This window comes from Epinephelus fuscoguttatus, linkage group LG10, assembly GCF_011397635.1.
Source record: "Epinephelus fuscoguttatus linkage group LG10, E.fuscoguttatus.final_Chr_v1".
In the NCBI taxonomy this organism is placed as follows: domain Eukaryota; kingdom Metazoa; phylum Chordata; class Actinopteri; order Perciformes; family Serranidae; genus Epinephelus; species Epinephelus fuscoguttatus.
Window position 1 is genome coordinate 3328700 of NC_064761.1, and position 72089 is coordinate 3400788.

A 72089-nucleotide genomic window follows, 5' to 3' on the forward strand; every position below is an offset into this window, starting at 1 on the left:
TTGAGAAGAACCTGGTCCCGGCCAGGTTAGGTTCGTAGAGTCTGTTACTACGGTAGTTGACCGAGAGCTTAAGTTAGCTCTCTCTCTGAAACAGGCTAGAGTTACCCCTCTTTCTCTGGTTTGAGTTACCTCCCTTTTTGAGACGGAAAACTCAGAGTTTCCTTTATTTCAGGGTTAACAGACTCTGAGTTTTCACTAAACCTGCTTTGTGAAACGGACCCCTGATCTATAATTTTCTATGGTGAAGAAAGACTTCTTATATGGCCTCATATTATATTCTTGTATGGCATAATAGCCTTGTTTAAATGGTCACTGCAGCTTCTTCTCTCTCCTTTCCTATTTTTCTTTCACTCTCTATTTCTCTGCTGCTCTTTCTCTCTCTTTCTACATATTTTATTTTATTTCATCCCTATTAGAATCGGACCAGAGCTCACATTACAAGTTGCGTCTTACCTACTCACCAGTATCCCTAAGCCTCTGGGGTTGGGGGTCAATGGGCTGGTCTTGGGCCTTTTATTTTTTTGTTTTTTTTTCTGTGTGGTTTTGTGTTTGTACTCTGTTTTCTTTGTGTTTTATGTTGTTGTACTCAAATGTTAGCAATAATGCAGTTCCTGGCATCTTTGTGCTCTATTGTGTGTTTTCTGGATCTGTTAGCCTGTACATCATTCAATCTTTCAATACATACATCTCTGTTAGAGATGTATTGCCTATTCACTTTGAGTCCATTTTTGTGAAGTTAACCCTGCATGAGAATAAGAATATAATTACTGGCAACATATACAGACCTTCGTCTGCACCTGCTGATTGATTGCATGGTCTCTTCCATAAATTCAATTAAGAACAGAAATGAATTGATTTTATTGGGTGACAAAATTAGATTGATAAATCTAAAGAAAAAATATCTTTGGAAATCTGAATCTAACTCAGTCACATTACATCAACAAGTCAGTCATTATTAGACTGGATTTTAGTTACACATCCAAACAGATTTGTTAAAGCAGGAATCATGTCGGACTGTTTCAGTGATTATGCAATTGAATGCTGTGTATGGAAAATTAAACTGCCCAAACTACCACCAAAATTTATTAAGATGAGTGTAAGAAAATGGTTACAGATCAATTTTTTAATGACTTACTCTCAATTAATTGGGATAGGTTTAAACTCATTCCAGATGTACATAATGCATGGGACTTTCTATATTCTGAATTTACATGCTCCTTTGAAAACTTCTAAAGTCAAAGGAATGCATCTATCATGGATAACATCTCACTTAATAAGTACATTTAGACAAAGAGATCATGCGTGGGCCATATTTCACAAAACTAAGGATCTAACTGATTGGGAAAATTATAGAAAATTAAGAAACACAAGCAAAACTATGACCAGGAATGCTAAATCAAGATACTATAGTGAATCCCTTGCTCAGGACTTTGAAAATCCCATACAATAATGGAGTACACTCAGGCATTTAATAACCACTTCTCAGCAATCTCCTCTGCGACAGTGCCCTGCCCACTAAATATTGGCCACCAGAGCAATGACTTGCCCATGCATACCTTTTCTTTTAAGAGCATAACACCGGTTGAGGTACAAAATGCAATAAATGAGCTAAAACTGAGCAGTGAAATTTCTTAAGGCTGCATCCCATATTTTAAATTACCCTCTATGTGATCTCTTTAACCTCTCTTTATCCACATGCCAAATACCTGCTATATGGAAATGTTCACGCATCAGTCCCCTTCATAAAGACTGTGATAGTTTAGAACCTAATAATTATCGACCAATTTCAATAATTTGTTCTGTTGCCAAAGTATTTGAAAAGATCACCACGGTACTTTTGCCATAGTTCCCTGGGGGTTGGGTGACGTACAACGGCAGCACTCATTTTCCTCAGAGCGAACAGACCCTCCCTCGTGTAAACAAGTTTTTTGCAGTCCGGATTCGAGTTCCACACAGTATCCACAGGATATGTACTTGCAATGCTCACTATTTAGTTTTGTGGAACTAGGCAAAGGTGGTGTAAAGAAGGGACTGTGTAGCAACTCTATAACACAATCTCCGTGTTAAATGGACTAAAGTGTTATCAACCTATTTCAGTCACTGTCGGGAATTTTGTTAATGTTCACGCCATTCAAATAAACATAAGAAGTTTGTGCTCTAGAGAAAGGATCAGCACTCACTGAATAACCTCCTAAGCCCTATGATAAGTTATTATGGCAAGGCTTAACTATACAGACCAGTAAGCAGTGATAACTAACATGTCTTTGGGGTCATCAGGTGGGAACCTCCTTTCACCAGCGTTTCGTCTAGATGGTCCCATGACACCTCCAGGAGGTGAGACAGTGATCTCTGGCATCCCCTAATGCCAGGTCTCACTGCTCCCCGCACCAACCCAACAACCTCCTTTAACTTACACATGGCTTTCTCAGCCCAAACAGCACTGCCACCTTCAACCCAGGCTACATTTATGCGAGCTCCAGGTAGAGACAGTGCCAATACTACCTTTCCTAGGACATTCACCATAGTTTATTTCACATTCTACATAGCATAACTCCAATATAAGCTAAAGTTAAGGAGATAGAGAGGATAAAGTCACAGGCTTTCTCAGCCCAAACAACACTGCCACCTTCAACAAACCCAGGCTCCGTCTATGCAAGCTCCAGGTAGTGACAATGCCGATACTACCTTTCCTAGCACATTCACCATAGTCTATTTCACGTGCTACATAGCATAACTCCAATATAAGCTAAAGTTAAAGGAGATAGAGAAGATAAACTCACAGGATCAGCAAACACACTCACCTTGCAGCATGGTCTCAAACAAAAGGGATTGAAATAGGCCAGGCCCACACATAAATAACCTTCCTCTTCCTGGATTTTCTCCTGAGAGGACTGATTGGTGGATCTCTACACCTGATCTCAAGGAGTTATGTACTATGCTTAGTAGTTCCCCCTGCTGGCCCCCAGCTGACATCATTTTTTCTCTTCCAGATCCACTGACTAGCTCTGGCTGCTTCATCTGACATTTCCTTCACTGTCTTCCTCAAACTCTGTCCCCGCACTCCGAGTTCCCCCAGGAGCGAGACAGCTGATCTTGCTATGAATCTCTACACCCCACTTCTACTGGACAAATCCTAGTTTTCCATCCTCGCTGCTCAGCTTCTGCTCCTAAGCCTGCTTACCTAAGCTTTTTTTCTTTCATAGGCTTCTTCCACTGAGTCTTCCCAAGGAACTGTCAGCTCTTTGAAATAAACTATCCGTTGACTCACTGACCACAACACTATGTCAGGCCTCTGATTGGTACAAACTATTTCTTGGGGAACAACAAGCTTTCCCCCTAAATCTACTTGCATTTCTCAATCACAAGCACCTTCTAGGCAGCCACACCCTTGCCTCGTTATTAATGTATCCCTTCTGTATTTCTCCCCCTCATGGACAAACTGAATTGCTAACCACCTATTTTTAAAACCCTCTGAATTTACCTGTCTTTGTTTACCTTCGATGCCTGCAGCTAAACGTTTCAACACTGCGTTCACGTGTGCGAGCTTGTTCACGAGACCAGCGAAAGCACATGAACACACATGAAGGCGGTGCCCATGTCTCAAACTGAACATTACCTACAATCTCTACATGCCTAAGAGCTGCCTCTGCCTCTTGGACTGCCGATCTTGTGTTCCACTTCCTCCCCTTGGTTGGATTTGGAACCACAGTCCTAACTACCACGTCCTTACTCCCATATAACAACAGCTCTGTCCTGACCTTGGTACATTTAAATTCCTCTGTAAAACTAGATACCGGCAGCTAAAGTATCCCCTTTTCCATACAGTGCAACACTACTTAGGCACCTAGGAGCGCCCAACCACTTATTAATATAGGAGCTAACCGACCTTTCAGTTCTCTCAATAATGGATATTGCAATTTCAGAAACTGACAATGGCCACATTAACCTAGGATATAGCCCAAATTGTGAACACCACAACTTCAACTTTCCTGGAAGTTCTGACTTATCTATTTTATCCAATCCTTCAGCCATATCTTTTCTAAATTTCACCACCTTGATCTTCATGATGGCCCACTTGAGGTTCTTATTTACCTTCTCTCGTAGCCTCTTTCTACATGGCATTGTCGTGGTCACCAGTGTCATGTCATCCATGTAAGCCCTAACTGGTGGAAGATGCAACCTGTTCTGCCGTCTCTCCCCACCTACCACCCACTTGGAAGCCCTGATGATTACTTTCATTGTCATAGTAAATGCTAATAGAGAAATTGTACACCCTGCCATTATACCCATTTCTAGCCTCTGCCAACCTGTTGTGAAACCTGCCGTACTTAGACACAACCTAATATCTTGAAAATTTGCTTTCACTAAGTTAACAACTACCTGTGGCACTATGAATCAGTCAAAGGCACTCCAAATGAGGCTGTGTGGTACTGAACCAAACTCATTTGCAAGATCTAAAAATATTACATGCAAGTTCCTTTTTTAATCTTTGCTGCCTGAATCTGGTGCCAGATCATGCTGGTATGCTCTAAACACCCTGCAAAACCTGGTATTCCTGCCTTCTGCACCATAATATCTATTAAGCTATTCCTTTCTAAGTAGCTAGCTAATCTCTGCGCTACTACACTAAAGAAAGTCTTCCCCACTACATTCAAGAGAGAAATCATCCGGAATTGACTAAGGTCCACAGACTTCTTCTCCTTAGGAATGAGGACACCCCCTGCCCTTCATCATGCTATTGGGATAACATGTTTCTCCCAAGCTATTCTTAGCTGTTTCTCCATTAGGCCCTGGGGCTGAAGAAGCCTTTGCACGCCTGACCACCTGCTGAACTTCCTTCCACCTAGGTGGCCTGACATCCATCTCATGCTCTATCCCTCCTAATGGAGGGATATCCAGTGGAAAACCTATTATTTTATTCTTCTCTAAATCTGAATATGTATTTCTCAAATATTCTTCAACCTCTAGCCTTTCTGCTTTAAGCTGCCCTCCATTATCCTAACTAAACAGTCATTTAACAAACTTAAAAGGATCCCTGAAAAAAGCTGTCCTTACTTGTTCCTTCTTCCTACTCTTTTTCCTGAGATGCTCTGCCCTTCTAAGAACTGCAAGCCTGCTTCTCAACTCCTCTTGCAACACATTAATTCCCTCCATTTCTTCTTCTGTAGCCTTTTACCACTGCTTTCTTAACTGTTTCATTTCCTTAACTAACTTAACCAAACCTCTCTGCACCATATAAGTAAATTATATCTCCCATCTTTTCTAACTTTTCTATTGCATTTCCTCTAAGCCTGCTTAAGATTACTGATAAATCTCTATTAACTATGCCCCATTCTTTACTGTCATTCACCCTAGGCCATCTAACTTTAACCTTTTGCTCCATGGTTCTCTCTCTGACTGGCATATTGACCTCAGTGTCACCTGCATCCCCGCTTACTACCCCCTCCTCCTCCTCCTCAGTGGCAGTTTTACTGATATCCTGCGAACTTTGGTTTTCTACCTGTTGCTGGACTTCATCCGACTGACTCGACTGACGTTTTTGGAAGTACTGATCAATGCGGCTACTCTGCCCTTTCTTTGCCACACACTATTTCTTTCCCTGATGAGTTCTGAGGCCTTTTATTGATGTTACTTTCTGCCAGCTGCAAGGTACAAACCTGAAGCATCTTGTTCTCGACTGTGCTACTTTTGTCCTCTACAGATGCGCTCGCCTTGCCCTGAGTGCTGCTAATTCTAGCCCTGGTGGATAGGGCTGTGCCCCTATCCTTAAATGAGTCACAGATCCAATGCATAGTCATGTCCATTCCAATGTCTGTTAGCATGTAATCCACCTGTGAGTCATTTTCCACCCCAGCTCTTGCGGACTCTTGGGGTGTTTTCCTTATGTTGGCTATAGCTAACTTGGTTGTAGTAAGGCTGCTAGGCCTCACCACTGCTACCATGGGTTGCTAGCCCATGCCAGCACCTTTGGGATCTTTTCCCTCCTGCCTCCTGTTGTAGTAACATAGTGCCACAAAATGGCAATAGCGACATTTGAGGTTCAGTGCAGGAACCATACAAGTCACTGAATTTTTCACAACTAGGCTCATAACAGTTCATCACAGCAATAGAGACTGAAATGAAAGGATTATGTCCAGTGAAATGCTGGGGGGCATTTAGTTTTAAATAGTTATAGGAGGTGTTGAGCTTGCATTAAAAAAATTGAAACTGGGCAAATAAGAGCAGATCAGGAAAGAGAGAAGCTTCCATTTGGACACTTACAACAAGGATTTTTGTAATACAAACTCACGAAAGGTAAGCATTCTCTTAGCAACTTAAAAACTGACAAGATATAATCAAATAAACATATCGAACAGAGGAATTAAAAGGCATGTCTCTAATATAGGCTCGATTTGGATAAAGCCCTCCCTCTGCTGCACTTAGATTTATTTTGAATAGCTTGATTGTAAATCAAAGATGGACTTGCATTTGTTCAGCCCCTTTCTAGTCTTTTGATTACTCAAAGCCCCTTTACACTACATTCACAAACACTCCATCCTTAGCTGAGGCTACCATACAAGGTACCACCTGCTCATTAGTTAAACATTCATACACACTGATAATTTGGGCAATCTGGGATTCAGTATTTTGCCCATGGATACTTCAGCATGAGGGACCATCTATCTTCTCATTCATAGATGACCTGCTCTACCTCCTAAGCCACCGCCGCCCCATCTAAAATTTCAATATGATCTTATATTGATGTGTTGTGTGTACCCAGTGCAACAAAAAAGTGGTTCTAGACATTGACAGCTGTTAACTTATTAATTTGAAAAAGCAATGATAAATCCACTCACCCAGCAATGATCAGCAAACAAACAAAGTTAGAGACTCACTGGACTTACATTTAAAGGTCCAGGCACAACAAACTGACATCAAGTAACTAGAAATATGATATGTCTTTGTCTGTTGCGTGTATAAATAGGTAACTTGTTTGCCAAGTTTAATGCACACATGTACTCACTGATGCATCTAGCTGCCACTGCTCTCAGGATCTTTTATTGATTTGAGGCACTGCCGTCCCAGTCCTTTTAGTTAAATGAATTGATAGTCCTATGTATTTTGGACTGATAAACAAATCACTAATTATCTCTTAATGGCAGCTGACTTTGGCCTTTTAACCATTCTCATTCTTCTCCATGTGAGTGCAGCCTTCAATACCATTTCACATAATATTCTTCTAGAGAGACTAGCTACCACTGGTATCACTGGCGCTGCTCTTGCCTGGTTTAAATCATGTCTCTCTGGCTGCACTAACTTTGTTCATCTTAGAAATTCCAGATCCAACTGTTTTCCAGCTACCAGTGGTGTTCCTCAGGGCTCTGAGGCTAGCTAGCTCAGTGATCCTTGACAGCAGCAGCAGCAGCAGCAGGTTGAATGCTGTGGCAATAATCTGCCAGATATCCCCTCAATCTTCATCATTTCCTCGATCAAAGTCACACAAATGATTTTGAGAATCTTTCTGACAACTCACAAAAGTGAAATTGTGTCTGAAATTTGTGTGTCTGAAATGGGTTTGAGCTCAACAGCCAGCTACCACCAAGCTAGGCCCAGGCTCTAGCAGCCCATTCACCTGGCCAGGCCCAGGCTCCAGCGGCCCATCCACCTGGCCAGACCCAGGCTCCAGCAGCCCATCCACCTGGTCAGACCCACGCCCAGGCCCTAGCAGCCCACCCACCAAACCAGGCCCACTCCCAGGCTCTAGCAGCCCACACACCAAGGCAGGCCCAGGCTCCAACGGCCCATCCACCAAGCCAGGCCCAGGCTCCAGTGGCCCATCCACCAGGCCAGACCCAGGCTCCAGCAGTCCATCCACCTGGCCAGGCCCATGCCCAGGCCCTAGCAGCCCACCCACCAAGCCAGGCCCACTCCCAGGCCCTAGCAGCCCATCCACCAAGCCAGGCCCAGGCTCCAGTGGTCCAACCACCAAGCCAGGCCCAGGTTCCAGCGGTCCAACCACCAAAGACGATGAGAGATCTCAAAAATAAACCTTCTATCCAGCTGCCCTTGTCACTTAACCCTTTATGACCTAACATAGAACAAGTCCACCAGAGCATATCTTTACAATTTTACCTGCTGTAGGGCCATTTTTTGGAGTATTTTAATATGCTATACATCAATACAACCCTTTAAGCCCAACAACCCTTTAATATGTGTGGACATATGTCCATACTAATGAAAGAAATTGCTAAAAAAAAAAAAAAAGTGCAATAAACCACTAAAAAAATGAAAATCGTTTTTGTTTTTACACATATTTTTCTAAATACAGAAATATCATGGCTGTATCTCTCAAAATTGTAAATGTAAAAAAGTTGCACAAAATCCTTTCAAACCACAGAAAATTTATTTTGAGTGTTTTCATTACTTAATTTTTGAGATACACTCATTTTTATAAAATGTGACAAAAACGAAAGTTAAATGCATGTTGTGCACAATTAGCAAAAATACAACATGTACATCAAAATAAACTATTTACAATAGAACAACCAAAGCTCCAAGTTCAAAGTCAAACATTACTTTTCAGGGGAGCTGTGATAGGTCTTGTGACAGTTCCTGTCCACGATGAGCAATATTTTTGCTGCATTTTTATTGGTGTCGGCACACAGTGTTTTGATGGCAGCCTGGTGAAAGTACATCCTGAACGGCTCAGATGGAGAGGGATTGTCCACATACTGTGATAGAGGTGGCTGCACACCTGGCCTCCTTTTGGGCAGAAAATGTGGTAGAGGATGTGGCAAGATGTCAGGCTCCTTTTTGGTTCTCCAGCCAGCTGCATCACCAGGGAGTGTCTCTGACCTGGAGCCTCTGTTTGCTGGAGACCGACTCCTTCCTCCCCCTCTGCCTCCCTCTGGGGTGCAGGGTGAGGAGACCCCCACTTCCTCCTCCTCATCATCGTCAACTCTGCATACAGATGTTACACAGTGTGTTAGATGTGTTCAACATGAGAGTAGGCTAATACAATAATGGTGCGTATTTAGTGCAAAATGCTTTCAGCTGTGTTACATATATATTTTCTTTACTTTACTTCTAACTCAAAAACAAACAATATTTCATGAATATATACATACATGTCATAGAAGGGATCTCTCCCTTGGATGAGGTCGGCATCATCACCACTGTCAGCAGAATCCGGACCAGATGAGTGGACTGAATCTTCATCTGACGCTGTAATTAGCTCGAAAGCTTCACGTCGGGAGAAAAGCCATGTCGCATGTCCAGGTTGTTGCGGTTCCATAAATATACATGTGCAAGTGTGTGGTGAGTGTCTGGTGTGTGTGTGTGTGTGTGTGTGTCTAAGTGTTGTTGTGAAAGAGTAAAATACAAAACGAGAGCGAGTGTGTGACTGCAAGTTGAGAGAAATATTTACTGTGGAAGAAAGAGAGGAATTTCCCGGGAAATGACGTCACTCCTTGTTGACGCGGGTAGTGTCGCAAGAAAGACACGCAAGAAAATCACGTGTCAGTTCATGCTCACAATGTGATGACGTTTAGTCCAACATAGGAAGTGCTGTGAATACCCACGATCAGGATTATAATGTTTTTGTTCTTAGAGCTTTTTACTGTTTTTCTACAAACCTGTCAGTGCAAGGAAACAGCACTCTGGGACATGATAAATGCATGGTAAGTTAGAGTAACTCCTCCGATTTTAAATGCAAAAGAATTATTGCTCTATCTTATTTGGTTGCAATTCTACCAGCATTTAAAAATCAATATGCAAATGGCATCGCAGGCGCTCCCGCCAGTATTGAAGAGTTAATGTGGACAGCATTATAGTCTCTGATAAGGTGCGTATTGCTGATATTTTTAATCAACATTTTATAAAGTCTGGTTTTATTTATGAGTCTGCTAATCCCCTCCATCTGGTCAATAATTTTTCTCCGTTAAGCCCACGACCTAACTCATCTGAAGCCACCAGTCCCTCTGACCCTTCACGTAGTTTCACCCTACAGGCTGTCTCAGAGTGTGAAGTTTTGGATGAGTTGCTTAGGATGGACCCCAAAAAACAGCTGGGTCTGATGAGCTGGACACTTTCTTCTGTAAGATTGCAGCCCCATCATTGCAGCTCCAATTACAGATATTTTTAATCTTTCCCTCCACACGGCTGAAGTCCCTCTTGCATGGAAAGCAGCTATAGTGCGCCCCCTTTTTAAGGGAGCTGATCCCAACCGCTATAGGCCCATCTCAATACTACCTTGCTTATCAAAAGTGTTGGAAAAACTTGTAAATTAGCAACTGACTAATTATTTGGATGCTAACAATATTTTATCTGGTGTTCAGTGTGGTTTCCAATGCGGGTTTGGCTGTGTTATCGCTACTCTTCCAAACAATATTGTGCTGCAATATTCATTGATCTTGCTAAAGCTTTTGACACTGTCGATCATTCTATTCTTGCTGACAGGCTGGGAAGCATTGGGGTCTCTGGTCACTCACTGGCATGGTTTTCAAACTACCTCACTGACAGGGAGCAACGTGTTAAATCAGAACAGCTTCTTTCTCAACCCCTCCCTGTTACTAAGGGTGTACCCCAAGGCTTGATCTTAGCCCCCACGTTATTTTATATATATATATATATATATATATATATATATATATATATATATATATATATATATATGATATTGCTTTTTCTGTTAAGAACTCATCTATTCACCTTTATGCTGATGATACAATCCTTTATGCTGTTGGTCCCTCTCCAGATGCAGTACTCACTTCAATTCAGGACAGTTTTTTCAGGGTCCAACAAGCTTTCTCCACCCTAAACCTTCTGCTAAACACCACTAAGACCAAGGTCATGTGGTTTGGTATAAAAGGTTCTGTGCCCCTCTCAGACCGACATATCATAACCCTCGATGGGGCTATCCTGGAGCAGGTCACTGAATACAAATACCTGGGTATCTGGCTTGACAGCACTCTGTCCTTCTCACATCATATCAGTAGGCTACAGTCAAAGGTTAAATCCAAAATTAACTTCTTGTACAGAATGCGCTCCACCTTTACTTTCTCTGCCAGACAATCCTGCCCATGTTCAACTACGGTGATGTTATCTACCAATTGGCATGCAAGGGTACACTTCAGAAACTTGATGTTCTCTCACTCTGCGATCCGTTTTGTTACAAATGCCCCTTTCAAAACACACCACTGCACTCTATATTCCTCTGTCAACTGGCCATCCTTACACACCCACCGTACTACTCACTGGTTAATGTTTATCTACAAAACTCTTCTTGGTCTGTCACCCCCCTACCTGTGTCAGTTGCTGCAAACTACAACTGCTGTTTACAATACCCGTTCTGCTCACCATGTTCTGTTGAAAGTACCCAAAACAAATACCACACTTGGTCTGTCATCTTTCCAATCTGCCACAGCCAGAGACTGGAACAATCTCCAAAAAACACTGAAAATGGACAAATTTATCCCCAAGTCAGCTTTTAAGAACTCTATTATGGACATTTTTACTGTCACATGCAACTGTTGCAACTAGATGCCCTCACCCCAGTTTGTCAGCTGTTAATATTTGTTGTCATATGTGTCATATGTTGCCCATCTTTAATATGTTGTGATTGTATATCAGTGGTGAGTGTGTTGTAAATGTTTGTGTTGTTGTTGTTTTAACTGTTGTTTGTTTGTTTTTTTTGTTTTTGCTTTTCTTAACTTCTGATATTCCTTTTTAGCCCTCCACCCCCCTTCTCTCAAGAGGCTCTGCCTTTTGCCAGGCCGCCATTGTAAATAAGAAATTGTTCTTAATGACATGCCTGGTTAAATAAAGGTTAAATAAATTTTTTTTAAAAATCTGTTTTAGGTCCTCTGTTATTTATTATCTACCTTCTACTTCTTGGTCATATCTTCAGAAAATCTGGCACTCAATTTCCCTGCTACACAGATGACACCCAGCTCTATCCACCAAGCCTTTTTCCACTCTTCCACCCAATTCCCTTTCTGACTGCTTATTGGATATTAAAATTTGGCTCTCGTATAACTTCCTCAAACTTAACAGCGATAAGACAGAGGTTCTTCTCGTAGGTACTTAATCTACTTCGGTTAGACCGTATGGTTTATAGTTTATATATAGTAGATATAAACTACATAATTTATATATAGTTCTCTCTGACCATTGACAACTCCAAAGTCCATCCTTCCCCTCAGGTTAAGTGTCTGGGTGTCATCCTGTTCAGTACACTGTTCTTTGAGGCCTACATCAATAATGTTACTTAGTCTAGATACTCTCATCTATGTAATATTAATCTTCTTCGCCCATCAATTACACCTCACAGTGCCGCTATCCTAGTTCACTCTTTAGTTCCATCCGGTATTAATTTTGCAGTTCTGTCCTTTTTGGTTTCCCTCTCAAGTGTCTTCATGAATTCCAGTTGGTCCAGAATTCAGCTGCCCATATAATTACTAGATCTCCCTCCACAGACCATATTATTGTGCTCTTAGATCCTCTTCTGCAATCCAACTTACTTCACCATCTGCCTACTTAACTATCATGGGTTCCAGAGCCTTCAGCCATTTTGTCCCCGGACTTAGGAACTCTCTCCCACATAACATTGGCCAATATTGTCTCCCTTTCCACTTTCAAGTCCCATCTGAAAACACACCTTTTCAAGTTGGCATATTCGATCTAATCAATGGTGACGCACATATCAAGACTTGCACTTATGATGACCTTCTGATGATTATTTTACACCTAATTTTCATAATTATGATTTTTTGACTTTTATCTATGGATACATTGCTGCTTGTTTTTAAATGTGTCTGTAAGATGTCCTTGAGTACTTTGAAAGGCGCATATAAATAAAATGCATTATTATTGTTATTATTATTATTATTATTATTATTATTATTGTTATTGCACAGACCTGCTCATTTTGACTTTAATGTCCAACCATTTAGAAATTCAACACAATTTTCAAGGATTTTCACGTGCAAATTTGCCAAAAGGTAGGAATTCCTCTTAGTGACTTGACAACTGACAAAAACAAAACAAAAGCTGTTAGGCGGCTGTAAGGTAACATAAACCATAATTTATTTTGCCATAGAAAGATCTGTTCCAATAAATTCAATACAAAAAAATATAAAATCAAAGAACCATGATATGTACTTTAAGGTATTGGATCAGGGCTGTTTACTCAATGTCTGACAAAGATCTATGACCTGGGGCCTGTATCATGAAGCAGGATTAATGTCTTAACGAGGTAACTTCAGGGTTAACCCTGGGTTTTCGGTCTCACGAAGCCGGTTCAGTTCTTATCGGAGTAGATCACCATGGTAACTTAATCTGAACGGCTATCCTGCTCTGAAGCAGGGTAAGTTCAGTGTTGAATCTGATCCTATGAAAAGCACCACCCACTGGCCAATCAGCTGTTCGAAAAAAAATGACTCCGCTGACAGAAATGCAGCCCAGTCATGATGGAAAGTTTAATTAATTTGATTGATTTTGATTTGAAAGTTTATTTTGAACATTAAAAAAGAAAAGAAAGCAACAACAACCGACAATGAAAAGATTGTTCAAAAAGGAGTGAAAAGAAGTCGAAATTTCATCCCACCCCTTCATAAGAAAGAAACTGATAATTTGCGGACACTTAATAGCACCATTAATTTGTGCCAACATTTTTTTTGTTGGAGGAAATGATCCCTGTTAAAGATAATGGGCCTAATTGACAGCTTTGCTGCTGGAAATGTGGAAAGTAGCCTATCATTTCTACACTTAATGGTGTTCGAGGGATTTTCCTTTTTGTTTTTTAAAGAGGGAGACTAAGTATATTTTTGCGCAGCTGTTAATTTCTAACACAGTTCAATATCAGGATGATTTTATTCAGACTATCAATTTGGTGTTGATATGATTTAATTGTGGCGTCAGCTTTAAGCTTTATTGTAGCATATATAACGTTATGACAAAAAAGACCAATTTATCAGACGCAATGATGTTAGACAATAATTTTAATACACGGAATTCATCTGCGCAGGTACTGTAGCTACTTGAACCAGTGATGAGTAATTTAACCTACACATAATTTTATTTGCTACCTTGTTTTGTCTTGATTTTTCCCTCTCTCCTCCTCTATTTCTTCTTTCCTGACTCGTTTTTTTTTTTCTTCTCTATTATGTGATTTCATCGATGTTTTGACAGGGGAATTTCTTTGATAAGCTTTTAGTGGCTTCTAACCTCTCCGGTACTTTTCTTTTTTTAATCTTGTAAATTTTATACTGTCTGTTTCTAACATTATGTGCAAATAAACCAATCTAAACTAAAATTAAACATTATTCATCTCGTTATGCGTTGCCACACGTTTCCTCCTCCTGCAGCTGCCACGATGTTGGCCTTTTCTGTAATGCTGCTTTTCTCCTCCTCATATTTTAGTAGAATTCATCTCTGATCCTCACAAGGAATACTATTTTTTTTCCTCACATACGGCGCTCTGTAAGGACACTCAGTGATGCTGCGCTTCTCTCATGATTGTGATTGGTTCGCTGCATGCGCATTCACGGCTCTTCATAAAGCAACACTTTGTTGAGTTACTGAGTTGATATCCAGCATCATGATACCGATTTTCCTGATTGCCATTGTTAGGATTAGTCAACCCAGGATATGTCTGGGTAACCCAGGAAAGGTTGATCTCGCTTTGTGATACAGGCCCCAGATTTCCTCGGCTTCTTTAATACATTTTGAGCTGACAACAGTTCACCACCTTTTCATTAGTGTTCATTCCCCTGCACGCCGTTCTTACAGGTATGTATAACATTGTATACCTTTTTTGTTCTGGGGGCAGTGACAGCCTCACTTAAATTTCCCTTTTTAAAGATGTGTTTGAGTGCTATGGTTAATTCACTTCCATAGTTTGTGCTGCCTCCGTTTAGAATCGTATACTGCATTATGATTTTTTTACTTAACCCTCTCCCCTGCTCATATTGCCCTCAGTGTATGTAGTATTGTAGACTGTGTTTAGCCGCTTGACATGAAAAGTGCTCTTAAGATTAATTGAATGTGTGAAGTAGTTTACCTACTATAACCTGCACCAGGCTTATATTGCTTCACCCAGCGAAGAAAACGGAGGCCTTGCATCAGCCATTTAATCTGCTCATTAATTATACATAAAGCTTGCAGAATTATAATAATTGTTTACCAATTGGAAACCACCTTGAGCACAATTAATCTTTTTAAGATGCCAATACAGTAACAATGCCAACACAGTCTCCTCACTACATCTCGCCACTCAATAAAATGCCACTAATTTATTCAGCGGTGAAATGAATGCATGCTCATATTGCTGATCGCCACATTGTGTATGTCTGCCATCCCATAGGAGAGAGGAAGGAGAGAGAGGGAAAGGGCTGAATAGTGACAGTGTAGAAGAGATTTTTGAAGACAGCCGTGGAGCATGGAGGAATTATGAGAAGGTTGACCTTAAGGCGTAAACATGTAAAAGGTCCTCCACCCATGAGAGTAAGCTGCCCAAAGTGAATAAACACGGAATGACAGCAAACAATACAACCGTTTCGTGCTCATTTTGTATCTCTTTGTTCTTTGCATCTCTTCATGATTTTGCATCTGCATCCTTTTTGCATCTATCTAGAGTAATTTTGCATGTCTCTATGTCATTTTGTGTGGCTATCTGTGAGCGTCTCTCATCTTAGCCACTGTGCTGCTTCCCGCACTGTTGCCCCTCTTCAGCCCCTGTCAGCCTTTTTCTGGCCATCCTAGCATGGTGAATCAGGGATGGTTGAGGCCGTCAGTGAATGAAATCACTCTGATTGTCATTTCAGCTCAGCACATGAGAAGAGAAACAGGTGAGGAGAGTAAACAACAAACAGTTTGGATTTCTTAATATTGTTTTGCATCTGTTCGTGATCTTTTTGCATCCTTTTGTCTTTTTGAGTGCAACAAAATTCTCAATGCAAAATTGTATGAATACATATGGGGAAAAAGAGATATGGCCATGTGAGAGGTGTTCAGTGGGACTAAAGGTGCTGACACACCAAACCGACATCAAGCGGCTAACGCTCTGCTAGCCTCACAGCTAGCCCCTGTTTGTTATTCAGGTTAAAGTGGGAGGAAGCAGAGGGTCTGTCGGGCAGCTGAGTGAAGTGGAGCCTGAGGAGGAAGCACCGGTTAGCCTCGGTTTCACTACAGACAGATTCACTCGCTACAGGGGCAAGGAAATAAAACAGAACAGCCAATCAGAGTGATCTCTCTCACTGACAAGCTCCGCCGCCTATTCAACATGCTCAATCGGCCGAAAAGCTGCCGACGCCAAAGTGGCAACGGTGCGGGACACACCACAAAAACTAGTGCGACAGTCGCTCACCGATGGCCCGGGGCTTTACAACATACGACATCTCTCTGTCCTTTGGACCCTCACAGCGGATAAGGAAAAACTCCCCCAAAAGAAACATTTAACAGGGGGAAAAAATGGTAGAAACCTCAGGAAGAGCTTTGCATGAATGTCTTGAAATCGAACCCCATTTTTCATTTGGGGGTTCCCGGTCTAGACCGATTCACGTCTCACCTCATAGACACAGGTGTTAGGAAGGTGTACGGGGGGTTGCCGTGTGTTTGTATGTCCGTTATTTTTCAATAAACATGCATTTTATCTCGGATGTCTGAAATTTTCTTCACCCCTTCTTCGTCCTGCAATGAGTGAGTGCACCGGCTTTCTACTGTGCCACAGCACCACTATAGCGGTTGGGAGGTGTATTGCACATTGGTAGTAAGAGGCTCATGCGCTGCTACATCAGGTTTGCTCAGCTGTGGCACGCACTTGAAGTAGGCCTAGCTGATTCATAGCATTGCTGTCTTGTTGGGGAAGAGGATAGAAAACACAACCGAAAAAGGAAAGAAGTGATTGGTTTTCATTGTTTGTGGTTTATTTAGTTAATTTATTGTTATTTTAGTTGCTATTTTTAAGTTGTTGTTCTTTTTTTGCTAAATACTGTAGCTTTAGCTATCACACACGCACCCACACACCCACCCACCCACACACACACACACACACACACACACACACAGAGTGTTCACAAAAACAGCAAAGGGATACAATAGAAGAAAGGTTTTGACAGTAACAACTCCTAAAACTTCCAAAGCTGTATTTCCTGATGCCCTCGATCCCCATCAAGATTCATTCATCTGTTATCCATGTCTGAGCCTTCTTAAAACAAAAGCCAGATCCCAAAAAAACAAAAAAGGAACTATATTCACCCTTAGTACCCCCACTCATGCTAAAAAGCATACTTCAGACGTGCTTACGCTGGTGAAATCACCAAATCGGAAGAGGAGAAGTACATCAAAAACATCAGGATCTCCAACAGAAAGTAGAATACGCGGACCATTGGCCAAGGCCAAAGAATACCTGGCCAGACATATGTATTACAGGGCATTCTGCTCCTTTTTGGAGTCCTCAGTTAGGCACCATATGATTGCTGCCTACTGTAAAGACATTACGGCAGAGGTAAATTTTGTCTACATTATTCATGTAGATTTCATGGAACCTTTGTATTTGTATGTTTAATTTTGTATAATTACTTTATTCAGAGAAAAACTCTGTTCATAGATGTGGATGGGCCCTTTAACAAAAAGGCTGACCCACACAACATCTCCACATTTATATGGGATGGTGTTCTGGACTGGGCTGACAGCAAGGCACCCCTCCTGATGGCATCTTTGAGAGCCACATTCCCACCAGCCAAAATTAAAAACACCTCAAAAAATCCCCAGGTAAGTGTATTTAATTATTTGTACTGTGTGATTCTTTGTTATAATATTATTTCCTTAAAAACAAGAAGTATTCATATATCACCCCCATCTTAAATTAACCTCAACCTTCTCAATACACCCAGTAGCATGCTCCACACTAGGGGAGAATGGGCATTGTATGTATGTAAAGCTCTCCCCGACCCTCTGAGGGCAACACAGAGTGTGGATACTTCTAAATGAGCCCTCCAAACCCTACTTTTCTTTTGCCTTCGGCTAAATTAACTATCTTAGTTTACTATAGTTTTAGTATCATATTTTATATCTTCCCTTTTATTTTGAATCACTTATCTTAATCTATCACTTTCGTGTCTATAAAAAACATTGAGCACTTTGAGATCTGTTTTAGAGTTAAAATGCTATAGAAATCTAATGCCTTATTATTGTTATCTCAACCATTTCTATCAAGGAGAACCAGAGTAAGAGGCAGGAGAATCCTGAAGTGTCCAGCGAAAACCAGAGAGCCACTAAACAGACCTCGCATGCTCACCAAGTTTGATTTTTTCCATTAATAATTATTCTATGTTATGGTAGATAAATTCTTTGTGTGTGTGTTTACATATTGTCTAAAGGCAAGCCATCTTGATGTTGATGGTTGTAGGATTTCAAAATTTTAACTGTAAAGGGCATTCATTTGACTTCAAATTCAAAATGAACATTCTTTTAAAAATGTATTGAATTTCATTAAATAATTATATTATGAGCACCACCTTTTATCTACGTAATGCTAAATAAATGTTGTCAGAATGAAGAATTACTTTTCTCTTACTACCTTTTTACATGCATTTCAGAGACAAAAGTGAGCACCAAGCACTCGTGGAACAGAGGACTGGATTGGCTCTATTGATGGCACTCTTCACATGCAACAGTAAGAACAACTTCATCCAGACATGCGTGGGAATTGAGAGGTGGAAGCAAGGCTGCAGTCAGAAGGTCATCCGAACCCTCAAACACATGGGCCTGTCACTCAGTGTAAAAAAAGAAAAGAAGCCAGCACTCACAAATGTCCTTTTGGTAAATTTAATAAACCAACTTGGGTGGCGTTACCAGAAACACAGACGCTTCAACAGAAAGTCTTCTTCAGTGTGTAACTCAGATTACGGAAGTGCCGTTTAAATACGTCAGAAGCAATCAGTGCAGGTGTGTGGAAAGACAATTTACACTTCCGCCATACAATATAGTGCCAGCTCACAGGCAAAGAGAAACACAACAACAATACAACAATCTTAAACACATGTCACAGCTAAATAGCAGTAGATACACCGAAAATCGATATACATATACATAATAAATTCTGCTCATACAAAAAGGCACTGTGATCAACAATACAACATGTGTGCTTGAGGGGGCAACTAAAGTACCCAACTGTCAAATAACCAGTAATCAATAAATTGTCCCTCAATTAACAATCAGGACAAAAGTGCACGGTACAAGGGATGAAGTACCAAAAGACACTGAGTGGTTGTCCCTCAATTAACAATCAAAATACAAATGCACAGTAAGGAAAATAAAGTGCAAAAAAGTCACTAAGTAGCTGTCCCTCAATCAGCAATCAGATCTCAAATACACAGTAAGAAAAAATAAAGTGCAGAAAAGTCACTGAGTCGCTGTCCCTCAATTAACAATGACAAATGCACAGTAAGGAAAATAAAGTGCAAAGAGGTCATTAAGTAACTCTTAATTAGCAAACAGATCACAAGTGCGCAGTACAAAGGATGACGTACTAAGTAGTTGTCCCTCTACTAACAATTAGGCCATAAATGCATAGTCAAGTAAACAGCCTGCATCAAACCACTCTGAGTAGCTATCCCTCGCTTAAAGGCAGGTGTCAAAATACATTAAAAATAGACAAAGTGTAAAAATACATACAGTAACTGTCCCTTACTAAATCAGATGATGAGTGCACAGTAAGATGCATAGAGTACTGAAGATCTGCATCTTTACCCCATAAATAACAGTAGGGAAAGAAGTAGAGCAAAAGAGAACTACAATATAAATAGTCACCTCTCAGTTAACATTTAGATCATAAGAACACAATGAAACAAAAAATTCAGATAATCACTGAGAGGTTCCACTAGCAGGTCATCTAAGTATGCACAGTCAGCAGCAGAAGATTCAACGGGTAAAAAGCCCTGTGAATAGTGCCAACACCGTGTCATGAGTGATAACATAAGTCAGTCAATAGTAGTCACAGAAAACAACTTAACAGCAACTCCTCATTCATACCTTTAGGAAATTCGGTCTGTAACCTATGGATCCAAAAAGCCTCTCTCTGTAGAAGAAACTTCTCTCTATCTCCCCCTCTTTTAAGTGGTCCGACTTCTTCAATTCCCTGAAATCTTAAAGAGCAAACCTCGTGACCTGCTGCAGTGAAATGTCTAGCTACAGAAGATTTATCGTCTTTGGTTCTGATGTTACTTTTGTGTTCAGAGATACGAGTCTTAAGCTCTCTTTTAGTCTTACCAACATAACATAAGCCGCAAGGGCATTTCAGCAGATACACAACAAACTTAGATTTGCATGAAATTCTACCTTTAACTTTAAACATTTTACCTGAGTGGGGATGTGTGAATGTATTACCCTTAATCATGGCATTACACTGAATGCAATTATTGCAAGGAAAATTGCCAACAGGTAAAAGAGACAAAAAATGTTGGGGCTGAACAAAACAATCAGCTCTAACTAGCAAATCTCTCAAATTAGCAGCACGCTTCTGAGCAAAAATAGGAGTGTTCTTAAAGATATGGCCTACATTCGGATCGCTAGCCAGAATGTGCCAGTGTCTCTTAATGCAGTTTTTAACATCATAGGACAAATCAGAAAAAGTAAGCGCACAGACCAGATTAGAGGTCTCAGAAGAGGATGGTTTAAGTGTTAATAAAGTTTTCCTATCAATCTTTCTCACTCTCTGGAGACAGTTGTCAAGAATGTTCTTATCATAACCTTTAGCCCTAAAACGGGCACATAAATCAACCGCCTGCTCTTCAAAGGCAGATTCAGTACTACAAATTCTCCTGACTCTAAGTAACTGGCTATAAGGTAAGCCATTCTTAAGGCCCGGAGGATGGTAACTGGAAAAGTCAAGAAAACTGTTAGTGTCCGTTTTTTTTCTATGAACTTTAGTCTCCAAGCGTCCCCCTTTGCTAACACACACATCTAAGAAGGAGACAGAGTCATAACTGTACTCCAAAGAAAATTTGATAGAAGGCATCCTGGAGTTAATCTGTTCCTTAAAGCATTCAAGTTGTTCTATTGTACCAGAAAAAATAAAAAACACATCATCAATGTAGCGGTACCAACACTTCAGGAAAGGAAGAAACGGGTTGTTATGGTAAACAAAGTCATCTTCAAATTTACCCATGAACAGATTTGCATAGTTTGGAGAGCAAGAACCGCCCATGCTTACAGCTTGACACTGTAAGTAAAAAGAATCTTCGAATTTAAAATAGTTTTACTCAAAATGAGTTCAGCCATCTTTAACAAAAAATCTGTAGGGGGAGTGAGGATTTCCCTTTGACTAAGATAATAAGCAAGAGCCTCTAAACCCTCAGTATGATTTTATGAGCTTTTTTAATGACAAAATTCTCACTATTAGAGGCAAAATTCATGACCTCCTGCCCTCAAACAGGAACCAACCTGCCCTCAAACACAGCTGTAAGACCTAATATATATTTAGATACCTTCTCTCTAATCCTTTAGCCCTTAGCAAAAATGATTTTACGAGCTTTTTTAATCAGAATCAGAATAATGACAAAATTCTAACTATTAGAGGCAAATTTCATGACCTCCTGTCCTCACATAGTACCTATCTAACCTCAAACACAGCTGTAAGACCTAATATATATTTAGATTGCTTCTCCCCGATTTCTCTTCAACAATTGTCCGCAATGATTTCTTCATCTAAATCATCAACGTGTCTCTTAGACCCCATCCCAACTAGGCTACTTAAGGAAGTCTTACCTTTAGTTAACACTCATATATTAGATATGATCAATATATCCTTATTAACAGGTTATGTACCACAGTCTTTTAAGGTAGCTGTAATTAAACCTCTCCTAAAAAAGTCCACCTTGTATCCAGAGGTGTTAGCCAACTATAGACCAATATCTAATCTTCCCTTTCTTTCAAAGATCCTTGAGAAAGTAGTTGCAGACCAGCTGTGTGATTTTCTCCATGATAATAATTTATTTGAGGAATTTCAGTCAGGATTTATAGTGCATCATAGCACTGAGACAGCACTAGTTAAAATTACAAATGACCTTCTGATTGCTTCAGACAAAGGACTTGTCTCTGTACTTGTTTTATTAGATCTTAGTGTGGCGTTTGACACAATTGACCATCAAATTCTACTGCAGAGACTGGATCACTTAATTGGCCTAAAAGGTTCTGCACTAAGCTGGTTTAAATCTTATTTATCTGATCGTTTTCAGTTTGTTGACGTTCATAATGAATCGTCATTACGTACCAAAGTTTGTTTTGGAGTTCCGCAAGGTTCTGTGCTTGGACCAATCCTATTTACTCTATATATGCTTCCTTTAGGTAACATCATGAGAAATCACTCTATAAATTTCCATTGTTATGCGGATGATACTCAGTTGTATTTATCGATGAAGCCAGAAGAAAGTAATCAATTAACTAAACTCCATAACTACCTTAAAGACATAAAAACTTGGATGAGCATCAATTTCCTGATGTTAAATTCAGACAAAACTGAAGTTATTGTTCTTGGCCCCTAACAACTCAGAGACTCTTTATCCGATGACATAGTTTTTCTAGATGGCATTGCTCTGGCCTCTAGCACTACCGTAAGAAACCTCGGAGTAATATTTGATCAAGATTTGTCTTTTAATTCTCATTTAAAACAAACCTCACGGACTGCATTTTTTCATTTGCGTAATATTGCGAAAATTAGGCCTATCCTGACCTGAAAAGATGCAGAAAAATTGGTCCACGCTTTTGTTACGTCTAGGCTGGATTACTGTAACTCTATTATCAGGTAGCTCTAGTAAGTCCTTAAAAACTCTCCAGCTAATTCAGAATGCAGCAGCACGTGTACTAACAGGAACTAAGAAATGAGATCATATTTCTCCTGTTTTAGCTTCTCTGCACTGGCTCCCTGTAAAATCCAGAATTGAATTTAAAATCCTACTGTTAACTTATAAAGCTCTAAATGGTCAAGCTCCGTCATATCTTAGAGAGCTCATAGTGCCATATTATCCCACCAGAACACTGCGCTCTGAGAACGCAGGGTTAATCGTGGTCCCAAAAGTCTCCAAAAGTAGATCAGGAGCCAGAGCCTTCAGCTATCAGGCTCCTCTCCTGTGGAATCATCTTCCTGTTACGGTCCGGGAGGCAGACACCGTCTCCACATTTAAGACTAGACTTAAGACTTTCCTCTTTGATAAAGCTTATAGTTAGGGCTGGCTCAGGCTTGCCCTGTACCAGCCCCTAGTTAGGCTGACTTAGGTCTAGTCTGCCGGAGGACCCCCCTATAATACACCGGGCACCTTCTCTCCTTCTCTCTCTCTCTCTCTCTCTCTCTCTCTCTCTCTCTCTCTCTCGTATTCTATTACTGCATCTTGCTAACTCGGTCATTCTGGGTGTCACTAACTCGGCTTCTTCTCCGGAGCCTTTGTGCTCCACTGTCTCTCAGATTAACTCATATCGCAGTGGTGCCTGGGCAGCGTGACGTGTGTGGTTGTGCTGCTGCCGTGGTCCTGCCAGATGCCTCCTGCTGCTGCTGCCATCATTAGTCATTAGTCATACTTCTACTGTTATCATACACATATGACTATTGTCACACATGTATACTGCCAGATATTAATACATACTTTCAACATATTGTACCACAGTAGCCAGAACTATAACTATAATATTGTTACTTTCAATAATGTTGTTGTAAGCTACTGTCATTACCTGCATATCTCTCTCTCTCTCTCTCTCTCTCTCTCTCTCTCTCTCATTTTGTCATGCGGATTACTGTTAATTTATTATGCTGATCTGTTCTGTACGACATCTATTGCACGTCTGTCCGTCCTGGAAGAGGGATCCCTCCTCAGTTGCTCTTCCTGAGGTTTCTACCATTTTTTTTCCCCTGTTAAAGGGGTTTTTTGGGGAGTTTTTCCTTATCCGCTATGAGGGTCATAAGGACAGAGGGATGTCATATGCTGTAAAGCCCTGTGAGGCAAATTGTGATTTGTGATATTGGGCTTTATAAATAAAATTGATTGATTGATTGATTGAATTGAAAGGAAACTTTGAAATGCCTGTTTGGGTGTAGCTCTGTTGAAAGCCTGTTTGTTAATGAGTCTATGTCAATGTGACGTGTGTTGCAAACGGTCTGAATTAGTGCAGAGATTGTTTAGTTGTGTGCAAGAATCTGTTTGTGAACAGTATTAGCAAACTAAACACTTAGCTTTATCGAAGCCAACTAATCAATGACCTAACTGTAAACAATCACAACAATAACTCAATGAACAGCATCAAATCACATACAACAAGTTAAAGAGTCTTGCTTAGCCTGTAAAGATGTGATAAGCTATGCCCAGTTGTTACATTACTGATCCTTGAATGGATGGAAGAAAGAGTCACTTGGTGGTGTGCTGCCTTGTTAGCTGGCAGAAGAAGGCTGGGAAGGTGTGGTTTCAGCTGCAGTCTTTGTTGTGTCCTTTGTTCCAAAGGTTCTGATCCGAGGAAGCTGGTCGCTCGGGGTCCTTGCAGAGTTAGACGCTAGGTGCTAACTCACTTCGTTCCTTGTTGCTGGAAAGCTAGTTGCAAAATCTTGTGTTCGCAACAGAGTCTGTGATCATTTGCCCTCCCTTTTGTGGTTTGGGCAGGGGTTTGGGCCTCTGCTGTCCAGGCCCAGCCAGGAATAGATGTTAGCTGCTACAGCAGCTGGAGCAAGAAGATGAGATCTGAAGGGAGCAAACCTTGTACAGATGCCTGTGACATCACAGGAGTCACATGTCACTGTAAAAGGTCTTGTCCAATCAAGTTTTGGGACTTGAGTCTCACTGAGGTGTGAGGTGAGATCTCCTGTGGAGATGGGTGTCGCATAGCCCTCTTTGTTTGAAGACAAAGAGCATGCAGAGGAAAAAGCCAGTGATGTCCAGTGATGATTTTACCAAATGATAAACTATCTGTGGTGCTGTGAATCCCAACATAACTCTGTCCATAAGCATTCTGTTAGCAGGAATACAGAAATATAGCGCTTATTCTGACAGAAGCAATATTATTTGGGAAAGATTATAGTTTTCCACACTGAGAAATATGAAGAGTTACATGTACAAAATGTACAGCACATTTCAGTAAGACAGTGGTTCTCAAATTGGGGGTGCAAGGCACATATTGGGCTGGCGCAAGATGATTTACAGAAATCAAATCAAATATAAAAATGTATGTGTAAAAAAAAAACGTACATACATACGTTTACATACGTAAAATGTACATTCAATGGTCAATGCAAAGATGATGAATAGACACTCTGTTCATAATCTTTGCATTGATTTTTGTGTGTAATATACAGACTAACATTTAGAGAATCTTTATAGAGACATTTCCAGAAAATATTTCAAGAAAAATGTTGTAAAATTTCACAACAAAGTAATAACATTTTGAGAAAAAAAATGTAGTAACATTTTACAAAAAAGTTGTAACATTTTTGAGGAAAAGTCAGATTTTTTTTAAAGTAGTAACATTTTGAGGGGAAAAAAGTAAAATTTCAAGAAAAATGTTGTAAAATTTTTTGAGCAAAAAGTCAAATTTTTTAAAGTCTTAAAATTCAGCAAAAAAGTCAGTTTACTAGTACAGCACTGATGTGGGTGGATGGCGAGGTTGCAAGTCTCCTGGCACTGTTTTTCGGGGGTTGAAAAGTTTAAGAACCTCTGCAACCTCTGACATTTTGTCGGGACGGGGGGGGCATGAACATTTTTCTTCCTCCAAAGGGGGGCATGACCGAAAAAGTTGAGAACCACTGCAACAAATAAGACAACATTCATACAAAGAGCAGATCACTCTCTGTTATGCTGCTACAAAAACAGGGAGATTTGCACCTAGCCTGTTACAGACAGAACAGGGTGTTATTTCTATCCATCAGCGGCTCACCTGGTCCTTCATCAGGGCCTTGAGAGGACTGATGACAAGCACAATGTGCTTTTCCTCAGGATGAAGCTAAAAAGTTGATATTTCAGAGACAATTACTACTTTTGGTAGACAGATAGATAGATAGATAGATAGATAGATAGATAGATAGATAGATAGATAGATAGATACTTTATTCATCCCCGTGGGAAAATTCAGGTATCCAGCAGTTAAACACATAATAGTTATAGACAATAAATAAAAATATTATATTATTACTATAATAAAAGTATAAAAAACACATAAGTTAAGAGCAGCATACACAATAACACACTAATAATAAATAAAAGCAGCACAATTACACTAGCAGCATTGAAAAAAATCTACTATTCCTTACAGTTTTCTAAATGCATGTTCAGTGAGTCATAGTTTTCCTAGTTTCAAAAAGAATGACATGATAAGCTGTAGTGCGTACTAGCTGTTGGCCTTAGCATCACCAAGGAGGATGCTACACATTAGCAAATTAAAATTATTAATTTTGTGATTAGGTTTGCCCCCATTCTCCCTCTAACCTGTTTCTTTGTGCTTCTTCTTGATGGAAAAGCACTCTAGTGTATTATTATTATTATCATCATTATTATTATTATTATTATTATTATTAGAACGACACAACTTAATATCAGTCACTCAACAAAGGCAATAAGTAATAAATAAGTAATTAAATGACTTACTTTATCCATTATTGCTCCATAGAACCTGAAGCAAAGCCAAGGCAGGATGCCAAAAACATGTCTTCCATCAATTAAATGTTGGAAGATTTGTTTCTGTTCTTCCTTAAGGGGAATGGGGAGGGATGCAAATGCGTCCTCGAGCGAAACAGCCTTATCAAATAAGAAAAACTACTAAACAACCACTCAACTCCAACTACACGATACAAGTGTTTTTTTTCCCCTTTGTGGCTTTTTTTCTGTTCTCATCTCTCTGTGACGTTTTGACCTCAAAGCGACCTCACCCATAATTGGTCAGTTAAGAAGAACGTTACCTGAACCTGTGGGATCAAATGAGCAATACACTGCCCAATTACTATAGTGGCGCTGTGGCGCAGTAGAAAGCCGATGCACTCATTCATTGCAGGACGAAGAAGAGGTGAAATTTCAGACATCCGAGATAAAATGCATGTTTATTGAACAATAACGGATATACAAACACACGGCAACCCCCCGTACACCTTCCTAACATCTGTGCCTATGAGATGAGTACATTACATGTTTGATTTGAACTTTTATGGAGACGTGAATCGGTCTAGAGCGGGAACCCCCAAACGAAAAACGGGGTTCGTTTTCAAGACGTTCATGCAATGATCTAGTTCATGCATGACTAATAATAACAGCAGCAGTAAGCAGCATCAGGCAGGACCACGGCAACAGCACAACCACTTCACACCATCCAGGCACAGCTGCAATATGAGTTAACCTGCCAGACAGTGGAGAACAAAGGCTCTGGAGAAGTAGCTGGGTTAGTGACATGCAGTAGAGCCGAGTTAGCGAGACGCAGTAAGAGGACATGAATGTTAGCAGAGGAGAGAGAAAGGAGGAGAGAAGGTGCTCAAAGTATGCATGGAAGTATGAGGGCAGCAATGCTTGAGTTTGAAACAGATGTATCTATTTTCGTACATAAAGAGAACATAAATAAGCCTTAAGCCAAACAATGACTGGACCATTTTACTGAATTTTATCACTAGGTGTCGCACCTGAGTCAGCGGTTTTGCAGACCAGGCGAGGCGGGCGAGGCTGGGTGTGGCCAGGCGGATTTTCCAAGTTTGGCACACTATGCACCTGGCGCAGCTACTCCTCTTTCCCACCTCTGTCCCTCCTACCTGCGCAAGTCGGACAGAGGGAGGAGCCCCTCTCTTTTCCCTTAAATGCGCCGCGTGAAGGCATAATGAGAGTTTACTTAATTCACCATGGCAGAAGAGAGCAGCAGCATCAGACGGCCAGACTTCTCCCAGGAGGAAACTGATGTTTTGGTCCGGGAGGTCCAAGCTCGCAGTGTCCGAATATACGGAACTGCGAGCAGACCTCCACGGGCTGATGATGCAAAGGTAGCCTGGGAGGAGGTCACCACAATTGTAAATCAATGTTGCGTTTCTGTCATGTGCGTGTGCGCTCTCTCTTTCTCTCTCGCAGTCTCACTCGGTTTCTTTTTTTTTGACTTTTCTAAGATGACAGATGCTGAATATATACTCCCTATCTGATGCTGTGGCTGTTTGTTTTTGGCTGAGAGGGATGTGAACTCATTAGTTTACAGCTGTGTTAATCAAACCAGGTTGGGTTTCCATTACACGTGCCAAACTGTCCACCGGTCAGCCAAACTTCGGCTTACACCGGCTGCGCTCTGCCTGTGCTGATAGTAGACGTGGTTTCAGTTGGCGAGCTTTTAGCGCACCTTCGGCGAAGCCTTTTGGCATGAAACTGTCACTGCGCCAAGCTGGATCTGTCAACACCTCCCCCTGCTGTGCCGCCACACCCATCTCAGCACACCTCGGTCTGTCAAACTACCAAACTGAGCGCGCCTTGGGTTGTGCTGCTCGAAACTTGCTCTGTGCGGGGTTCGCCACCCTGCGCTGCGCCGGGAAACTAGAGCCCAATGTGTCTGAGCAGCAGCTGTCACAGATTTGAAATGTGCTGTTTCGCTGTGTGCGCGCCAGTTTCATACTGTAAAAGAGCTCCTACACCATTTGAAAGAGCATGTAGTTGAAGGGCGAGCTGTATCATGTCCTATAATTGGTTGTAAAAACGTGTTCACTAAGAAATCATCCTTCACTGCTCATATGTCACGCAAACATAGAGCATGTTCTGTGGAAAACATAAATGATATGTATAGGGAAACAGTGTCTCAGTCTCCTGGCACTGTATATGAGGATGCTTCCCAAATCTCACCAGACCCATCGACTAGAGAAAACAGTGAACTCCCACAGAATTTCAGTGAGACCTTCCTCAGGAATATTTGTTTATTCTATCTAAGATTGCAAGGGCAGCTCCTTCTCCCAGCTTCAACAATACAGACTATTGTTGAAGAGATGCAAAATCTGCATGAGTTAGGACAGGATTACACTTTAAGTAAACTTCGTTCACTTTTAAAAGATGACATGAGTCTAACAGATGATGACGTCACTAAAATCTGTGATTGTGTTAGAGATTCAGATCTATTCTCTGCCTGCCATCAGGGGCCACTCAGAACAACATATTCAAGAGCTCAGACATTCAAAAATATGTTTAAGTACATTGAGCCCAAAAAACTAACATTAGGGATTGATGAAAACAGGTCACAAAGATATGCTTACTACATTCCAGTGAAGCAAACATTGAACACCTTATTGGAATCTGAGTTGTGGAAGAATTCAGTGTCACAACAGAGTAAAGAAACAGATTCACAGGAGTTTGGTGACATAAATGATGGACAAACCTTTAAGTCAAACAAGTTTTTCATTGAAAATCCAGGTTGCCTGAAGCAAATTTTGTATCAGAATGCGTTTGAAATCGCCAATCCACTTGGCTCTGCTAAAAAAAAAACATAAAGTCCTAGCTGTCTATCTTTCTTTGGCAAATTTGCCTGCTCATGTGCGGTCCTTTGTGTTGTTGTGTGGAGAGAAGAACCTAAAACAGTTTGGATGTGCTAAGCTTTTCTCAGAGATGTTAGAGGATTTAAAAGATTTGGAGGAGAATGGAATCTCTGTGGGCAATAAAACCATTAAAGGAGCACTGTATTGCATTGCAGGTGACAACCTCGGGTCACATGGCATTGGGGGGTTTACAGAGAACTTTTGTCGCTCAAAGTATTTTTGTAGATACTGCGAAATTACACGAAGTGAGTTTGAAAATAATGATCCAAATGTCTGTGGTCCACAGCGCACCCCTGAAACTTACAACTCAGCTGGAGATGGGGAGGACGTCAAAGGCATTAAGGTAAACTCTGTGTTCAGTGCTTTGAAATCTTTTCATGTTTGCCAGCCTGGTCTCCCACCTTGTTTGGGTCACGACATATTTGAGGAAGTGTTATCCTATGATGTAGCTCTGTACTTGAAATATTTCATCAACAGTGTTGTGTGTAACGCGTTACAGTAACGTAACTACTTTTATTGGGTAAAAAGTAGTGCAACGCGTTACTACTGAAAATATGGTAACGGAACGTAGTTACTTTGTCAGTTGGGCACAACGTTACTTTTCCCGGGGACAGATTTGACGGTGACACTGCCTGTCTGCCTCAGCTGCGCACTAGGCAGGAACTGTGACAGTTGCCATGTCAACAGTATAGACAGGAGCACCAAAATCAAGCATTGTATGAGGAATATGGAAGATACACACGCCTCCTCGGATTATTTTAATGGTTTGTCAACCAAAGACAGGTTAGCTTATTGTAATAAGCTAACAATTAGCAACGGAGTGAGGTTTCCTGACCCTTACTTAATGTCAGGTCAGTGGGTCACCAACCCAACGAAATGGCCTAAGCCACAGTGGCCGGACATTTTTTTATATCTTGTGGGGAAACCCGGTGTTTATACGCATGAAAAACTCAAGGCATATAAATCCCTTGATGTGTATAATTTTGTACTTTGCGGTCATGTCCAAGATATTGAATACCGGGATTTATCTGATGGTTTTTGTGCTCTACGGACCGAAGTACTGCCGAGCCAGTGACAAGAACACAAAACAGTAACGTTAACTAATGTACAAGACCTGGGTGATTCTGAACAAGTCGACCAACTACATACTGACAGCGAACTGCACTTGTATGGCTGGGTAAGTGTTGTTTAATGTAACGTTAACCTCGCTAGTCAGACCTCAGACATGGGCAACATACGGCCCCGGAACCTCAAAGGAAATCAAAACAACCCCCAAAACATCAATAAAATGCAGCATTGTGTTAACAGAAAACAGAACAATCATAACCTGCCTACCTTCCTGGTGCTGTGTGAACGGCAGCCTGTTGCAGCAGCTCCTATTTTGTGTATTTTAAATTGCTGCTGTGACATTGAAATTTCCCCCCGAGGGGTTAATAAAGTACCTACCATACCATACCAGAAGAGAAAATGAATTAATTTATTCGTGCAGGTCTGTAGCTTACTGCAAAGTATGAGTCTGTTACACAAACACAGTCTCACAGTTACACACGTAATAACAGAACAGAAAGTGATTTATTCATGAATATGACACTATTTGTTCAAAGATAGTGTCTGTGAATATTAATATTTTCCTCATTCAGTGATGCAGCAGGTCTGGCAAATAGGCTATTAGTAGTAGTAATCTGTCATGTAACAAATTCATGTAGCCTAGTTAACACAAATTAACTCTCACTCTTTAATCTTTATTTTATCACCAAAGTGGTAAATACCAGTGGGAAACTCTGATTTTTTCACATTTAGGAAATGAGATGGGGTTCTACCTAAAGTCAAGCACTATAAAAGTAACGTAAAAGTAACGAGTAATGTAAAAAGTTACTTTTCACAGAGGGTAACTAAGTAAAGTAAGGGATTACTTTTTTAAGAAGTAACGAGTAACGAGCAAACACTACTTTTTAAAAGTAACTTCCCCAACACTGTTCATCAAGAAAAAGAAGTGGTTTACATATACACTTCTGAATCGGCGAATCACTCAGTTCAAGCACAAAGGGTCTGATGCACTGACAAAGCCATGAAAGCCATGTACTGTCAATGAGGGGCCCAAGCTTTCTGGCCAAGCCAATCAGAACTGGAACTTTTTGAGGTTGCTGCCTGTTTTAACTGGCAACAAAGTACAAAGTCCTGACGATGAGGTGTGGCAGTTAACTCTCCAACTTAAAGATATTGTTGATCTGGTTTGTGCACAAAGGATTTCTCTGTCACAGGTAGCCTATCTTGACATTATAATCCAAGAATATTTGGAATCAAGGAAGTGTTTGTTCCCCAAGTGTAAATTAAAACCAAAGCATCATTATTTGAGACACTATCCGGCACTAATTTTGAAGTTTGGCCCCCTGATACGACTGGGGACGATGCGACTCGAAAGTAAGCACAGCTACTTAAAGAGATGTGCCAGGCATCTGAAAAACTTTAAAAATATCTGCCTTACTTTGTCTGAGAGACATCAGATGTTTCAGGCTTATGTTTCAGTGGGGTCTGGAAGCACTCAGCCTCTGCATGTTGAAGACAGCTGTACATTTTACCCCAACCTTTACAGCGAGACAATTAAACAAGCAGTGAGCGAGTTTGGCTTCTCAGAAAACAACACTAGTGTTTCCACAGACATACAGTACAAAGGAACAGCATATAAAAAAGAGCATTTCCTTGTGTCAAAAAATGACGAGACTGTGGAGTTTGGAGAGCTTCTCATTATTTTAATTAAAAATGATGCAGAGGTGTATTTCGTGATGGATATACATAAAGCTGACTATCATTCTGAGTATCATCTGTACTCTGCGAAAAAAGACTGTGCTATGTTGCAGTGTCTTGAAATCAGTGACTTGGTGGATTTTTATCCTTTAACATCCTACATTATTAATGGGCACCAAATGATTCCACTGAAGCACAGCAACTTCTCCAGATAAACACGATCTTGGGCACTGGTGGGGAAAAAAAGCACATAAATGGTTAAAAACATTAAATATTGCATGCTATTTTTCTCATTTTACCAGAAATGACAGACTTGGAGCCAACATTTTTGCGTAGTGCCATCAACGAGGTCTTGCCTGAACTTGCTGAGGTATCAAAAGATATTTTGGAGGAGACCTTGCAGTCCCTTGGCATCGAGACGAGTGACGATTTTCAGTTTCTCGAGGAAAGTGATTTGTTGACAGCTTTGAGGCCTATTCAGGCCAGAAAAGTGCTTGCTGCGTGGAAGCTGAGATGTAAGTATTCCAGCATAGGATGCAGTTAATGCCCATAAAAAGACAAAAACATTCTCATAATGTGTCTGTCTGTGGAACAAACTCCTGAAAGTAGCAGCGCATCTAGTTGTCCATTGCCAGCACCTCCACCATCCCTGGAGTCCATGTCACCGGGCAGTTCATCTTCAGCATCTGCCAGCAGCAGCCGAAGCCCTGGTGCTGACTGGGTGGATACGTACCAGATTCCATGGGGCAAGTTCCCAGAAGAACTAATTCAGACTCTAGAGAAGGGAAAACGGCTGAGCCCTTGTCTAAGAAGGGAGATGGTCCGCATTGTCCGCACAGCGTAAACAAGTAAACCGGGGAAAAATATAAAATACCTCCTGGAAGGCTGGCCCTCTTGGTTCAGTGAACTTGGCATGGGTGTGCATTTCAAGGAGCTCACAGGAATAGCGCTCAAAGAAACTTTCATACAGAATGTGGACCTGAAGGGAAAACGGCTCCTGAACTACATGAGTACAGTTTGCATGAGCAAGAACAAGAAGTTCCTGCAGGCTGCAACAAGGGTGAAAATGCTGAGAGATGCTGAGCTGAGCGGCTGCTCCGAAGATGTGAAAGAAATGGTCCTGCTGCTGATGGCCTATTTTGAGGAAAGGGAAGAGATGATGCTTTCTAATGTGGAGGACACCTGTCTGGCAGGGGAAGTTCAGATGGACAAGCTCCCCTTAACTCCTGCCATTATTGTCTGTGGTAAACTTTTTGTTGGTCTGTTTCTTTTTGTCTGGATGAATTCATGGTGCTTGTTTTTGTTATTGTGAACTGTATAAATCCTGTGTTTGTCTGTGAGTCTGTGTCTGTGTCTGTGTGTGTTGTCTGTCTGTCTGTGAGTCTGTGTCTGTCTGTCTGTCTGTGAGTCTGTGTGTGTGTGTGTGTGTGTGTGTGTGTGTGTGTGTGTGTGTGTTTGTGTGTGTGTCTGTGTGTGTGTGTGTGTGTGTGTGTGTGTGTGTGTTGTCTGTCTGTCTGTCTGTGCCCAGAAAAGTTTCAGGAGCACAACCATTCATTTCACTTACATTTGTGTGTGATTCCTTCTTTTTTAGGGCGATCCTGCTTTACTTCCACACGCTTTATGCTCAGTGTTGACAGAACCATTGCTCAAGAGAACATCCCCTCCTTTGTGTCGTCAGTGTGTATGATGTTTGGAAGCTACTACAGCTTCAACATTCACTATCCATCCGAGCTGCCATCCACCCTAGAGTTCCTGCAGAGGTGTGTCATTTTGGATTGTTCAGCCAACATTTTCTCTGTATTGAACTGTAACAAGAACAAAAAAGTAAAAAAGTTGCTTGATGTGATATTTTATTGTTGTTGTTTTGGAAGTTACTTTATCATTAATACATTTTGTCTGTTTTTCTTCTGTTTCCCAAGGTGCTTTTTCTCCATAAATCCTGAGAAGGGCATGAAAGTAGAGAAGAGCTGTACCTCCCGTCTACACTTGAACCCCAGAGTCCTCACCTTGATCCAAGACCTTTCAGATCATGAGTGGCGGGACATCTGAATATGGACTCAAGTAAGCCATGGTTTGTGGTGATGTCCCCGTCACAGATAAAACTTTTCTTTGGGTGGGTTAGTTCTTTAAACTTTAACAGTAAACATTACAGATGAAAATCTTTGTTTGAAGTTTTGAGTTTGATTGTGTTTGTGAGTGTGCATGTGAGTCTGTGTGTCTGTGAGTCTTAGTGCATCTGTGAGTCAGTCTGTCAGTGTCTGTGTGTGTGTCTGTGAGTCTGTGTGTTTGTGAGTCTGAGTGTGTCTGTCTCTTTGTGTGTGTCTGTAAGTCTGTGTATTTTATCATTAATATATTTGTCTGTTTTTCTTCTGTTTCCCAAGATACTTCTTCTCCATCAACACAGAGGGCATAGAAGTGGAGAAGAGCAGCAGTTACCGTCTACACTTGAACCCCAGAGTCCTCATCTTGAAGAAGGTTTCTTATGGTTGTTTAGTTACTTAAGCTTACATTATTATGTTACAGATGAAAATATTTGTTTGAAGTTGTGACAGTCTGGTTGCACGTGTATTTCTTTATATTCAATGCCTTTTCCAAATGATTTTTTCCAAGAGGAAAAGGAAAGGAATAGTTTAAAATTAAGAAAAACAAAACACACACAACTGTTGAAAAGTTTTTGAAAAGTATTTTGCATACCTTTTTTTGGACTCCAGAGTCCTCATCTTGATCCAAGAAGGTTTCTTATGGTTGCTTAGTTACTTAAGCTTGCATTATTATGTTACAGATGAAAATATTTGTTTGAAGTTGTGACAGTCTGGTTGCACGTGCATTTCTTTATATTCAAGGCCTTTTCCAAATGTTTTTTCCAAGAGGAAAAGGAAAGGAATAGTTTAAAATTATGAAAAACAAAACACACACAACTGTTGAAAAGTTTTTGAAAAGTATTTTGCATACCTTTTTGAAATAATAAAATGGGGGTTTGAAATGACAAGTTGGTATTGTATTTGTTTTTTAAAAGTTGCTGCATACCACAGGTTACAGTTCTCTTCACATTTATGGTAAAAGTCAAACATTAAAAGAAAGTGCAGTTTAAATGTAACCATCAAATATAAAAGCGGTCAATTTTCTACCTTTTAATGTATAGGAAAAAAGAAACCTTTTATCTGTGTCCCAGTCACAGTTTTCTTTAGGTGGCTTAGTTCTTTAAGTTTTAACAGTAAACGTTACAGATGAAAATCTTTGTTTGACGTTGTGTCAGAGTTTGTGTTGGTGTGTGTGCCTGTGAGTCTGTTTGTAAGTCTTGGTGTGTCTATGAGTCTGTCTATATTTAATACTCATTTAATGAAGACATTCCTCAAAGAATTCAATGATAGTATGTAGATGTTTATTTCACTACAAAACATTGCTATTAATATTACAAAATATATTACATGAAACACAACCTTTTACTAAAATAAGCAGAAAAATTCAGTAAAATGACTGTCTTATAATGAGGCTTTTACAGTTTAATAATGCCTTGTGTCTGATGTTTTTCAGTGAAATTGAATGGGATTAGATGTAAAATAAGCAACCACCGCATGTAAATTGTACAGGAAATAATGGCTTTAATAAAGGCATCGTCATGCTAATTTGGCTGAAAAGGGATGTTGAATTTACCAGTTTAACATGTAATTTTTATAATGTTATTTTGTAAAGGATAACAGTTTTAAAATGTAAAATTTACAGGTTGTTCTGTAATGTGTTTTACACTCTGCTGTATTTTTTACAATATTATTCTGGCAACCACAGCTGCCAGTTTTTTTCCATAAAAACAATGTTTTTTTTTCTTATAGTGTGTGCATGGTCTGTTGGTAATGAGTTAGTCCATTTATAAACATATGAACATAATATTATGTTAATCACGTTGTCATATTGCTTTTTTTCTAATGCAATATAAGTTAGATGTAGCACCATCAGCACAGGCTGCTAATGTAGGCTACTTCTTAATTTTCCATAACGTGTCATAATGACAAGAGCTGGTTCAACTAGTTTGAATAAAATCAAACTGGTTTGAGGTCTTACACCGGAAATCGGCCCAACTCTAATAGCGGTGTAGTGTTACTCTGTCAGACAGTCTTATGGTTTTGGGATATATCAGAACTAGAATATAATGAAGACGGCAGTATGTATCAATGGCTAACCCCGGGGACCTCTGCTTGCTGAGTAGCCAATGATTGTCAAATGGGCCGATGATTTTGCTAGAGTGATGACTTCTGTGCACAGACAGAGGCTTCCTCTCACTGCTTTCTCACACACTCACCCTGGACATGCACAAATCCCTCAGAATGCTAACACACACACACACACACACACACACACACACACACACACACACAGACACAAGACAAGGTGGCAGCTGGACGTTCAGCAGTCACTTCAGCTGAGTCAGGAAAAAGAGGAAGGGTAAGGGGTGTTTGATGTGCATCTTGTGTCCCCTGAGGGCTTCAGTCCGTGGGAAACAGGCGCTGTGCTTGGGGTTCAATCAAAAACCTTAGATACCCCCTTGTCCTCCATCTGACTGAGGAGGACAAGTTCACTTTATTCAGTATTGATGAACAATGTTTATGTGCTAAGATCCCATAAAAGACTTCACACTGTGTATTTATTGACTTGCAAAGTAATTCAGCGTGTCAGTGGTACCAGCTACTCTGCTCTGCAAAGGAAAGAATGTCGACATACAGTAGAGGAGAAGTGATACTGACAATGTATTTGATCAGTTTAGAGTTTGGAAAATTACATTTAGAAACTATGGATTAAACCAGTGGTTTTTAAAATGAATGACTTGAGGATGGGAAAAGGGTACCACAAGATTTATCAATATTTATTGATTGTGTGTTTTTTGGGGAGCCTGGGAGGCGACCTAGACATATTGTTTTTATAAAGTGTGCATGCTCTAATAAAAAATGTGCTTAAGGGGTTTGAGTTCAAATATGAGGAAATTGTCAGTCTAACAATGCATTTTGAGCTGACTTTCCCTTTTATTTTTTCAAAAACTGTAGAGTAAAATTACTGTAAATTTTGCATGGTCATAGGCTGGGTCAGTTGAAATATAAGGAAATCATGAATGTCTTCTAAAGTATACTGAACCATTTAGAAGCACTTTCAACACAACATTTTGTTTTTGCTTCCAGTTTTAAAGATCTGGGACTTTTTTCACAGACTCAATATTTTTCTTTCAAATTTGGCCACAAATCTGTTAAAATCTGTGTCAGTGACCACGTCCCCTTTTCCAAGCTAATCCATCCACCTGACAGGTGTGGCATATCAAGATGTTGATTAAACAGCATCATTACCACACAGGTGTGCCTTGGAACAGTCACAATAAAAGGTCGCTCTAAAATGTGCAGTTTGATCAAACAACACAATGACAGAAGTTTTAAAGGAGTGTGCCATTGGCATGCTGACTGCAGGAATGTATACTAGAGCTGTTGCCTGTGAACTAAATGTTCATTTTACCACCATAGGATGACTCCAATATCATTTCTTATTAATTTGGCAGTACATCCAACTGGCCTCACAATGACAGATCAAATGTATTCACACCAGCTCAGGATCTCCACATTTAGCATCTTCACCTGCAAGATCATCTTAGACCAGCCACCCAAACGGCTTATGCAAAAATTGGTTTACACAACAGAAAAATTTCTGCACAAACCATAACAAACTGTCTCAGGAAAGCTCATCTGTGTGCTCATTATCCTTACCAGGATCTTGACCTGACAGAAGTCCATAAGTCCATAATTGTGACTAACTTGTGTGGTTGTGAGGCTGGTTGGATGTACTGCCAAATTCAGGGAAACAACATTGGAGATGGCTTATGATAGTGAAACTTTATGTTTTGTAAGGCAGTCAAAAAAATATGATAATTTAAGATTTTTTTTTTTTTTTTTTTACTGCAAGCTGACTTTGAAAAAACTCCAGAGATGTGTTGCTGTCATCCACACTTTGCTGTTTTTCATGCATGTAGCTAGGTAGTTAGCTAGTGTTGTTTATTAAATAGCGATGATGTGAAAGTGGTGGAGACTCCAAGCCAATATGAATGCTCTGAATAACAGCTCCAACTACCCTGCTTATATAGGTTCGTTGTTTTTGTGAAATGTGAGACAAAGATAAACAGACGACAGAGAGACACCTAGTTGGACTTCACCAATCCTTGACCTGGGCCATAAATACCCTCTTGACCCTGGCCATATATACCTTCTTGACCCTGGGCCCCTAACTAGCCATAGGGCGTCACAGTAGTGCTTTAGACACCACACTAGCTTTGTCAGAATAAGACATCCCTGTGCTAACTTCTGCCTACAAAGCTCTAATTGATTGACCAGACCTATTTAAATCTCTGATCAAATCAGAAATGACTGTGATAATTCAGAGTTCTGGAACAGGCTAGTTTTACGACTTGAACTGACAGTTCTATGTGGCATGTAGATAATTTGTTAACAGTAAATAATGAGAGACTATTAAAAATATTTTTCAAACAACTTATCATGACTCAATCCAAACAAAAAGGGCATTGTCTCTGCCATCACAATAAAAAAAAAGATTAAAGTTCACAACTAAATCTTCACCACCTGCTGCTGTTTGATGATGATAGACCTGCCTCACCATATGCTGCCAGCACTCTCTTCAACCAAATTTCTTTGCCCTTGCCACCTCAAAACAAGCCAGGAACTGGCAGAGCCAAATGGAGCACAGCCTGTGGTCACAGTGGCAGCACCCTTTTATTAAATATGACATTAAGTTTCAGAGAAAAAGAGAATATGTGATCATTTATGTCTATGCAAGAAACATCTCCTAGATGCATTGGGACGCATCATCAGTGATGTATCCTGGGATCATCAGGTGTTTTGGGTCTCACAACATCAGGCGACCCAGCCAGGGTTGATCAGGCCCCGACTTGCATCCCAGCAGTAACCCACGGATCGGAACCCTCTTAATCCAAAGTCACCTAGTGGCTTTTTCTGCAGACTCAGTGGCGGATTGAATGGCCTTCTTCTTGGCCGCCCCTGTAATGCCCAATTGGCTGAGGACTCTGCAAAGTGAGCGACCTGCAAAGCCTCTGCAGCCAACTTCTATGGGCTCAAAGAATGTCCTCCAGCCTCTCTCCCTGCACTCCTCCTCCAGCTCCTGGTATTTGGCGCATTTCCTCTTGTTGGCCTCTTCGATGCACTATTCCCAGGGCATCGTGAGCTCCAACACTAGCAGGTGTTTTGAAGTCTCAGATGTTATAACCATATCTGGGCGGAGTGATGTTGTTGCAATGTGGTGTGGGAACCTCAGCTACTTTCCCAGGTCGACCTGCAGCTCCTAGTCAGAGGCTGTGTGGAGGAGGCCTGATATTACCTTTTGACACGCCCGGGGTTTCTCTACAGCTTTTACAAAGAGGACTACCTTTTTTGGAGCACAGTGGTGTTTGCTGGTGCTGATGGCTGAGGCTAAACTCCCGGCAACTGCCTTAAGCACCTGGTCATGGCGCCAGTGATAGCAGCCATCGGCCAGGGCCTTTGGGCAGCTGCTGAGGCGATGTTCTAAAGAGCCTCTTCCAGAGCAAAGAGGGCAGGAAGGTGTCTCGCTCTTTCCCCAGACATGGAGGTTCACTGGACTTGGCAGGGCATCGTAGACTGCCTGTACCAGCAAGCGGACCCGATGGAAGTCTGCCTGCATGATGTTCACCCAGGTGATCCTGCGCTGCAGTTAGGGTTGGGACTCGTTAGGATTTTAACGATTCCAATTCCTTCCCGATTCCTTCTTAACAGTCCGATTCCTTACAGATTCCTCTTACCGATTCCTCTTATCGATTCCTACATTATATTCATTATACTTGCTATACAAATGCAATCATACAAATACAAAAACTTTATTCTAACTGTTGCACAGTACAATTAGATGAAAATACGTATTTGTGTGTGGTGTGTATTTCAGATTTAGAGCTTGTATCATCTCCCTGAGAATATATAACAACAAAAAGTGATTCTCTGATTTCTACAGTAACACTATTACCTCAAATTAACCACAGCAATGTAATAAAAAATACTTATATGCTTGGGCACTGTTATTTACGTGACAACACCTGAACATAACACACACAGACACACTGGCTGTTTGTTTCTACCTCTCCCCTCGCTGGAAGCGGACCTCCAGCCGCCTGCCTCCACCTTGATTAAACGCTGAAAATTAAATAAAAGAGGGAGACAGGTGTCTCCTATTTTATCTTATTTTGTTATATTTTTACCGCTCCCCTTGCTGGAAGCATCGGACCTCCCACCGACGCTCCTGTCTCAAACACGGAAGTCTCCCTCTCCACCCACGGCACACACCCGGCCTGTCAAAGAGCTTCCCCAAACTCTTGACTGGTTGCTCTGTGATAGATGGAATGACAGTTCCTGAGATGGATAAACGGAATCTGTCAGTCACCTTCCCTTTCTTCAGTACCATGGACCTGGACTTGGAGGGCTTACAACTCATCCTTGCCCAAGTGATGAGTGTCTTGAGTCTTTGTAGGATCCACCTGCTCCCTGGGACTGATGTTGTTGTGTTGCTAAGGTCATCCATGTAGGCTCTTATGGGGGACTGTCATACACCCAACTTGGTTAAAGGCCCTCTGCATTCCATCTTGGCTGACTTGACCACCATGTTCATGGCTAGTGTGAAGAGAATAACAGACATGGTACAGCCTGTAATTATTCCTTTCTCAGAGTGGTACCAGTCAGATGTTCCTGACCCTGAAGTGACCCTCAGCCTGAAATTATTGTAGTAATCCAGGATGAGTTATTTGATCTTGCTGGGAACATGGTGTAGGTGTAGAGCAAGTTCAACCAGTTTGTGAGGAATGGACCCGTAGGCGTTAGCCAGGTCCAACCACAAGACTGCTAGGTGGCCTCTGTTCTCATGGGCCAACTAGGCGTTACCCAGGTCCAACCACAAGACTGCTAGGTGGCCTCTGTTCTCATGGGCCTCTCTGATGAGTTGGGAACTACACCAGTGTGCTCCAAGCAGCCGGGAGCTCCAGGGATCCCGTCCTTTTGCACTGAGGGGTCGATGTAATTGTTAGGAGAAACTCGGTCAGTCTTGGTGAGACAATGCTGAAGAACACCTTCCCTTCATTCAGTAGTGACGTTGTCCGAAACTGGCTGATGTATTTCGAGTTCTCCTCTTTGGGGATCCAAACTCCTCCCTCCTGAGGGTGCGAAGCTCCTGACACAGTTGGTGTATTTTCGTGGCCCTACGGTTCGTGGTGTAGGAGGTGGTCTTGGCTTTACCCTTCTCTTTCCTGCCAAATCTTTCAGAGGCATAGCTGACAGTGATGGTGGTCATGGTTTGGAGTCGGCTGTCAGCATGGCCTTTTGCTGTGTCTTGGATGATGTTGGACATATCCTCATCAAATTGCAGCCACTCGCCACGCTTGCTGGCTGGAACGTGGAACTACTCTGCTGGGATTGGCATACTCTAGTACGTGGAGGGACTGGACTCTGTTGGTTGCCTCCTGGCCAGGCTCCTCCTGCATCTCACCAGGTTCAAGACCTGTGTGTTGCACCTCGCTCTCCCGCTCCAAGCATTTCATTCTGGCCTGATGGATTTTTAGGCCACGATGATTCTTGACTTGTTAACCTTGGGTCCGTCCGATTGGAGACCCCCCCTCCATCCCCCCCAACCCCTCGAGATCTCCTGGGGGTATCCTTCTATAGGGCTTTCCGTAGCTTGTTTGGGTTCTTTCTCACGCTGGGGTGCTAACCCATACTGCCCTGGGAGCTGTCTTTCCGTGCTGTCAACTGTCTCTCCAGTCATCGACCAAACTGTTCTAGGTTGTCGCCTGGTCTATTCCCAGGGGTCACTGGCTAGGCCAGGCTTTAACTAAGCAAGAATCATCTCCTAGATGCATTGGGACGCGTCATCAGTGATGTATCCTGGGATCATCGGGTGTTTCGGGTCTCACAACGTCATATACCCTCCCCCAGGCGACCCAGCCAGGGTTGATCAGACCATAACTTTGTCACTAAAATCAACAAGACACATCATGATCTGTCCCATTCAGCTGAGCAGGTGACATGATTGATCAATCACACCCAGATGCCAGATTATTAGGCCCACCTAGCTACAACTGATGCAGTCTAATTCAACAGTTCTGCAATAAATCCTCCCTTCATGAAGGTTATAATGTTCAGTTTGTGTTTAAACTGTTTTAATGAGGTGTTGATTCAACTGTATGATCATTTTTGGAGGATATAGTTTATGGTGCTGTTGACGTAGAAATGGGAAATGTCAAACTACACTGCATTAAGCCAAATGGCTGCGAGATTATTTCCTTTCAAACATTCACAATAAATGGGCCTGGGTTCCAAGAAATAAACAGACCATTCATTCATTACAATGCTGTCTGACAACCAGTGCACAGCCCCTAATGTTATCATTTGGCGTATAATCTACCCTGACATTGCCTTTGCCATGGCAATAAAAGAAATCATGAGTTAGAAACTGCAAAATACTTGCACATATTTATTTACAGTAATATTTTAATATTTAACAATCAACACTTCTGACATATGACACATAACACTTACATTTTAAGAGTTGCACTACTAACTAAGCACAAAAAGTTAGGACATTTGTGTTTGGTAGATTATTTCTTTTTGTAACAATGCTTCTTGGCAATAAATCTTTAACTGTTGGAAAGCCTGTTTATTTCTGTTTCAAGCTATCAACACACACACACTCACACACACACACACACACACACACACACACATATATACACACCAAGCTTGTATATAGTTAGTTAGAATTTGTGTGTTTTGGTTTGCCTTCAGTAGACTCCTTGGCTTAAGCACATGGCTGTCATCAGCCTGCCTCGAGCAACAGGTTGGATTTATTGACAATTTTAATATTTTTTGAAACATAAAAAGCCGCTTCATGTCAGACGGGATTTACCCAAACAACCTTGGCTCCAGATATCTTGGCTGCAACATACGTCACACCATCGAGTCATCTTATCAGAACATATACATGCACTGATAAGCAGGAAGGTCAGCACGCAGGGAGCAGACAGACAGACAGTTACTGCTCCAAAAACAACAACTGCCTCTCATGATGATGACGTCATGGTCTGTGACTCTGTCCTCCACACTACAAGAAACCTGCAGAGATTGTCTCTGTCCCAGCAAGAATGTCAAGAAGAAGAAGAAAAGAAAATGTTGATGATCTTACAGATGGGTGTGCTAAGGAACAATTAAATATTCTGGATAACTCTGGGCTTTCTCAGCATGTCACAGAACCAACACATAACAGAGGACACATATTAGATCTAATTATTTCCAAAGGTCTGAGTCTGGGTCTGGGTCCCAGTCTGGGTCTGGGTCCTGAGGTTGTGGTGAACGATGTCGCTTTATCTGACCATTACTGTGTTTCATTCAAAATGACCACCCTTGCTAATCCTATGAAAAGTGAAGCAGAGGTGATCAGAAAACGTTATATAAATGATAAGAACTGTGCATTATTCACCCTGGGTTTTACACCATCACAAACCCTGCCCTCAGCTCTAGTCGATGACCTTGTAAGCAGTTTTAGTTACAATGTTATGACTGTTATTGATTCTATTGCCCCAATTAAGACCGAAGTTATGTCAGGCAGGAAAAAGGCACCCTGGAGAAACGCCACACTGATTAAAGAATACAAAAGAGTATGTAGACAAGCTGAACGCAGGTGGCGAAAAAACAAACTCCAGGTATATTATGACATTTATAAAGAGAGTCTTCACAACTATAACCAGGAACTGAAGAATGCAAGGCAATCATATTTTTCAGAGATTATCAATAGAAACAGTAATAATGCCCAAACACTTTTTTCTGTAGTGGACAGACTGACCAACCCCACAGCATCACTCCCTCCTGAACTACTGTCTAACAAGTCATGTAATGACTTTGCAGCCTTCTTCACAAACAAAATATTACAGATAAGACAGGCAGTGTGCAGCTCCAGCTCAGGAATGATAACACTTGTGCCTTCCTGTCCTCCGATTAATTTAGGACATTTTAGCCTCCTAGATTACACAACTCTAACAGAAACAGTTTCAAAATTAAAGCCCACAACATGCTGCTGCTGCCTTGATATTCTGCCTTCAAACTTTTTTAAAACCATTTTTAACTGCATAGCTCCAAATGTAATGCAGATAATAAATACTTCTCTTAAAGCAGGCCAGTTTCCCCAGGCCTTGAAAACTGCAGTAATAAAACCTCTCCTAAAAAAAATCAAATCTGGACACCACAACAATTAGTAACTATAGGCCAATATCAAATCTGCCATTTTTGGGGAAAATCATTGAAAGGGTTGTCTTTCAGCAAATCCATACTTTTATGATGCAAAACAATCTTTTTAACACATTTCAGTCTGGATTTCGGCCACATCACAGCACTGAGACTGTACTTATCAAAGTCTTAAATGATATTCATCAGAATAATGATGCATGCAAATCCTCTGTCCTGGTATTACTAGATCTCAGTGCTGCATTTGATACAGTTGATCATAACATACTACTTAGCAGACTGGAAAAGTGGGTGGGACTCACTGGCACTGTGCTACAGTGGTTCAAATCTTACTTACAAGATAGGGACTTTTTTGTATCAATTGGTAACCATGAATCTGAGCGAACTACGATCACATGTGGGGTTCCTCAAGGGTCCATTCTCGGACCACTTCTATTCAACATCTATATGCTACCCCTAGCCCAGATTACGGAACATCACAACATCTCCTATCATACGTATGTCGACGACACACAACTCTATATCTCAGTGTCATCACACAACTACAGTCCCTTACTCTCATTCAGTAACTGTATTCATCAAATCAATGACTGGATGTGCCAGAATTTTCTCCAGCTAAATCCAGAAAAGACAGAGGCATTAATTTTTGGCCCTAGAAATGAAAGGGCAAAGATCAGTGCCCACCTTGGCTCTATGTCAATGACAGCTACAAATCAAGCCAGAAATCGTGGTGTTATTATTGACTCAGACCTGAACTACAACAGCCATTTAAAGTTTATTACTAAATCTGCCTATTACCACCTGAAAAATATAGCTAGAATTAAGGAGTTTCTGTCTAAACAAGACATGGAAAAACTTATTCATGCATTCATTTTTAGTAGGTTGGGTTAGGGGTAGGGTTAGGTCAGCTCCTTTAAATCAGGGCTAAAAACACTATTGTTTACTGAAGCAAACTTTTAGATTAAATATAGTACAGGCCAAAAGTTTGGACACACCTTCTCATTCAATGCGTTTTCTTTATTTTCATGACTATTTACATTGTAGATTCTCACTGAAGGCATCAAAACTATGAATGAACACACGTGGAGTTATGTACTTAACAAAAAAAGGTGAAATAACTGAAAACATGTTTTATATTCTAGTTTCTTCAAAATAGCCACCCTTTGCTCTGATTACTGCTTTGCACACTCTTGGCACAACTTTGGCATTCTCTCGATGAGCTTCAAGAGGTAGTCACCTGAAATGGTTTTCCAACAGTCTTGAAGGAGTTCCCAGAGGTGTTTAGCACTTGTTGGCCCCTTTGCCTTCACTCTGCGGTCCAGCTCACCCCAAACCATCTCGATTGGGTTCAGGTCTGGTGACTGTGGAGGCCAGGTCATCTGCTGCAGCACTCCATCACTCTCCTTCTTGGTCAAATAGCCCTTACACAGCCTGGAGGTGTGTTTGGGGTCATTGTCCTGTTGAAAAATAAATGATCGTCCAACTAAACGCAAACCGGATGGGATGGCATGTCGCTGCAGGATGCTGTGGTAGCCATGCTGGTTCAGTGTGCCTTCAATTTTGAATAAATCCCCAACAGTGTCACCAGCAAAACACCCCACACCATCACACCTCCTCCTCCATGCTTCACAGTGGGAACCAGGCATGTGGAATCCATCCGTTCACCTTTTCTGCGTCTCACAAAGACACGGCGGTTGGAACCAAAGATCTCAAATTTGGACTCATCAGACCAAAGCACAGATTTCCACTGGTCTAATGTCCATTCCTTGTGTTTCTTGGCCCAAACAAATCTCTTCTGCTTGTTGCCTCTCCTTAGCAGTGGTTTCCTAGCAGCTATTTGACCATGAAGGCCTGATTCGCGCAGTCTCCTCTTAATAGTTGCTCTAGAGATGGGTCTGCTGCTAGAACTCTGTGTGGCATTCATCTGGTCTCTGATCTGAGCTGCTGTTAACTTGCGATTTCTGAGGCTGGTGACTCAGATGAACTTATCCTCAGAAGCAGAGGTGACTCTTGGTCTTCCTTTCCTGGTCGGTCCTCATGTGTGCCAGTTTCGTTGTAGCGCTTGATGGTTTTTGCGACTCCACTTGGGGACACATTTAAAGTTTTGCAATTTTCGGACTGACTGACCTTCATTTCTTAAAGTAATGATGGCCACTGGTTTTTCTTTAGTTAGCTGATTGGTTCTTGCCATAATATGAATTTTAACAGTTGTCCAATAGGGCTGTCGGCTGTGTATTAACCTGACTTCTGCACAACACAACTGATGGTCCCAATCCCATTGATAAAGCAAGAAATTCCACTAATTAACCCTGATAAGGCACACCTGTGAAGTGGAAACCATTTCAGGTGACTACCTCTTGAAGCTCATCGAGAGAATGCCAAGAGTGTGCAAAGCAGTAATCAGAGCAAAGGGTGGCTATTTTGAAGAAACTAGAATATAAAACATGTTTTCAGTTATTTCACCTTTTTTTGTTAAGTACATAACTCCACATGTGTTCATTCATAGTTTTGATGCCTTCAGTGAGAATCTACAATGTAAATAGTCATGAAAATAAAGAAAACGCATTGAATGAGAAGGTGTGTCCAAACTTTTGGCCTGTCCTGTACTTACCTGCTGTATTCTACTGCCCATCCTTTTTAACTAAACACTGCTGATTTATGCATTTTATTATTCTACTTCTTTTCTTATCCTGACTGTTCAATGTATTAAGCCTGTTTTTATTTTATGTTACTGTATTTTATTATTATCACTATCATTCTCAATTTCTATTTCCCTTTTTAATCGACTGTTTTTATTGCTTTAAATTGTGTCTTGTTGCTTTTAATGTCTCTGTAAAGCACAAATAAACTTGCCTTGCCTTGCCTTGCTTTGCTAATTTGTGAATAAATATAATTCTTCGGAATCATACCTGCTGTCTGTTTAATGTTGCACAAGGGCGAATGAATAGTCAACCTCTGCTGCATCAAGAACTGTGAAATCCTTCGGGCGTTACTGTTAATTTTGGTTGTTGTCATTAATTTAATTATTAATCAAACTCCAAATTAATAGTTTAGCGTATTTTATGAGACTGATATCTTTAACTGGCTATCATTTTTCCCTTTACGGGAATGGTGCCCCACGAGGTGATGTAATGTTAATTAAGTCACATTATTTAACATAATTATTAATTATTAATAATAATTATTAATTACGGGGCGGCACGGTGGTGTGGTGGTTAGCACTCTCGCCTCACAGCAAGAGGGTTGCTGGTTCGATCCCGGGCATGGGAGCCCTTCTGTGCGGAGTTTGCATGTTCTCCCCGTGTCAGCGTGGGTTCTCTCCGGGCACTCCGGCTTCCTCCCACAGTCCAAAAACATGCAGATTGGGGACTAGGTTAATTGGTAACTCTAAATTGTCCGTAGGTGTGAATGTGAGCGTGAATGGTTGTTTGTCTCTATGTGTCAGCCCTGCGATAGTCTGGTGACCTGTCCAGGGTGTACCCTGCCTCTCGCCCGATGTCAGCTGGGATAGGCTCCAGCCCCCCCGCGACCCTCAAGAGGATGAAGCGGTTAGAAGATGAATGAATGAATGAATGAATTATTAATTACTTCCGATAGCCAATTAAATCCCAACATATTTGGTGCCTCAGTGTGAAACCTAGTGTGTTGACCCCAACATTTATGGTGCCGCCGAGTGAGGTAAATATATGTTGACCCCAACTAGGTTTAGGCAAGTAAAGCTACTTTCAGTAGGTTCAAGGAAAAGGAAAGGTAACATGGTAAAGATGTACCTTGAAGTAACTTAAATTTCTCTTGGTTTGACACAGTTTTTACAACAGTCTCCTGAAGAAAGTCCTGTGTCTTCATTCCTATGAAAGTTGCTTAGTGACACATGAAGCCAAAATAGCCCTTTTTCCTTGGTATAGAATTACCCGGATGATCAATACTACTTCTGCATCATTCAGCCCATAGAGCAGGCGCACTAGAGACTTCAGGTGTAGCACCCCGCTAACTTGTATGGGTATAAAATGATTTAATCTTGCATCTCTTCTAGACTTTCCAAATGTCATTGGACCGAATGGTTGAAATCCAGATCCTGAAACAAGTCATTTGTCATGCTCAAAAGCATTTATCCACTAATTTATATACATCTCATTCCCAGTGTAAGTCTATGGAAAAGGTCTTTTTGGGCCCAACAGCATCACATGATGGACTCTGGAGATGTAATTCTGGCCACTATGAAAATTGGCTTCAAATGTTTTGTTCTTTTCTTTCATTATTGTTTATCTACCTCCCTGGGGAAAAAACAACTAAAAAATAATAAAAAGTTGGTCACAAAAAAAAGAAAAAAAAGAAAATTGGCTTCAAAGTCTAGCTCACTTCCTGGGGGTCTGCCTACCACCCCAACCTGCCTCCCTATGCAGACAACCTCCTTCTTTGCTCCCGCATTGGTCACATGATTGCGGCCTTCCTGATTACGTGGGTTATACACAAATTGTGGTGCAATTACTTTTTGTAAGTGTTTGTACAAGCAGTGGATGAGAGCAACCTGAATATATACTGTACTGTACTATATAGCATATCTTCTTTAGGAGAGATCATCCTCTCTTCTCCTAAAATCATCCTCTCTTCTCCTAAAGCCCAGGGTGATGAGGTAATGTATCAGCAGGCGCAGACAGCCAGTCAGTGGTCTGGGGGAGGATGGGGCTATCTCTGGGGTCTGAGGAGAATGAAAAAGGTGGATGAGTAGTACAGGTCAGGATGGTCTGTGTTGGAATCTGATTGTATTTCAGGAGTCAAGTGTGTTGATTTGCCAAAGGGTATGCCACTCTGCTGATGGTAGTGTGGCTGCTACATTAACATTTAATGTGAACAGTGAACTTTACAGCTCCCAGTGCAATGCTGACTGTTATGTATGACCCAGGTCAGGGCAAGATTGCTTCTCTTCAGTCTAGAGTATTGCATTTGTGTCATTATTTTGAGTCAAGTTAAAACTAAAGCATATAAACAACTTCAAGCCTTTATAAAGCTACCATATTAATTATTTTTTTAATAATTTTTTTCTTAAAGGTGCAGTATGTAATACTGGAGAAAGAGTTAAGTCTCGTTTTTAGGTTGAAATACTTACACTTGGGGTTGGTAGTCAGGTTGAACCCCCAATGGCAATGAGACATTAGTATTTGATGACCTGGAAATGAAACTCAACAATCAGCTATCATACTCCAGAATTGCATCTGCACCTTTAAGATAAAGCCCCAATCCCAATTCCTATCTGAATCCTCAATCTTAATTCTCAAGCTCAACCCTCAATCTCACTAGCCCTCAAAACCAAGTGTTAAGGGCTATCTTGTGACTTTAAAATGGGACACCCCTCAAAGGCAAATATGTCTTAAGACTATCAGGGGCAGCAATATGCCAAAACTCCATCCAGTCTGTCACTTCAAAGAAGAAGCAATATATGTCATCAGTAGTTGTCGATAAAAAGACGAGTTTTTTTTTCCAACACTTTATTTCAATTCTTGTACAAAACAAGCAGTGATAGACATGAACAGAACAAATATGCCAGGGTTAAGAGAAAAGAAAAAGAAATAAAATAAACAAATAAATAAATAAATAAAAAAGTTCAGCAGCTCAAACAATTAAATTGTTTACATAAATTTACTCTTATGAATATGGAATTTTGCTAAGATAATAGATAGATTAATGATACAGAATTGTTTTTGTTTTGAAATGCTGACATCATAAGATCCAAACAGCACATCTTTGTACAGTAGTGAAAATAGAACATACATGTTGCAACGAATATACTCGAAAAAATCTTTCCAAAAAGTGACAGTATAGGGGCAGCTCCAAAACAAATGTACAGTTACCAAACTCAACAATGTCGTCTGCAGCTGTGCTGATTTCATATTGAAACAGAATGCTTGATCACTAGGGGAACAGTTGCCGTTGTGACTGAGAATTATGTTATGAATATGAACAATTCACAAGATACAAATTACTCACTCCCATAGTTTTTTGGAGCCTGCTTGCTTTTTGTAAACTGTCTTCATTGGTGGCCCTGAAATGAATCAGGGCTTGTGTTTTGTCTGGTGGCCCTGAAATGGAACAGAGATAACAACATTACTTTCTATTATTTATTGTTTTTTTTTTTTTTTTTTTGGGCTACCTGTCAGATATTCGTTAAGTTATTAGTTTAGTTTCATGCAGTATTGCAAGTATTATCACAATGAATACTGTAGTCAACATCCAGCAGAACTGGTGAGGCTGTTTACAGAGTCACACAAGTGTTATCTGGTGGCTTTCATCCACGTTAACGTTTCACTCTTTGGGTTATAAGTTGATATTCAACCAAATAACCTGTACCACAACAACCGATGTAACTTATTCAGCGGAAAGTCACCAGATAATACGATCACTAACGTTAACCTGCAGCTGTAACGTTACCAGCTGCAGACTCTACGGCTACAGGAAATGATACTGTCCGGTCATCTTACAAAAATGTTGATGCAAACATTTCACATATATTAAAACAACTTAACAACTACATTATCACTAAGAAAAATTACTTTTTGTAACTGAATGACAGCATACTCGGTTATAAGAGAACCGGGGGTTACGTGTGGCGGGGCAGGCAAGTTGTCGCCCGCGACCAAAAATATGTGTGTTACGCTACAAAGAGGTCTATAGTCCATAAAATGACGTTAAACTAAGATAATGCAATGGTTATCAGAATTTTAAAACAACTATTAATGAGGAAAATACTCACATTGATAAGTCTGCTTCCTTACACTTGTCGCTGCCATCTTGCATTGACTGAATCGTCTGTACTCGGCTGGGTTCGGCTGAGCTCGGCGGATGATACACAAAGGATTCTGGGATAGCACTTATTGCCAAGGGTGGTCCTGGAAAAGTGAGGGCCATACAGCCCTTATTCTTGACCCTCAACTCAACACTGAGAATTGGGACAGCACTAGCACTTCGCGGGAGCGTGGATTTTTGAGACTGGGGGTTCAGATTGAGGGTTAAGATAGGAATTGGGATTGGGCCAAAGTATGACATAGAAGGAAAGATGAGAATAATCTCAGTTGATTTCTATGGGTGAGTCCTTCTAGCAACACATAGTCACCGGGCACCATACTCAGACAGGAATATATATATTACCACTGGGAGTCATCCTAAATAACACTTTAAGAGCTATCTAAGAGCTATTCACAAACCTACAATGAGCAAATTTTTGTTGATTTTGCTTGTTAGTTAAGATATTGTTTCTACAGTGATTTGCTGACAAATGACCTCTCTGTGTCAGTGACTTAACCCTTTAAAATCAGACATACTGGGATAGCTGCACAAGATCGTTGTTTGCTTGATCCTGTTAAAACAGATTTAAAATAACAATTCTTCAGCATTCATTGTTTTTGCAGCAAAAAAACTAAGGTTTGTCTTCCCCATCACCATGTCATGAACTTGCATTACTTTACGTGCCTTGCAAATATGGTATTTCACCATAGTTACACCCGTATTTCCCTGTAATGGCCACAAGAGGTTGTTGTTGGCACAGTCGTGAATATATATTGATCTAAAATAAAAACCGTAATAGCTAGAAGATTTACTCTTTTGCAGCAGAAAGCTAAAGCCTCTGTCTTTCCCATAATTACATCATGACCTTACATTACCTTACCTTACGTGTGTTGCAAACATAGTATTGTAGTTAGGGAATTTCCCTGTAATGTCTGCAGGAGGTTGTTGTTTGCATAATTCTGTATATCAATCGGGAATAAAAACCATAAAACCATTGTTTTCATTGTGTTCATTATTCTTGCAGCAGAAAGCTGAGGCTTCTGTCTTCTTTGTACTTTGTACGGCCATAATGACGACATGCTAAGTGATGCTAAACTATACAAAAATATGCGGCAGCGCCATAGGAATCAGTGATGAATCTATCACAATGGCTTTGCACTCTTCTCATCATAATGGGCATATTTCATGAACTAAATCATGAACATAGATCAAATAACTAATGAAATGTTAAGAAATGATCTTTCTCTTTGTCTCTTTCTACATTTAAAATAGTGGACCATTTCTATTACAGACCGCATAACAGTACAGCACACATGAGCCAAAACATAATATCCACTTGTTAAGTATATCGCGATGTGATAGTTTTTCAGTTGACCAAGCAAATCTTTATACTAGTTCTACTCTACATATAATGCCTGTTTCACTGGGCAGCAGTGAAACCAGCTTTATTTATTTAATTCAGTTGTTATTGTTGTACACCTAATATACTGTCAAACACAGTCTGAAGATTGTATATTTGTTTGATGAATAATTCTAAGACCATGGGTGTTCATCAGCGCTGCAAACTGATTTTTTCCCATAGTGACGGTTGTGCAGATTTGTGCAAACCATCGTCTCATCATCAGTGTAATGTTAATGAGCCAATTGGATTTTTATTTACTCACTGCCATCAAAATATGCTTATAAAACTTCTAGGATCTGGGTTGTGTAACAATCTGAAGCTCCGCTAATCAATATATGTGCTTTAAAAATGGATCCAATATAATACGTTTCTTTTGTTTATGAGGCCGAGGTAAGCTTTCAGATCACAGCCTCTCAGTTATAAACCAGGGGACAGAGTCACAAACATTCTGAGAGTACTGTCAGAGACCTCCTAACTTAGTCTGAAGATGAAAAGCAAGGAGTCCTAGCTTAGCAGTGATTGAAGAATGTTAGTTTTAAGAGCAACTCTGGGCAAGGAGAGGACAGAGGCTTTTACTATAGTGAGAAGGTTTGGCTGACCTCATTGCTAGAGTATGACATATTGTTTTAACAGATGTGATTGGTTTTCCTTTTGTGAGTCTGTAAGGTATGGATCCCCAGTGAAAATAAAATGAACTGCATTACAATATGAGACTTGTCAAGTCAAGTGTTGTCACTGTTAGTGTGATCACTCTGCTGATGGAAGGTTGAGACAGACCCAAACCATCACTGCTGCACTGTTGCATTTTTCCAGTTGCCAAATATCTTAGTGTTGTGATCATGTTGTTTCTGGTATTATATCATTTTTACATTGGGTGGGAGATGTGAACACATCTCATATGAGATGGACCACAAATATTATCCCTGCACCATCTAATCTGTGGCTTTTCATTAACTAACTATCATCCACTTTTTGGAGAATATTTCTCCTTCCTCTTTGTCTTTCCACTATTTTCAGTTCAGTTCAGTTCAGTTCAGTAGAACTTCATTTATCCTAAATGAAGTTCTTGTGCCAGAGAATGCTTCAAGCATAGTAACACAAATTACAGTAACAACAATTCACATTCACAAAATAGTGGCAACCAAAACAACTACTAGTTTGCCCTGGTCAGGGTCACACACAGGGCTCAGTTTTAAAACAATAACGTTTTAACGTTTTTCTGGTTTCTCCTCTGCTTAAGAAACTCTTAAGCCTCTTAAAAGTCCTCCTCCATACTCCCAACAGTTTTTCACCTTAGGAACTCTTTTAAGGGCTAAGATGCTTTGTGAATAACTTTTATCTTCACCAAAACCTTGTCTTAACTTTAAAGGAGAAATCGTTGCAAAATGTCACAATTCCAAAAAAAAAAAAAAATAAAAAAAAATTGAATTTTGTCAGTAGGAGCAACTCTTTGTACTAGGAAGCTTTGTGAATAAGGCCTGAGATTCAAACCACAAGGTTTTTATCTAGATCTGGTTTTAACTTGTCTAAATTAAGAGCAGTTGTTAAACTGCTTAGTAAATATTAAAGTTAAAATAAACTGAGGGCTATTCATTTAAAAAGTAACAAAACAATATACTTTTAAATATACTGTATGTACTTGATGGCACTGCTCAACCACCCTGATTTCTAAGTGAATCGGTTTGTGTTATAGTGGTTATCATAGTGGAAGTGATAACCAGAAAGACACAGTTGTTGGTTTGAGATTCTGCTCCAGCAGGGACTCAGAGATAGAGTACCCTCCAGAAGAACTCCTTTCCTAGGGTCTAGGAAAGAGTGCAAAAGCATAAAGTAGAGGAAGGAGGAGAGGAAGAAGGGAGGAAAGGAGAGAAAATATCATCATCTTGGCCTACTAAAGAAAAAGATGAAAAGGATAAAAAGTAGAGATGGACTGAAAATGTGCTAGGGAGGACAGAGGAGAAGGAGGAAGAGGAGGAAGGAGTCTGTGGTTTGCACAGGGGGATTTATGATTTCTGGTTGCAAGGCAGACACTTTGCCATCTCTCCTACTATAATTTCATTACAATTCTCAGTTTAGAGTTTGAGATTCCCAAAGTAGAGATGCCATTTCCAAGGACTCTGCTGATGCATTCAAGTGTTTCAGAGGGAAACTCTAAGAATTTCATCAGCACTGGTTTCTTTATATCAGTCGAGGCAGCCTGAAACGAGAAAATAATGGAGTGCGTAGAGGCGAAGAAGAGTGCCATATCCTGCACCTAGTTTGTCTCAGAGTGGTGATCTACTGACAAAGAGGAATTATATTTGGCGACACTGGGGGGTTAAAGGTGTGTCCAACTGTACTATTGTAGAATTCTATTACAGTAAGTTTGGGTTGGGTTAGTATGTGTGTTTTAGTTGCATGTGACAGTACAAGAACCATGACTGCTATAGGTCACTTATCTCTTCCCTTTATCTCTTTTTTTTAACCCTTGCCCTAATCCATTTCCTCCATCCATCATGTATTCTTCAATACCATCTAGATGTCTATTCTCTAGAGTTCCAAGGTATGTCTATGGTACCCACCTGTCCAGCCCCTCTTCTTACTTCTTTTCCTGTGTACTCATCCCCTTATTTCCTCTCCTCATTTCATCTCACCCACCATCTTCTGTATCCTCTTTTCCTTTCCATATCCACTTTTATCTTTTCATGTGACCTGGAAATATGATCACATGAAGACCTAAATCCTTAAAGAAATCAAACTGTAATTTAGTGGAATCGTATCATACTCCATGTGCATTATTTATTGTCTGTTGCTTAATAGCCCATCAAGAGAAAACGATATCTAACTGTAAATAAACAGGCAATTATATATATATATATATATATATATATATATATATTTAAGCAATATCACACGAGAGGGAGTGATGTTATACTCGTATATCATCACGGCTGTGATAGGCACGAGGCCGCAGGCCTGTCACAGCCGTGACAACAGTTAAATAAGCAAGGCTGATTAAGAAATGTTGAAAAATGAGGACAAAATAGATAATTTAAGCATTTTATTTGTCTTCCACCAACAAAAATAGTTCCCTCAGGACTCCGCTGTCACCGTTGCTATGTAACGCAGACATGGTGCGCCAGGCACTTACTTTTTATACACATTTATCTGCACATTTCCATTAATTGTGCAGCCGGTGAAATAGGTCTCTGGTGAATGCATGGTGGACTGTCGCTTCACAGGCACAGCCGACTCTGCCTTCTGATCTGAAAGTATGTTGCTCCATCGTTTTCTGCTCTCCATGGATGGCTTCCAGTAGCTTTTTAACAAACTCTTAGACCGGCAAGACAAAGGTATATTTTAGGGCCCGACTCCTAATTAGAAGACTAACTTTACACATAGGCTGCGTTAAAACAACATCATACCTGTGCCCACTCTGTCATGATCTCCCTAGCATCAAGTCCCGTGTCACGGGGTAAAACCCAAGTTTTAAATTCACTGTTCTGATGGGGAGCACTCTGTTCAAAACAGCAGACAGACAAGTTCAAGGTGTGCAACAAGATAAAATTTATTAAAAGCACGCCACTTGATTAAAACACAACTTAAAAGAAAGGGCCCCAGCTAAAAGTCCTTTTCCTATAATAAAACCAGTGTCCAAGTCTTCTTCCTTGGGGTCCCAAGAGAGGCAGAGTCCAGGAGACAGTCGGTACAGAGCCTGAGTACAGAGAGTTTTGTTACGAATTGGGCTCGTTTGTTCGGCAGCTTCGAGATGTTATAAACTACTCAAATAAATAAAACTAGAAGTCCATGCACTGGGTCGTTAGTTATAAAAACACAGCAAAGTAAAACAAGCAAAATTTGGATTTAAAAACACAACAAATAAATGACCCAGGCTAGTAATTCGGGCGAATCAAAACAGTTCTAAGATGTAGTCTTTTCTTCGTGACAGATGGCTTTAGAATCAGGAAAAATTAAAGAGAGGTACTTAGCTGACAGGAGAGGCGAAGCGTGCTTCACCTCTCCACGTGTCTCAGTGCGCCTCCTCTCCGTGTCGCTCTCTTTCTTCCGCTCCCTCGCTGGAGCCGATCCACTGCCGGGGCACCGCTTCCGCCGTTCTCCCCGTCGGCCTCTCTCGCTGGTGCGCCTTCTGATTCTCCTCAAGGGGCTACGCGTCGTCGGCCCCTCCGTTGCCACTGCTGCTGCTGCTGCTGCTTCACCCTCTCGTCCTCTCGCTCCGGTACTCTTCGTCTGTCTCCGGCTCGTTCCTCGTGCTTTCTCCTGTAGCGTCTTCCCCCTCTATTTCTCTTGCACACCTGTGTCCGATTGCCTCCCAGCACACAGAGAGAAAACCCACACCCCTTAAGTGCGCACAGCAGGCACGCTCTCCCAGTGCCAACAGGTGTTCCAAATCAAAAATTAAGGTTGTGCACCCAGGAGAAAGGGGAAGAGGATAGACTTGTGCAGAAACAAAAAACGAAATAAGGAAAAGGTTCTGTCACACACACACACACACACACACACACACACCCTGTAACACCCGCATCTGACAGCTTCTGTATGGCAGTTGCCCTGAGGCTGTGATTGGTGTATAGCTGTTGTCCCCGCCTCTTTACACATCTTCGGCAGCATCTGTGCGAGTGAGGTTATTCCCAGCGGAGCTTTAGTGTACCAGAGATACTTTTCCAGGGATGCAACGCAACTGCTGACCTAACTGACACTAACGCTAGGGCCACACCACCCGCGGAAGCGCCGCGAATAGCCTCGAAGCGCCGAGAAGAGAAGGCAGTTTCCTTTCGGCGCCCATGTTAACCGACTGTGTCGTCCACACTGGCCGCGCCGCGCCGGGAAGCTCCGCAGCAGGCTCACGATTTGCAGCGATCAGTTCGGCATCTGGTCTATTTTCTGCGCAAGCCGCGAGCGAATCTGACAAGCCAGGCAGTGAAAAACAAGAGCTGGGAGCAGAATCGCTTGTTGAGGGCGTGGAGAAATGCGCGTCTGATGTGAACGGAGGTGCTCCGGCGCGCGCGAGAATTTCGGTGCGCTGCGCTTCCGCGGGCAGTGTGGCCCTGGCGTAATCGTCAGTTTTGATTTGATGGTTGATTACAATAACCTGTGAGGCGGAGTGATACATACACAGTAAATGAACCGTGATGTTGTACTCCAATATCGTCACGGTTTTACTGTTGACCAATCAGATTGCAGGGCCGGAACTAACTGTTGTATAATTTCCTACAAAAAGCAATGCACACAAATTTGTACATATTCCATGTATTTTGAAAGGATGCAATCTTTTGATCAATGTCCTGTTGGCAGTAAATAAGGAAGCAGTCAGCACTTGTAAGGAGGCAGGTTGGAGTGGCTCAGCTCCCTTAGAAGAGCCGGCTCCTACAGCTCCCAAATGGCTCTTCATTTAGTATCACTCGGAGTCTTCTATTTTAGCCTAATTTAGCAATTAAGAACAGTTTGTGTGTTGGTAAGCTAGGTGCCCACTAGGTGTCTGTACCTACACTAGTTGCCAACGGTTGCCAACTACTAGTAACGGAAGAAGAAGAGGAAAAACTTTGAGGTAACAACACCTTGGATTTCACAGGTGAGTTTCTTATCAAAATCATCTTATTAAAAAGTTGAAGCAACCGGAGTTGATACTACAGCGGCCAAGACGTACATGAAAGGCTTCTCTTGCAGCGCCGGCCACAGGGAGTGTTGCACTTTAGATGTCTGTGCAGATTTGCTGTTGACCCTGTTCTGATGGATATCTTCATTTTTACAAATTCTGCACTCAGCTTCGCAGTCTCCAATATCATTGACGCGCTTGCATTTAAATCCAGGAGCCAAATTTAAATGCAGGCAGAGAGACAGGGGCCCTGTCTAGTCAGACTAGACTAGTCAGCTGGGCTAGCTTGACAAAGTGTCTGTAGCCATGCTAGCAGCTCCAGACGTTTAGTGCGTTTAGTGATGAGAATGCTTGAGAGTTAGAACACTGTTCACATCTTCACCTCACTTCACACGGTCTAATTTTGGGACTAAAGGTGTTTTCAAACCTATTTTAACAAATTCTGGGGCGGTTCATTTTGGTGGGAACATGATCCAACCTTGTAAAATGATCTTGTAGGCAGGTGCACAGTATGCAGGTGAGTGAAATCAATCAGGTGCTGGAAAATGAATGGAGGTCCAATCTGGAGTAGCAAAGAGGATGGTTGCCTACTTAATATTAGGGCAGATATAATCTGAGTGAGCGGAAGTTTGCTGCATAAATCAGCCTCTCATTGGGCAGAACGAGCCACCCGCTGAAGTCCCGCCCTACCACCTCTGGTTGTGTAGCAGTTTTCAAGCCAAGAACGATTGTGATTGGTTGAAAGAAATAAAAAAAGCCGGGGCATTTTTTTCTCCAATCCTAAAGTGAGAGTCGATGCAACCAGACCTTTCTTTTCTTGGGAAAAGTCTGTTGAGCGAGGCTAAGGCAGATAGGACCCTCTTCATTTTGCATCTATGTACGGAGTTTGCCATTTCACTGGGAGGGGAGCAGGGAGATCCAGGCACTGGTTAGATGGTGGACAGTTTACCATAGTTCATTTACACATACTACCTACATTCTAAAAATACAAAGCTAGTTGAAAATCGATGTATCCCTTCATATCAATGTATCCTTTCAACTCCCTGAGCGAGAGTAAAAAATATACAGGATCTGCTTTCCGTTTATCCTAGCCATCTCTATGCCTCTCAGCTGTCCACTGAGTAGTGTCTTTCACTCCTTCTGAGATAACAGCAGGAGGCCAGTTTCAGGGATCCCTCCTCAGATGCCCTTCCTGAGGTTTCTTTTTTTCCCCTGTTAAAGATTTTTTTGGAGAGTTTTTCCTTATCCGCTGTGAGGGTCCAAAGGCAGAGGGATGTTATATGCTGCAAAGCCCACTGAGGGAAATTGGGATTTGTGATATTGGGTTTTATACATAAAACTGAATTGAACTGAATCATGTTATATATTATGTAATAAGTGACAACAAAAAGAAACAGGGAGATAACAGCTATGGTAATATTTTAAAAGTAACATGTGTATTTGAAAACATACTGTCACTACTGCACTGCTCATTTGGTTGTTACTGCAAACCTCAGCTCAGTGAGTTCTCAACTTGCTGCAAAATGGTTTGTTTAAATGAAAGTTAGTACAGAAGTCAGCCTGCTACAAAGGTTGCCATAGCAACAGTACACATAAAAATGGCTATGTTGATTTAAATGGAAATAAAGGAGTGAGCGCAAATAAAATTTCTGCCTAGGGTCCTCAGAAGGTGAGGGACAGGCCTGTGTATAGGTTGGCTGTACAGAGGCAGACACAAATAGATCAATTTATCGTAATTTGTCTAAATAACTTGTATTTGTGCCTGTGGGTCTGATTAATGTTAATATTGCATACCAATGTTAAGCATCAGCATGCAGCTGTGTACTCATATGTGGGCCAGATGGTTCAAACTGTTGAATGCCTGTCAATGATTTTAGCATGTGGTAATCTTATTGGCATACTATATATTACTGTTATGGTACTGCATGTGGCAGCAGCCTCCTTTGAGAAGTGGATGTTATACTTTTTAAGTCAGTGGTTTCTGATGATGTACCAATCAGAACTAAATTTTGTGTCATTGCCCATTCCTACCATCCACACTGTGGGGGGACTGCACATTTACAAGCTGAGGCAAATGTCTGTGGTTTTCTCTGTAGCTGCAAGAGTTCAAAAACATAAGGAAATAAATCTGCAGTCTCACAAAGTGTTGGAGCAGAAAGAAAACAGAAGAAAAAGACTAAATATTCTGTTGAAATATATGCTTCATCATTACAAAAACATGAAAAGAAAAGGAGAAAGAGAAGAAAGAGTACTTCTAAATATCTGGTTCTTCTTCCTCATGGTGAAATTAAATCTGAGGACAGGAGGGTACATTTTTGGTGGTAATGGTGGTACAGAGACATCTTTGGCATATTTTTTTTATTAAACTAGAGAGCCCTCAAATGGAATTTGTGCAGTGCGCCCACGCATACCCACTGCATCTTGAAAGTCACTTGGAACGGAGAAAGGGGGCAAGAGAAGAGCGGAAGTCTCTTGATGTGCTGTGTACTAAAACCTCTCCTTGCACTTATCTCAGATCAAGCAAATGCAAATGACCAAGCTTGGATGGTGAAAACACACATCCACACACAGAGGGGCATATATCCTTAAAACAGTTATGAACACAAAGAGAGGGCATCGTTCCAGGTGGAAGCATAGAGAAGAGCCTTCATGTTGTCCTAGGAGCTGAAGCCATCTCCCTCCCCTGTCCTCAGATAGAGAGAGGAAGAAAAGAAAGGCTAAATAAGAGGAGGAAGAAAAAACGTTCCATCACTGAGGATTTACTCTTACATTTAAAAACACATCCTGCAACTTCCCCTGCGGGGCTGAGTGGACTGGTTATAGTGGGGCAGGGAGGCTGAGTGGACTGGTTATAGTGGGAAAGAGAGGCTGAGTGGACTGGTTATATTATAATAGAAGAATAAATGAGCAGACTGTGGAGAACTTCACAATGCTCGAAGGTGAGTACAACAACAAATACACTGTGATGGTTTTAACTCTCTCTCCTGAGAAGAACATCAGTGTTGCTTGCCAACGTAATGTGTACATTTGTACATTACAGGTGTAAAATCTATGTGCACTGTTTTTCCATAATATGTTCAGCCACTGTGGAATATGTGTTATCTGCCTTGTTAATGTTTTATTCTGTTGTTAACTCTATATGAAGTGGCAGGTTGTTTAATTTTGTACCTTACCTATGCTTGTTGCACCTATCAAAATGTGGATAGCTCTTTTTATTTATTGTTGGTCATTTTTGATTCATTGTCTGCGTTTTGTCATCTTTTCTGGTTTTGTAATTTATGTAATTTATAATCACTTATATGCATGGGGTGTAAGTTGCAATCTAAAGAAAAGGAAAATATTGTTGGTTTAAGTGCTCTGTGTTGTGATGTGTATACACTGACATGTTAATGACATGTTTTTTAATCATACCTCGTCATTATCATCAGATATATTTTTTTCTTTACCCGCCTTCAACCTTGACCAGGCACAGGATGAGGTGATAAAGGGGGCTGTTAAAAATTAGGGAGTCATTTTTGTCTTAGAATAAAATTGATTTTACTACGTAAAAAGCCTCAGAAAAGGTAATAATAACAACACAAGGCTACTGTTTCAAAATCAAATAATATATTTGATAATCAGAGCACTCACATAAGAACCTAGCAGCCAAATATTTCTTGCCTTTATGAAGGGTTCTCTGTCAAAATCATCAGGGGGAGGCGTGTATAGTTTGCAGCTCTCTGTCTCTGTCTCTCAAATTTGTCCCTTTACTTTCCTGTTTTCTTTCTGTCTGTGGATTACCAGTCCATTCTCATTCCGAACTTGTGAAATACTACTGCTTTGTTATTGATTTGGGCATTAGATACCGACACACAAAGGCACCTTTTGTGGTGGTATGATACACACCAGACAGCGGCAGTTATTGACGCAGTGGTGACAAACTGACGTCATCAAATATCGGCTCTGTCAGTGGATGTCTGTAAGATACTGACCCACAAAGGCACCTTTTGCTGTGGTATTATATGTACCAGGTAGCGACAATTTCTACCGTGGATGGTAACAATGTAATTAAAGGAGCTAGAAAGTCCCTATAGGGCAGGTGGGCAAGGAGGTGGATGGGTCCAACAAACCTTGGACCTCCACCCACAAGCTTGCTGTTTGCTTTTTGTGTGAATGCTGAGCCAAACCATGATGTTTATTTCTTAATCTAACCACATGCTTTTGTTACACAAGGAAATAATTGTAAATGCAATTTATTTAATGGATGTAAGTTCTTTTTTTTTTTTTTTTTTTTTTTTTTTTAAAGATTGGATGCATTAAAAGATCAGAAACTGTACATATCCTGTTAGATTTGAATGTATTTTGAAAAGGGGGGGCATCTCCCCCTTAAGCCATTTTTTTTATTTATTTATTTTTTTACATTTGTTTACATTTTAACTGGCCTACTTTTTACTCTTTTTTTTTTATCTTCCTACATTTTTATTAATTCATTTTGACTTCATCCTAGATACACTGTCCTGCTGCCCCCAATACTAACAAGGGTACTGTAGTTCCCAATGGTCAAAGAGACTCATGTAAATGACAGTTTTTTAAATTGTCAGATTTTTTTGTCTCTTTACCTTTCACTTTATCTGGTCTGTTTGTTTTTGCCTCATTAAGCAGAAGTCTTCCCTCTGAAATATCATGAGGTGTCACTTGTTGCAGTCAGACAACAATGGAAACATGACTGAGATTTGTACAGAGTATAATAAGTGGAGTAATTTATAGAAACTTTATTACAGTGTTGTTTAAAAGATTTTTAGTATCATGGATGATTATTTGCCTAATTTTGACAATCAAGTAAATAATCACGATCCTATGCCCAATGTCGGGCATGGGGTCACAGCACCCACAGGAACACTATCAGTCTCCAAGCTCCATGGCCTTGCAGCTGGTTCACCCTCCACTGCCTTTTCCCTCTCCTCTCTTTCCTTGTCTGTTCTTCATGGGTATACTCCGGCTGACATAAATATGGACGGCAGTCAAGTTCAAGACAGTTCATTCATGACATTGAATATCTTTTAGATAACATTAAAGTACATTTACAGTAAACTATTCTGGTTATCACAATCTCTCTAGATCTAACACACATTTCTGCAGTTGTTATCCTGCAACAAGTGACATCTTGTGATATTTCAGAGGGAGACTTCCAATGATCTGATCAAGTGAAAGGTAAAGAGACACTTCACACACTTAAAATAGCAATCTGAGCCACTCTGTACCAAAAATAACCACTTTTAATTGTTATACAGTGACAGTGTTTAGTTGCCCCGTGTGCTTTCATTACAGTCTGCTGCGCAGCTGCCGGCCGCTGCCGGCCGCTGCCCCACTCCCTCAGTACTGGACCAAATTCAACAGTGGTTGCTCACACAGCCTCTTTGACCACTTTACACGGGGAAACTGGTTCCAGGTTGAAAAATGCTTAAGTTATCCTTTAAATGACATTTGCTAAAAATACATTGACCAACTACTTTAACCAGTTTTTATAAATGTATGTCTTCATTCGGAAGCCACAGGTAGAAATCAAAAAGTACGAAGAGACAGACACATATGTATATTTTATTCTTTCCATGGAATTTGGAAAAAAATGTTATAATAAGTATTTACACATTTAAAACAGATAGATATTAAATGTGGCCAGATATTAAGCCAAGGTGTAATCGGCAGCATAATGACATCACTCATGAGTGGCTGTAGTCAATGTTTTTTTAATAATAATATGGCAATGTGAATACAAAACCAAACCATACGGTAAAGTTACATATATTATACATATCTATAACATCAAAATATGATACACTCTATGCTTTCCTGTTCCTCTTTTAAGGTTGAGTCAAGTCTGTGGTCAGGACACAGACACACTTTCACCTTGCCCTGGTGGGTTCATTATAAACACTTTAGCAGGCCTTATGCAGCAGCCAGAGGTTGCTAAAAAGCCCTGATTGATAGGCCAGTGAAGACCCCAGTCGGCAAGTCCTTTAACCAATAATCATTCACGCACACTCGTCCGCTGAGCGCCCATCTGTCCATCTCACCTGCCAATAGAGTTTGAGCTGCGTGCTGATATGGCGCTTGGTGCCTCCCAAAAGAAAATACAACCAGTCAGCAGTCAGCACAGTCCTAATGACAGAAAGAGAGAAAATAACGTGTCAGGGAAACCTCAATCAAGACAGAAGCGTGGACCAGCTGAAAATGTAATAACTTTCAAGGAATGCAACAGTCTGTCAAAATGTTTTCACATATTCCATTAAATAGGAAGTGTGGAGTCAGATCTGAAACAGCAATAGTGGTTGTTCCCCTTGTGAAAAATATTATTGTAGTAACCAGCAGTTGTGACCCACTGAGCTCCTGGGAATCAAAATAAAGGGGAAAAGAATAACTTGAGTTATAATTTATTAATCCCTGTGACATTTGTCCTCCATCCTCTTACCATTTGACATATTCTACTACTTCTAATTACTTTACCACAAAATTAAAGTAACACTTACCTTTCTGGAAATTTTACACTTTTCTTTGTGTAAAAATGTAAGTGAATTCCACCAGAAATAGACACTCATAATTAGACCATTCTCATATGGTTCTAAGAAAACTCTACCAGAAAACTCTAAGAAACTCGACCAGTAATGCAATACAGTTGCGAGTTTCTAACAGACATTAGAAACCGCTGCAGAGATCTAATGCTACAACCGAGAGAGCTCAGGATTTGTAGCAAGCTTGGCCTGCCGCTGGGCAGCGCTGTGACCGGACGCTCAAACAAAATTTTACTGTTTCACTGTCTCTATTTTTTTATTGTACTCTGGCATAGTCGATAGTGTTGTTGTGTTGCCTAAGTGTGGGCCATTTCAGGGCCAAGGACAGTGTCCATGATCAGCCACACCTTGGTCCTAAAATGGCTTACGGCTGTCTGTTAAGGACAGTGAGCTGTCTTTCTTCTATATTGCTCAGTGTGTGTATTATGGCCTGTGAAAATATGCTCTCTCTCTCTCTCTCTCTCTCTCTCTCTCTCTCTCTCTCTCAGGTACTGCTATATCCAGGGTTGCCTAGATGATTGTGGAGCCGAATAAAGACGTGTTGTTCAAAGATGGCTGTTGTTGGTGGTCCCTCTCATTCCACAATGCGCATGATTTTTTGTTCATTTGGACTCTGCATGCTTATATAGGTAGGCTATATCAACAACTCCTTAGCACCTCCAATTAATAGTCGAGCTCCCCCACAGCACATCCAAATCGGCTGCCACCGCCACTGACTGTAGCATAGCCTGTGGAACATTAACTTTATCTTCCTTGTGCGTTTCCACTTACTAGTAACGTTAACAGTGCTGTCTAACGTTAGCACTGTAACCTTATTCTAAAACTCATCAGTCATCACTGACTCCGGTTGAGTTTTAATACTCTGGGGTTGCGTTTGACTGTCTTGGTTGTAACATTACACTCGCTATCCTCTTCTGTGTATCTAACGTTACCATGCCAACACCTACATCTATCATAGACGTAATGAGGACGTAATGGGGGAGGGGGGAGTACGTGATTGGAGAGAGATGGAGTGGAATGTGGCCTTTGTGTTTTTATAGTTCAATAAGGATGACAGAGTGGTGACTCTTCTCTAATTCAACAATCTTGCTGTGTCACATAAAGGCCTAGACACACTAGGGCTGTCAAAAAAATTCGAAGTTCGAAATATATTTGAATATATATATTTTTTTATGAGTTTTGATTTAAATTTGATCATTCGAATATCATTAATAATTAATTAATACTATCAATAATGTTGTATATCACAGCGAATCCTGTTCGGGCGGAGATGGCTCACGCACAAGCCGGGCCAGAGAGGGACACAACGACGGAGGGAGAGGCGCTGACGGAGGAGCCCGCTGTGCCAACACCACCCACTGCGCTGCCCACGATGTGTGAACCGTTTGGGGAGACATACAGGGAGAGTGTTGCACCTGCTGCCTCCCTGCCTACGCCCGGCGGGCATATTTCTGCCTTGATGGTGCGCCGCGACTGGCTCTGGGTCAGCTGGGAAAGGCTTGAGGTGAAGCTGGCTCACAGCTTATGTGTTTGCCACTTTCTTTTTCATTTCAACCCACACCAACATCTTTTCCTAACCCTAACCAAGTGGTTTTTGTGCATAAACCTAAACAGACCTTAACCACAGGGCACCATGATGATTTCGGAATGGACTTCGGAACAATGGGTTTAATATGGTCGGAACAATGGGATGTCGGACCAATGGGCAGTTCCCAGCCGAACAGGATCCACTCTTGTGGTGGAAAACTACACACTGAAGTATCCAAACATTGCTCAGATAGCGAGACAGAAGTTGGTCATACCTGGCACTTCAGTGAAGTCAGAACGGATGTTTTCATCAATAAATAAATTTGAATATTATTCGAACTCTACTAAATTAATTAGAAAATATTCAAACTCAATTTCATGGTGCTTTTGACAGCCCTAAGACACAACAAATTGACTTCAGAGAACTGTGTGATGGAAAATAACTCCCCATACCAGCAGATGGCGTAATTGCTATTCAATAAAGGAAGCTGGAAGACTGTCTTGATGCTAGTTAGCCAGTTGGTAGCCTACACCAACAACACAATCCAAGGTTGAAAGAACAGAGCATATGGACCGGCCACCAGTGAACAATAAAACAAACCATCTGGAAACATTTCTGCTGAAGAGCTCAGTGGATAAAGAAAAATAATCTTACCTTATGGAACAAGTTTATTTTGGTCCCACTCTCTCTTGACTTTAGCTCTTTGATTACTTTCCTCACTTCCTTTCTCTTTTTGTGCAATGAGTTGAACTGCCAATCAGAGTGATGTCATTCTGGTTGTGCCATCGTCAGTTCAACATGGTGAATTGCCCCCTCCCACCGACAGCCGCCCAACAGGTTAAATTGCAGGTTGGATGATAAATATATTGGAAAAAAAAGAAAATAATGATTTAATTTAATGTTTCAGTCCTCTGATGGTTGACCTTGTGTCTCAGCTCTGCATTGCTAAGAATGTGTGGAGATTTGCTGCTTAATATTATGAGACGAAGAAAAAAGTATGCATTTAAATTGTATGTACTGAATTAAAATACGGTACAAACATATTCCATGTTCCACATGTACAAAATGATTAATTTAATAATACTGTTACAGGTCCAGCCACCAGTCTGCAGGCCTGCTGATATATCATTCAAAAGCTACATTCCTTGCAGTTCCATAAATGCTGACCATTTTAAGCTTCTGTCAGATAAAAAACAAACAAACAGTTATGACTCACTTACTGTATGAAGTGTTAATCCACACATAATTCACAGATCATATTTTCCAGACCAAATCACAGTTCACACAGTCGCCATTAATTTCTTACACACTCCAAAAGGTCCAGTTGATCTTAATCCAGCATAATATTTAGTCTGAACATATAATTATATACACAGATATCCACAAACTGTCATTGCATTGTTACAAACGTTCATATTTGTCCACATATTATCCATAATTTCTCTGTCCCGCGTGTACACATGCCAACTGTGGGCTGCCATGATGGAGGCCAACACCTGGCCTTTTGATTGACACCCCACTTGAGCTAATAGAAGCCTTCCAGTGCTGTTGCTATGGCCTCAATAGTCAACAAGGGCCTGAGTTGAAGGACCATGTGTCACTGAGGGGTTTCCGGGGTTAAAAGCCTCCTACAGACTGTGAGATTTTAGCAATCTTATAAGTTTAGTGCAAACTACACTGTACAACTATCTATTAAAATCTGGTATGACATCAAGTTTGATGTATGCAGACTGCACTGTACATCTATTGAGTCGCATGCTACAACACACAATGCAATAGCTTCCCATACTGAGTGTGCAAGGATGCTGCATGAGTTATTACTTCTCCGACTGTGAAACACAACACAGAGGGTCACATTATTAAATGCTCTAAAGTTTTGTGGGCACTATATAATGCAGTGTGTCTATGCATGTGTTTGCTGCAACTCCGCCACTATTTCCCTCCATGCTTCGTCCTTCTTTACGCAATCATGGTAAGAGCTGAAGGACACATCATACAGGCAAGGCTTCTGCTGCCACAACTCCACAAGGTTTTCCTCTTTGCTGAAATTCCTAACATTTCTTTTAGTGTGTTTTGCCTCCACGACAACCTGTTATCTGTTTGTTCAGGTTTAGCACCAGTGTGTCATTTTTTGCTGCATTTCTATTGGTTGGTTAGTAAACGTAGGTTGTAACAGCAATCATACAGTGTGATAGTTAATTCCAAATTTATGACACTCAGAATTTTATCCTAGTCTTTCATCACAAGACCATGACAATAGCCATCCTTGAACTTCTCTCACTGTGTGACGTCGGACCACCATTTTAGAGCCACGACCAAAGATATCGCCACATTTCTTTCACATTGGTTGTCTTTCATCTGGAATAGCCCAAAACCGCAGAGTTTATACTGGGCTTAAAGCCATTCAGTTGGCCCATAATGCTGCACCGGCTTATGGGACTCAAGGCTCCAGAGTGCGACCAAATGGTCGCATTTTCCGTACATTTTTGGAGTCAGAGCGAGTAATTTTTATAACTACTTGCATATGCGTGATCCACAAATGTTTTGATAAACCTATGAAAAAAGTTATTCCGGAGCCCTGGGTCTTGGTCTTGCGGTCCATGACGGAGCTCCAAAGGAAGCTTGAACTCCTTACAGGCCACAGAAACTGAAATACATGTAGAGAAATTATAATCAGATGGCTCCAATTTCGTCTTAAGAGAAAAAAGTCTTTCTTTTCAATTTCTATTTCTAATTTTCTATAAATGTTTTTATATACAGTATGCTCCTAAATACACATATCTGAAAAACACAGTGAAAAATGTTTATTTTCTGTGATATTGTTATCTACTTTGAATGTGAAGGTGAGGCTTCATGATATAGTCTCCTTGGGTTTTCCAGCTAATACCTCCCAGTTCTAGTCATCTGCAGCATATTTTTCCAAGAAAATATTCAGGCAAAGATAAAATCCCTTTAACTTGGGTGTGTTGAAAGTAATGTTATTACATTACTTTGGGTATCCCTTGGGTAGGTTTTTTAGGTGAATTTTATGTGCTGTAAAACTGAATTCTGTGAACAGCACATGATTATTATAGGATTTTTGGTTTTGGGTTGGGCTCCAGATTTCTTGTCGGCGGGTCGGATCTGGTTGTGAAAATAATTAGTCATATGTGCAAGCAATGGGGCTGGTGTGGTATTGCATGCATGTGTGTTAGAATTCAATGTGTGTGTGTGTGTGTGTGTGTGTGTGTGTGTGTGTGTGTGAGCATGCCTGTACTGTATGTTGTGTGTGGAGATGGAGGTGGATGTGGGATATATAGAAGAGTGTGTGGGTACTTAGGCATGTATTTGTGTCATGATTGGAGGAGGCAGCAGAGACACAGCTCTTCCTCGACACAGTGAAACATTAAAGCAACATTCTGTCACTATATGTGAATGTAAAGCATGCCTCCACTACTGGGACTGACACAGACAAGATTTGTGTGCCCATGTATTCTTTTACAGCTCCCAACAATGGTATTGTAGACATACCCACAGCTTCTCCGTACATCAACATCCTCCGTAATGTTTCTGGAGGAGCATGGAAGTCTATTATTAGTATTAGCAGGTGGTAGATGTGAGTGACTGATGGGAAAACTCTCACATTTTCCAGTGAATGCTAACAGGACCGACAACATGGCTGTTTAAATGACAGCAGCTCTCCAAGGTCAGCCATTGTTTGTCGTTCCAAGAGCCCCTCCAGGGGCCTGTTTCACAAAACCAGGATAAGGGATTAAGCCGGGATATCTTGGTTATCCTGGATCAACTTATCCTTGATCCAGTTTCACAAAAGCAGGATAGGGGGAAGTGGGATATGTTTTGACATAAGTTACCATGGAGATTTATTCTGTGGAGCTAGCCTGCTCCAGACCAAGCTAAGTTCCAGGATTTATTTAATCTCATCCCTTATCTCAGTTAGCAGCTACCACAAATGGAAACTAATATTTATTCCACTTCACACTACACATTCTTATCACATTCAACGAGACCCACTGTCATTATTTAAACATTTGTGATCATTAATTGCAGTCATTTTAGATAAATGATTTTAGTAGAAAATTTAGTGAGACTATCTCTCTCATATATATATATATATATATATATATATATATATATATACTGTAAATAAATGATTAAAAAAATACACACCATACAGTAACATGATGACATGATGTTCCTTTATTGAATAGGATAAATCAAAGCAAGTAATCCATCAGTTCCTTTCAAAAGTGACGTCACACAGTGCTCTACAAGATAGAAAGCACTGAATCAAAGCATATTATTCATCACAAGAATAAATACACATTCTCAAAGGTCTGTATATAAAACACCCTGCATGTCTGCACACTGGAATAAATGCAGGACAAATCCATACTTAACAAATGAACAAATGTCAGGCCTGTATACACACAGTACACAGCACAATAAGCCAAATTAATATAAAATAACACAAATTCCTCTGCTATTGCAGGCCATATTCAACTTAAATGTGCAGAATGCATTTTAACTGAAATAATTCAAAACGTATTGGTCCCTGATCAGCCGACCACTGTCGTCATCCGGGAAGATGGCCGGATTGTCCCAGTCCACATCTGATGGCACTCTGGGGGCCCTCTCCTTCCTCAGGCAGGCCACATTGTGGAGGACAGCACAGGCCACAGTAATATCGCATGCTCTGTCTGGACTTGCTTCCTGAGGGTCTGCGTAGGGTGTGAGGCAAAAAGGCTCGCAGGCATAGCCTCTGTCCCCCAGCAGCACACCAGAGAATTCACCTGTGAATACAAAATGTCATCATCACAGCCTCATAAATAGAGGGACATTCTTGACATAGCCTTGATTTTAAAAGTGGTTATTAATTGAGGTCATGTGGCTCACCTTGTGACAGGCGCCGATAGACTGCAGAGGACCGAAAGATTCGTGAGTCATGGACTGAGCCAGGCCACTTTGCCACAACATTGCTGATCAGGTAGTCAGCATTGCAGACCATCTGAAATTATAAGATGTAGACTATTAAACCATTCAATGCACATCACAAGCAATGTACAATGTTCATTAATGTCATAAAGTCATGTTTACCTGAACATTAATGCTGTGAAAGGATTTCCTGTTCACAAAATCTCCCTCATGGGCACCTGAGGGGGATTTTATTCTGATATGGGTGCAGTCAAGTGCACCAATGACATTGGGGAAACCTGCAACACAAAGCAATAAGTATCCTACTATGACTTAACACTTGTCCTGTAATTTGTACTTACAGTACTCTTACCTGCAATCCTATAAAAATCCTCTTTGATGTCACTGAGTCTTCTGTGTCCAGGGAAGGAGATGAAGACACCTGATAGTGATTTGAGGGCTAGACAGACACTACGCACCACACGGCAAATTGTGGCCTTGGCCAGGTTTTCAGCATCCCCCACTGAGTACAGGAAGCCCCCACTTGCAAAGAAGTGCAAGGCCACACACACCATTTGCTCAACACTCAGCGCATGGCTCCGTGCTGTGTGGTGTTGGATCCTGGGACCCAGCAGTCTGCACAGATATCGGATGCCATCTGCAGAAAACCTATATCTTTCGTGTAGGTGGTCATCAGGGAAGGCCAATGGGTTCGCCCTGTCCCTGAAGACCCTCTCCCGCCTGAAGGCTCTCCTGAGCACAAGAGCTTCTTCATCCACAACCTCTTGCAGGAATGGACAC

General features: G+C 41.0%; 2 protein-coding genes and 1 pseudogene across 3 annotated transcripts in view; 1 reads left to right on the forward strand and 2 right to left on the reverse strand.

Annotated features, from left to right (window-relative positions):
• Window positions 1-18244: 18244 nt before the first annotated feature.
• Window positions 18245-34942, forward strand: LOC125895899 (uncharacterized). 2 transcript variants are annotated; one of them, XM_049588101.1, is made up of 7 exons: window positions 18245-18280; window positions 18579-18655; window positions 29775-29831; window positions 32536-33477; window positions 33825-33993; window positions 34153-34294; window positions 34615-34942. In XM_049588101.1, exons 4-6 carry the CDS (start codon window positions 33147-33149, stop codon window positions 34280-34282), a joined length of 630 nt encoding a protein of 209 aa, XP_049444058.1. In that variant the 5' UTR covers window positions 18245-18280; window positions 18579-18655; window positions 29775-29831; window positions 32536-33146; the 3' UTR covers window positions 34283-34294; window positions 34615-34942. The 2 variants fall into 2 exon arrangements, 1 of the variants encoding a protein (XP_049444058.1); XR_007450221.1 differs by lacking the exon at window positions 18245-18280 and having other exon boundaries at window positions 18599-18655; window positions 32536-32748.
• Window positions 34943-39124: 4182 nt separating this feature from the next.
• LOC125896165 (uncharacterized) lies at window positions 39125-41831 on the reverse strand (annotated as a pseudogene).
• Window positions 41832-56844: 15013 nt separating this feature from the next.
• Window positions 56845-72089, reverse strand: part of LOC125896166 (putative nuclease HARBI1) — a 15250-nt gene continuing 5 nt past the window's right edge. The window contains exons 1-5 of the mRNA XM_049588532.1: window positions 71662-72089; window positions 71472-71587; window positions 71271-71382; window positions 70943-71167; window positions 56845-57014 (exon numbers count right to left, since the gene is read on the reverse strand). The exon at window positions 71662-72089 is cut by the window's right edge and continues 5 nt beyond it. Coding sequence (XP_049444489.1) covers window positions 56845-57014; window positions 70943-71167; window positions 71271-71382; window positions 71472-71587; window positions 71662-72089 — 1051 coding nt within the window. The remainder of the gene's footprint in view (window positions 57015-70942; window positions 71168-71270; window positions 71383-71471; window positions 71588-71661) is intronic.

Bases quoted from the DNA above. Each gene is read 5' to 3' on its own strand.
- LOC125895899 (XM_049588101.1), top strand. From the start codon at position 33,147: ATGGGTGTGCATTTCAAGGAGCTCACAGGAATAGCGCTCAAAGAAACT. The intron at 33,478-33,824 runs GTAAACTTTTTG...CTTCTTTTTTAG, and splicing joins TCCTGCCATTATTGTCTGTG to GGCGATCCTGCTTTACTTCC. The intron at 33,994-34,152 runs GTGTGTCATTTT...CTGTTTCCCAAG, and splicing joins ACCCTAGAGTTCCTGCAGAG to GTGCTTTTTCTCCATAAATC.